The 71,669-nt window shown below is 43.0% G+C and overlaps 3 protein-coding genes across 3 annotated transcripts in view; all 3 read right to left on the minus strand.

Moving 5' to 3' along the window:
* Positions 1 to 21,814: 21,814 nt before the first annotated feature.
* HMGN2 (high mobility group nucleosomal binding domain 2) lies at positions 21,815 to 26,089 on the minus strand. The gene is made up of 6 exons (XM_069079540.1): positions 25,918 to 26,089; positions 24,987 to 25,031; positions 24,791 to 24,820; positions 24,424 to 24,474; positions 23,622 to 23,717; positions 21,815 to 22,694 (listed from the first exon to the last, which is right to left on the minus strand). Exons 1-6 carry the CDS (start codon positions 25,930 to 25,932, stop codon positions 22,659 to 22,661), a joined length of 273 nt encoding a protein of 90 aa, XP_068935641.1. The 5' UTR covers positions 25,933 to 26,089; the 3' UTR covers positions 21,815 to 22,658.
* A 1,080-nt stretch (positions 26,090 to 27,169) lies between these two features.
* DHDDS (dehydrodolichyl diphosphate synthase subunit) lies at positions 27,170 to 59,265 on the minus strand. The gene is made up of 9 exons (XM_069079537.1): positions 59,085 to 59,265; positions 57,449 to 57,565; positions 51,445 to 51,561; positions 50,092 to 50,234; positions 47,760 to 47,876; positions 46,491 to 46,592; positions 40,629 to 40,743; positions 36,626 to 36,733; positions 27,170 to 29,584 (listed from the first exon to the last, which is right to left on the minus strand). Exons 2-9 carry the CDS (start codon positions 57,509 to 57,511, stop codon positions 29,348 to 29,350), a joined length of 1,002 nt encoding a protein of 333 aa, XP_068935638.1. The 5' UTR covers positions 57,512 to 57,565; positions 59,085 to 59,265; the 3' UTR covers positions 27,170 to 29,347.
* Positions 59,266 to 66,152: 6,887 nt separating this feature from the next.
* LIN28A (lin-28 homolog A) overlaps positions 66,153 to 71,669 on the minus strand; it is a 26,314-nt gene continuing 20,797 nt past the window's right edge. Inside the window, exons 3-4 of the mRNA XM_069078932.1 lie at positions 68,986 to 69,170; positions 66,153 to 66,366 (exon numbers count right to left, since the gene is read on the minus strand). Coding sequence (XP_068935033.1) covers positions 66,153 to 66,366; positions 68,986 to 69,170 — 399 coding nt within the window. The remainder of the gene's footprint in view (positions 66,367 to 68,985; positions 69,171 to 71,669) is intronic.

Here is a 71,669-nt window from a genome sequence, read left to right on the forward strand (position 1 = left end):
CACAGACTTCCTCCACAATAATCTAGAAAATAAACCAGACCAAATTCTGATTGGGAAAACCAAGAAAAAGCCACAGTCTTTTTTTATCTTAGCCTAGGACAGCTTAGGTAGAAAGACAGAGAGGTCTGTGGACAATGGGGACAGGGAAATGGCCAGGAGCACAAGTGATGGCAGTGGCAGGAAGCATTCTAGACCTAGGAAAAGAAAGGACCCAAACAGATTAACACTTCAGGAAGTACCAGGGCAGACCAAGAGATCCTTGGGGATCCTTTAACTAGTGTTGGGTACAGGGGATGCCACTTGGCAGATCTATTGTCCATTGACCAGATCTGGGTCATGGATCCAGGGCAGAGAGGAGCAGTGGCCAAGAAGTGTGGGTCTGTCCTAGATGTGACCTGATTAAAGAACAAGATCCAGAAACAGAGCAGTGTGGCTCTGAGCCCAAGAACAGAGCAGCAGGGACTCAGCTTTAGCCTTTAGCTCAGCACCTAAGCCTTTTAACTAAGCAGGGGAACAACCAGGGCAGGAGTCGCAAGACGAAGGGGAGCTAGCAGTTCAGTTGCTTTGAACCTGTAGAACCTCCCAGCAGGCTAAAGTGGTTGAATCTGGCAGTAGTTTACTGCAACTCAACTACACACAAGCCAACAGATCCAAACCTGGGTTAGGAACTTGCAAAGCTCAGATTAAGAGGGCAATGAACAAACCTCTCCATGAATTACATTAATTTGGGAAAACTGAAAACTGTGAAATTAACAGAAGGATGTAAAAGGATAGAAGTTCAGGCCAATCAACCCCTCCAAAAGAGCCCAGCATTGACATAAAGTCTAAGGTCAAGAAGAAGGCTGAACAAGAAGAGCAAACACAAAGAGAACCTGACCATAAAAAGCTTCTATGGTGACAGGGAAGCTCAAGACACAAACACAGAAGAAGAAAATGACTTGAAAATATCTATAAGCAAAGCCTCAAAGAAAAATGCAGATTGAGCACAAGAGCAACATGAATTCCTAGAAAAATTACAGAAAGAGTTTTAAAAGATTCTAAAAACCAAATGAGACCTATAAAAGAAATATATGAAGAGAAAATGAACAGCTTGGTAAAAAGAGGTACACAACTTTACAGAAAATTAGTATTGGCAAAAAGTAAGCTAATGGTTATGTCTGAAAAAATGGAATAAAATGAAATATGTCATAAGGAAAATAATTTTAGAATCACTGGAGTACCTGAAAGCCATAAACAAAAACAAAAGGAGGTTAGACATCATATTTCAAGGAATCATTAAAAAACAAACAAACAGCTATACACATATCTTAGAACCACAGGCCAAAGTAGAAATTGAAAGAATTGTCTGGTCAGGAAAAACAGGATGAAGGGAAACATACAAATAGTAATTATAACTTTGAATGTGAATGGAATGAATTCACACAAAAAATGGAAATGGATAGCAGAATGGATTAAAAAATCAGAATTCAATAATATGCTGTTTATAACATTTAAAAAAGAGAGACAAGAATTAAAATAAAGGACTGGAATAGATTGTATTATGCCTCAGCCAATGCCAAAACAAAACAAAACAAAACAAAACAAAACAAAACAAAACAGGGGTAGCACTCATGATATCAGGAAAAGTCAAAACTAAACTAGATTTAATTAAAGGAGATAAACAGGGAAATTACATTATGATAAGTTATCAAAGATAATGAAGCAATATTAATACTAAACTTACATGCATATGTAAATAAATAAAACATAAATAAATAAAAAATACTATAGCATCTAAATTATTAAAAGAAAAGCTAAATGAAATTACAGGTGGAAATAAAAAGTAGTACTATAGAGGGAAACTTTAATCTTCCCTTCTCAGAACTAGACAAATCTAGCCAAAAAATAAATAAGAAAGAAGTGAATAAAACTTTAGATAAGCTAGATATTATAGCTATCTGGAGACAATTGAATGGAAATAGAAAGGAACACAGCAATATTTTCCTAGCAGTACATGATACCTTTACAAAGATTGACCATATGTTAGGGTACAAAAATTTTGTAGCTAAAAGCAGAAAAGCAGAAAATTTAAATGCTTCCTTTACAGATCACAATAAAGAATGTATGGGTTAAAGAACAAATAATAGAAATAGTCAATAATTTCATTAAAGAAAATGACAATAATGAATTAACATATAAAAACCTATGGAATACAGCAAAAGCAGTAATCAGAAGAAAATTTCTATCTCTTAGGTGCTTATATCAATAAAAAAGAGAAAGAGAAGAACAATGAATTGGGTATGCAACTAAAAAAAGTAGAAAAAGAACAAATTTAAAGTCCCAGTTAAACGCTAAATTGGAAATCCTAAAAATTAAAGGTGAAATTAACAAAATTGAGTGTAAGAAAACCATTGAATTAATAAATAAAAGTAGGAACTGATAATAAAAAATTCTATAAAATAGATAAACCATTGGTAAATATGATTTTAAAAAGAAAGAGAAGAAAACCAAATTACTAGTATCAATATGAGAAGGGTGAATATACCACTAAAGAAGATGAAATCAAATCAATTACAAGGAGTTATTTTGCCCAGTTATATGCCAATAAATTTAACAACTTAAGTGAAATGGAAGAATATTTACAAAAATACAAACTGCCCAGATTAGCAGAAGAGGAAATAGAATATCTAAGTAGATTTATTTTAGGAAAGGAAAATGAATAGGTCATAAATGATCTTCCTAAGAAAAAAGCACTAGGACCAGATGGTTTACAAGTGAATTTTAGCAAACATTTAAAGACCAACTAATTCCAATATTAAATAAATTATTTGGAACAATAGGCAAAGAGGGTGTCCTACCAAACTCCTTTTATGAAACAAATATGATACTAATACTTACACCAGGAAACATTAAAACAGAGAAAGAAAATTATAGACCAATTTCATTAATGAATATAGATGCAAACATCCTAAATAAAATACTAGCTGAAAGATAATAACTATATATTACAGAGATTAAAACAGTTTGACCACACAGGATTCAAACCTGAAAGGCAAGGATGATTTAATATAAGGAAAGCTATGAACATAATTGATTATATCAATAACAAAAGTAGCAAAAATCATATGATAATGTCAATAAATGCAGAAAAAGCATTTAACAAAGTACAACACTGATTTCTACTAAAAACACTTGAAAGTATAGACATAAATGAATTTTTCCTTAAATTGATAAGCAATTACCTAAAACCATTAGCAAGCATTATTTGTAATAGAGATAAGCTAGAAGTCTTCCCAGTAAGATCTGGTGTGAAACAAGGATGCCCACTGTCACCAATATTATTCAATATTATATTGGAAATCCTAGCAATAGCAATAAGAGAAGAAAAAGAAATAGAAGGAATCAGAACAGGGAATGAGGTAATAAGACTATTTCATTTTATAGATGACATGATGATATACTTGGAAAATCCTAAAGACTCAACTAAAAAGTTAGTTGAAATAATTAATAATTTCAGCAAAGTAGTATGATTTAAATAAAACCATACAAATCATCAGCATCCCTATATATTACCAGCAGGATCCTACAGGAAAAGATAGCTAGAGATACCCCATTTAAAATAATTCCAAACAGCACAAAATACCTGGGAATACATCTTCCAGAACAAACCCAGGATCTATAAGAACAAAACCATAAAAAACCTTTGTACACAAATAAAATCAGATTCAAATAAATGGAGAAATATTAACTGTTCATGGGTAGGCAGGGCCAATATAATAAAAATGACAATTTTACTAAAATTAATCTATATATTCAATACCATCCCAAGTAAATTACCAAAAAATTATTTTGTGGAGCTAGAAAAAACAATAACAAAATTCATTTGGAAGAACAAAAGGTCAAGAATATAAAAGTAATAAAGAAAAAGTAAAGGAAGGAAGCTTAGCAGCATCAGATCTTAAACTATATTAAAAGGCAGCAATCATCAAAACTATCTGGTGCTGGCTAAGAAATAAAAAGGTAAATCAGTGGGACAGAGTAGAAATACAATCTACGACAGCAAGCTAATATAATTACCTGGTGTTTGACAAGTGTAAAGACTTAAGTTTTGGGGATAAGAATATTATTTGGGAAAAATTGTTGGGAAACCTGGAAAGCAGTCTGGCAGAAATTGGGCACAGACTTACACCAGGGGTGGGGACCCTGTGGCCTTGAGGTCACATGTGGTCCACTAGGTCCTAAAGTCTGGTTCTTTGACTGAATTCAAACTTTGCAGAACAAATCCCCTTAATAAAAAGATTTGTTCTGTAAAACTTGGACTTCTATATATTATATATAATATACTCAAGGCCCTAGAAGGCCACATGTTCCTCACCTCTGTCTTAACATCATTTACCAAGATAAGGTCAAAATGGACACATGATCTAGCTATAAAGGGAGATATTACAATAAAATTTTAAGAACATGGAACATATTACCTATCAGACTTATGGATAGGGATCATGGAGGAGTCTAATTAGATAGAGGGCCTGAATATGATTTTTTTATTTTTGGGTGAACTTAAAAGAGTAGAAGGGTAGAAAGAGGAATGTACTGGGTGTGGGGGTTAAAAAGAAGAGGAATGGGGGAAAATTTCTTACATAAATGGAGAGCACAAAGAAGAGTTTATAAAATGGAGGGGAGAAATAGAGGAGGGAGTAGGAGACATAAACCTTACTCTCATCTGAACTGGTTAGAGGGAAGAATATACATATGCACACAGTTGGGATACAAAAATTCATCTTATCTGATGGTGAAGTAGGAGGGAAAGGGGTTAAGGGAAAATGGAGAAGAATAAAAAGGAGGTAAGAAAGTCAGAGAATCACAATCTCAAAGCAAAAACAAAAATTGTTATCGTTGTAATTCATTTGTTTCAGTCATGTCTGACTCTTTGTGACCCCACTTGAGGTTTTCTTGGCAAAGATATAGCAGTGGTTTGTCATCCCCTTCTCCAGCTCATTTTATAGATGAGGAGACTGAAGCAGATAGGGTTAAGTGACTTGCCCAGGGTCACATGGCTATTAAGTGTCTGAGGCCACATTTGAACTCAGATCTTCCTGATTCCAGACCCAGCACTCTATCCACTATACCACTTGGCTGCCCTAAAAGCAAATATAGACCTACTTTTTATTTTTTTATTTTATTTAAATTTTTTTACTTTTTGGAGGGCAATTGTGGTTAAGTGACTTGCCCAAAGTCACACGGCTAGTAAGTGTGTCAAGTGTCTGAGGCCAGATTTGAACTCAGGTCCTCCTGACTCCAGGGCTGGTGCTATATTCACTGTGCCACCTAGCTGCCCCTTAGACCTACTTTTTAAAAAGTTAAACAAAGAAACCGAATTTTTGTTAAATAAAATACCACAGAGAAAGAAATAGCAATACTACATATGTTTGCATCAAATGTCATAGCATCCAGATTCTTAAAGGAAAAGTCAAATGAGATACAAAAGGAAATAGTAAAATTGTACTAGTGGGGGACTTCAATTTACTTCTTTCAGATCTAGATAAATCCAACCACAAAATAAATAAGAAAGAAGTTAAGGAGACAAATAGAATTTTAGAAAATTTAGAAGTGATAGACCTCTGGAGAAAGTTGAATGGGATTAGAAAAGAAGTATATCTTTTTCTCAGCTTTACATGGCACCTTTGCAAAAACTGACTATGTACCAGGGCATAAAAATTTCACAAATAAATACAAAAGAGTAAAAATATTAAATATGCTTTTTCAGACCATAATGCAATAAGAATTACATTCAATAAGGGCTTTGGAAGCATAACGATTAAAGATTAATTGGAAACTAAATAAACTAATCCTAAAGAATGAGTAAGTCAAAGAATAAATCATAGAAACAATCAAAAATTTAATTAAAGATAATAACAACAATGAGGCATTATACCAAAATTTGTGGGATGCAAGAAAAGCAGTGGTTTGGGAAAGTTTTATATCTCTAAATGCTTATATCAATAAAGGAGAGAAAAAACAGGTCAATGTATTGGGCATGCAACAACAACAACAATTAGAATAAATTTAAATCCTCAATAATACACCAAAATAGAAATCTTGAAAATTGATGGAAACATAAATGAATTAAAAGCTTTTTTAATTTTATAAACAACATTGAACTAATAAATAAAAGTTGGAGTTTGTTTTATGGGGGGAAAACAATAAAATTGATACACTATTAGTTAATTTGATTTTTTTAAAAAGAAGAAAACCAAGTTACCAGTATCAAAAATTAAAAGGGTGAATGCACTACCAATGAAAATGAAATTAAAGCAATTACTAGGAGCTATTTTGCCCAATTATATCAAACTAAGTGAAATAGTTGAATATTAAAATTATAAGTTGTCTAGATTAGCAGAAGAGGAAATAGAATACTTAACTCTTAGAAAAATAAATTGAACTCCCTAAGAAAAAATCCCCAGTATCATCAGATGTATTTACAAGTGAATTCTATAAAACAATTAACTCCAATATTATATAAAGTATTTATAAAAGAGGTAAAGGCATCCTGCCAAAATTCTTCTATGATATAAATATGATCTTGATACTTGTACAAGGGAACACATACACGGAAAAAGAAAACTATAGACAAATGAACCTACTGAATGTTGATGCAAAAAAATTTAAGATAAAATACTAAAACAGAGATTACAGCAATATAGCAATACACTATGATCAGGCTGGACTTATATCAGGAATGCAGAGCTGCTTCAATATTAGGAAAACTATAAACATAATTAAACATGTCAATTTTTAAAAATACAACAAAAACATATGATTATATCATTAGATGCTGAAAAAGGTTTTTTTTGGAGAGGGGAGGGCAGGGCAATGGGGTTAAGTGACTTGCCCAAGGTCACATGGCTAGTGTGTCAAGTGTCTGAGTACAGATTTGAACTCAGGTCCTCCTAACTCCAGGGCTGTTGCTCTATTCACTGCACTACCTAGCCACCCCTGAAAAGGTTTTTAACAAAATACAATATGTATTCTTATTTAAAACGTTAGAAAGCATAGGAAAAAACGAAATTTTTCTTAAAATGATAAGTAGTATATATCTTAAAACCATCAGCAAGCATTATCTGTAGTGGAGATAAGCTAGAAACCTCCATACTAAGTTCAGGGGTAAAGCAAGGATGTCCATTATCATCATTATCATTCAATTTGTACTGGAAATGCTAGCTACCAAAATAATAGTAATATTGTGCTATGATCAGCTGTGAATGGCTTAGCTATTCTCAGCAATACAATGATCCAAGACAACTCTGAAGGACTTATGATGAAAAATACTATCCATCCCCAGAGAAAGAACTGCTGGTGTCTGAATGTAGACTAAAGCATAGTTTTTAAATTTTATTTTTCTTGAGGTTTTTTTTTGGCTATGTTTTCTTTCACAATATGACTATTATGGATATGTTTTGCATGACCACACATGTATAACCTATATCAAACTGCTTGCCTTCTCAATGAGGGGGTGTGGAGAGGGAAGATGGGAGAGAATTTGGAACTCAAAGTTTTAAAAATGAATGTTAATGGCTAAGATGACAAAACAAGAAAATGACAAATGCTGGAGAGGATGTGGACAAATTGGAACACTAATGCATTGCTGGTGGAGTTGTGAACTGATCCAACCATTCTAGAAAGCAATCTGGAATTATGCCCAAAGGGCTATAAATAATTTCATGCCCTTTGACCCAGCAATACCACTTCTAGGGTTGTATCCCAAAGAGATCATAGAAGTGGGAAAAAGACCCGTATGTACAAAAATATTTATAGCAGCTCTTTTTATGGTAGCAAGGAATTGGAAATTAAGGGGGTGCCCATCAATTTGGGAATGGCTGAACAAGTTGTGGTATATGCATATTATGGAATACTATTGTGCAGTAAGAAACAAGGAGCAGATGGACTTCATATTTACCTGGAGAGGCTTATACGAACTGATGCTGAGTGAGAAGAGTAGAGCCAGGAGGAATTTGTACACAATTACAGACACAATGTACGTGTGATGACCAACTTTGATAAACTGGACTCTTCTCAGCAATCCAGAGTCATAAGTCAAACCCAAAAGACTCATGACTATCTGCCCTTTTTCGTTTTCTTGTTTGGTTTTGTTTCTTCTTTCCCATTCTTCATTCCATCTGTTACAATCCTTCTTTATAAACTGAGTAATGCCTAATGTGAAAGTATTTGCAGATACCATACTTGATTGTATGCTGCCATAGGGGGGCGGGGGAGGAGAGGGAGAGAAAATTTGAAACTCAAGGAATTGTGGTAATGAATCTTGTAAACTAAAAGTAAACAAATTAATAAAGACCAAAAAAAATGAATGTTAAAAATTGTTTTTATATGTAATTAGGGAAAAATAAAAATAAAATGCTAAAAAAAAGAGAAGCATTTATTAGCAGCTATTTTGCCCAATTATATGCCAATAAAATTGACAATCTGGATAAAATAGATGAATATTTAAAAAAAAATACAAATTGCCCAATGCAAATTTGTAACAAGAGGAACCATTCTTCAAACTGATAAATGGTCAAAGGATATGAAGAGGTAGTTTCAGAAGAAGAAATCCAAGTGATTTATAGTCATATAAAATGATTTGAATCACTATTGATTAGAGAAATGTAAATTAAAACAACTTTGAGGTACAACTTCACAACTATCAGATTGGCTACCATGATAGAAAAGGAAAATGACAAATGCTATAGGGAATGTAAAAAAAAAATTGGGACACTAATGCTCTGTTGGTGGAGTTGGGGGGCTGGTCTAACCATTCTGGAGGACAATTTAGAACTATGCTCAAAGGGCTATAAAACTGTACATGCTCTTTGACCTAATAATACCATTATGAGCTCTGTATATAAAAAAAAATTGAAGAAAAAATAGATTTAACAGAACAGGAAATAGAGTGCTTAACTAATCCTAACAGAAAAAAAAATTGAACAAGACATAAATGAACTCCCAGAGGAAAAAATTCTGAAACTAGATGGATTTACTAGGGAATTCTATGAAACATTTAAATATGAGTAATTCTAATATAACAAACTATTTGAAAAAATAGGTAAAGAAGGGATCCTACCAAAATTCTTCTATGACACAAATATGTTCTTGATACCTAAACCAGGAAAGTCAAAACAGAGAAAGAAAATTTACCTAATGAATACTGATGCAAAAATTTTAAATAAAACATTAGCAAGGAGATTACAGCAATATATCACAAAGATCATACACTATGACCAGGCTGGGCTTATGCCAGGAATGCAGGACTGGCTCAATATTAGGAAAACTATAAACATAATGGGCCATATTCATAACAAAACCAAAAAAAATAATTTCAACAGAAGCAGAAAAAGCTTTTGACAATACCCATTTCTGTTAGTTAAAAATAGTAGAAAGCATGGAAATAAACTGAGTTTCTCTTAAAATGAAGAATAGTTTCTATGGAATAAATGGAGCTTCCTCTAAAATGATGAGTAGTTTCTATCTAAAACCAAAAACTGTCTTGGGGATAAATTAAAATCCTTTCCAATAAGATCAGGGTGAAGCAAAGATGTCCATTATCACCATTACTATTCAATATTGTACTAGAAATGCTAGCTATAGAAATAAGACAAGAAAAAGAAACTGAAGGAATAAGCTTAGGCAATGAGGAAAAAACACTATTACTTCTTGCAGATGATATGATGATTTACTTAGAGAAACCTAGAGAATCAACTAAAAAACAAATTGAAATAATGAGCAACTTCAACAAAGTTGCAAGATATAAAATATACCCATACAAACCATCTGCATTTCTGTATGTTATAAAGAAGACCCAGTAGGAAGAGATAGAAAGGGAAATCATTTAAAATAACTACAGACAGTATAAAAATATTCTGGAGTCTACCTACCAAGACACACACAGGAAACATATGAACACAATTGCAAAACACTTTACACACAAATAAAGACATCTAAAAAACTGGAGAAATACTAATTGTTCATTGGTAGGCTAAGCCAATAAAAAAAATGACAGTAATACTTAAATTAATTTACTTATGCAGTGCATTGCCAATTGAACTACCAAAGAATTACTTTATAGAGCTAGAAAAAAAAATCTTAAAGTTCATCTGAAGTAACAAAATGTCAAGAATATCAAGGAAATCAATGAAAAAAATGGGGAAGGAAAGGGGCCCAGCAGTACCACATCTCAAATGATACTACAAAGCTGTATTCATCAAAGCAATTTGGTGCTGGGAAAGAAAAGAACAGGTTTAATCAAGGAAACAGAGTAAGTATACAATATACAGAAACAAAAGAACACCATAACCTAGTGCTTGATAAACCCAAAGATCCCAGCAACTGGGTTAAGAACTCACCATTTGACAATACAAAAAACAAACAAACTTAGGAAAAATGGAAAGTAGTCTGGCAGAAACTGGATTTAAATCAACATCTTACACTGTATACCAGGACAAGCTCAAAATGGGTACATGAGGGGGTGGCTAGGTGGCACAGTAAATAGAGCATTGGCCCTGGAATCAGGAAGACCTGAGTTCAGATCCAGCTTCAGACACTTACTAAAGACACTTAACACTTACTAGCCGTGTGACCTTGGGCAAGTCACTTAACCCCAATTGCCCTGCCCTCTCCCCTCCAAAATGGGTAGACATAAAAGGTAACATAAGCAAATTAGTGGAACATGAAAGAATTACCGGTAAGATCTATAGATAGAGGAAGAGTTAGTGATCAAACAAGAGGTTTCCAGGAGATAAAATGGATAATTTTGATTGCATAAAATTTTTAAAAATTTATACAAACCAATATAATTAAAATTAGAAAGAAACTGGGAAAAAGCCTTTGTGGTAAGGTTTAGAATTCATGAATATGGAAGTGGTGCATTTGTGGCTGATGGCAAGAAGGGTATGACCATCTTTGTGACAGGCAAGATGGAGGAAGTAGGTCATAAGAAATTAGTAAATTGGGGCGGCTAAGTAAGTAGTAAATAGAGCACTGGCCCTGGAGTCAGGAGGACCTGAGTTCAAATTCTTTATATTTCTCTGAAAAAGTCTCATTTCTAAGGGAACTAATTCGTTCCCCAATTGTCAAATGGTCAAAGAATACAAATAGGCAGTTTTTAGAGGAAGAAATCCAAAGTAGCCATATAAAAATATTCAAAATCATTAAAAAGAAATGAAAATCAAAACAACTCTGAAGTACCACCTCACACACATCAGAGATTGGCAAAGTTAACAAAAAAAGGAAAATGAAGAATGCTGGTGAGGACATGGAAAAATGGGGACATAAATGCACTGTGGGTAAAATTCTAAACTAGCCCAACCAATCTGGAAAGCAATTTGGAACTATATCTCAAAAGTAATTAAACTGTGAGTGCTCTTTAACCAAGCAATATTGATATTAGGAGTATTCTTAAAAAAAAATGAAAGAGGGAAAGAACTCATATGTACAAAATATTTATAGGAGCTCTTTTTGTTGCGGCAAAGAATTGGAAACTGAGAGATGCCCCTCAACTGGGGAATGGCTGAACAAGTTGCGGTATATTAATGTGATGGAATACTATTATATTGTAAGAAATTATGAAGGAGAAAAACCTGGGACAACTTGTATGAAATGATGTAAAGTGAAGAGAGCCAGGAGACCAATTTATAAAATAATGGCAATATTGTTAAAGATAATCAACTTTGAAGACTTAGTACCTGATCCCCAATTTCAAAAAACTCATGAAGAAACACCTCTATATCCAGAGCTGACTCAGAGTACAGACTGAGCCTTCTACTTCTTTGTTTTTCTTCCTTTATTTACTTATTTATTTGTTTGCCTGGGGTGTTTTTGGACGAGGGTAGTGCAGGAATTTGTTTTGCATGACTACATAAATTTGTAATGGGTTTTGGTTTTCTTGCCTTCTCAATAGATGGAGGAAGGGAAGGGGAGCGAGATAATTCAGAACTAAAAATAAAATAAAGCTGAATTTTAAAAAAGATATGCTAGCTCTCTGGTGATTACTGAATGGGAATAGAAAGGAGTACACAAATTTCTTAGATATATGACACCTTTATAAAAATTGCTAGGGCATAAAAACCTCATGAATAAATGCTGAAAAGCAGAAATATTAGTCACCAAAAGTGGAGACTAATTTAATCCTGGAGAACTGGTGATTCAAAGACAAACAAATCATAGAAACAATAGGTTGTTTTATCAAAGAAAATTACAGCAATGAGAAAATTTGCTGAAATTTTATGTAGTCAAAGCAATCCTGCGGGAAATTTCTATCTCTAAACAGTGGATCAATTAGTCAACAAGCATTTGTTAATCTGTGTCAGGCACTGGGGAAAGAAAGGTAAAAAACCAAAAAGTCCCTGATCTCAAAAAACTCCCACTCTAAAAAAGGAGGCATTATGCCAACAATTATATATAAAATTATATGTAAATGGCAAGTAATCCCAAAGAAAAGGCCCTGGGGAGGGGCATAAGAGATGGACTAAGAAGCCCTTTTGCTTGGGGATTTTAGCTGAGCTGAGCACTGAAGGAGACCACAGAAGTCAGGAGATGGAGATAAGAAGGGAGAGCATTTCAATAAAGAAGAACAGCCAGAGACAAGCTGATTGCCAAGATGGCCATCTGAAATGAAAGCTGAATGCCCACCTCCCACATACCTATTCTAGCAAAACAAAGAAAAACCTGGAAAGGTAAATTATTTGAGCAACATTCACCCAGAGAACTACACAAAAAGTCTTAGCCCATCCTTCCCATTTACTATATCTCACTCCACCCAGCAAAGCCAGTGTCATTGCAGGGCAGCCTCCTCCCATGACCAGAGATGGCCTGGGACACAAATAGCCTGCAATATTCAGTGTCCAGAGGTAAGTGATAAAGGATGTCCTGAGAAACCCCCAGAGTAGTCAGAAAGCCCCAGGGTGGGGACCTTAGAAGTCCCAGAGAGTAACTGAGGGCAGTGACCAGCATGGTGTCTCATAGCCCACATCCAGGTTGGAGGTCCTTCCAACTCTGCCCTGAGACACCAGAGAAGACTCCAAAAATCCAGAGTTCTGTAATTCAAAGACCCAGAGAGGCCTAATCCTGGGAGATGGAGTTCTATGGCCCAGTGGAAAGACTACTAGATGTGTGATCCCAGGCATGTCACTTCTGTTTGCCTCAGTTTCCTCACTATAAAATGAGGATATTTTGCAGGTCTCAAATAAGATAATATCTGTAAAGTTATTAGTACATTGCCTGGTACATGGTCTTGGTCAACGACTGGGGTTAAGTGACTTGCCCAAGGTCACACGGCTAGTAAGTGTTAAGTGTCTGAGGTCGGATTTGAACTCAGGTCCTCCTAACTCCAGGGCCAGTGCTCTATTTACTACTTACTTAGCCGCCCCAATTTACTAATTTCTTATGACCTACTTCCTCCATCTTGCCTATCACAAAGATGGTCATACCCTTCTTGCCATCAGCCACAAATGCACCACTTCCATGTTCATGAATTCTAAAATTCTTTTAGTTGATTAAAATCTATTGGGATTTCACCTTTCTCTCTGCCTTGTAATTCCGAACCCTGTTCTTCATCCACATTGTGACCGCCATTCCCTTCTTGTATCATCAAGCTTGCCCCACAAAAACGCAGTCTTGGATCATTCCCGTCATCTACTGCCTTTGTTCGTACTCATATACTGCTGAGTGAAGCTAGAGAAAATCCTGAAATCAAGCTTGTTGGGTTCAAATGTATGTTACGTAACTTCAACTGGGCCCTCCCTGCAACAAGGCAATCCTTTTATACATCCCTAATTAACTCACCATCCAATTTACTACAGTGGCTCTTCCACATTTTTCATACCTGCCATGGCTTCCCCACCACCAGCCTCTCCATTGATAACTTTATTTTGCTGAAAACAATGGAGGTCATTCACTGCAAGCTCCCTCTTCATCTTTCTCCTCCTTTACCCATCTCATATAATGATGCGACCCTTCTCCTTGCTAGAACAAACCTCTCATGCACAAGAGATTCCATATCATCCCATCTTCTCCACAGACTGCCCCTATCATGTCTACTCTACCACTTGTTTTCAATCTCTGTGTCACTGGCTGCTTCACTACTACCTACAAACATGTCTATGTCTCTCCCATACTAAAAAAAAAAATCTCACTTGATCCCTCCCTCCGTGCTATTGTCATATATCTCTCCTCCCCTTTGTGGCTAGAATTCACTTATCACCTCCTGAAAGGAAATTCAAAAGAAAACATCCCAGGAGTGTCAAAACCAAAATCCAGAGCTTCCTTACTAAAGGAAAAATACTGCAAGCATACAGAAAGAAGCAGTTCAAGTATCAAGGAACCACAGTCAAATTCTTATAAGATCTAGTAGCTTCTACCAAACCTGAGAGATCTTGGAACACAATATTCCAAAAGGTAAAAGAGATAGGTTTATAACGTAGAATAATTTATTTTGAGAAGCTGAGTATAATCCTACAGGGAAAAACGAAGCTTTGATGGAATAGAGGACTTTCCGGCATTACTGGTGAAAAAGCCAGAGTCAAGTAAGAGCTTTGAAATACAAACACAAGAATCCAGAGGAACTTAAAAAGGCAAACTTATTGGAGCAGTTGGGAGATGCTAACATTCTAATAGTGGGATAAGAAACAAGTGTCCCTTCAGAACTTTAATGTTTTCAAAGGATATTGAGGGAGTTTAATAGGAAAAAGGAAAGTTCATGGGGATAAATTAGTTTTGCTCTTCACATGTGAGGAAAGTAAAGAGAAATGAAAGGAGGAATACACTAGTGAGGAAAAGAAGAGGATATCTCATAATTGAGGTGTGTGAGAAGAAACAAACTTGGAGGAACGAGTGGAGAGGATGGGTGATATGAATTTTTATCTGAAACAAATGAGAGTTGGACACACACACGGAGTTTGGCACAGAAATATATTAAACTCAACAGATCAATAAGAAATTGAGGTTGAGAGAGTTATAAGGAAAGACAATACCAAGAAGACAATAGACGCAACTGAAACAAAATTCCGGATCCTGAAGGAGGGAGGGAAAAAAAAGATCTAGGGGGAAGTGAAAGGGAATAGCATTATTATATAGTACCTACCGTGTGTCAGGCATTATGCTAAATACTTTACAAATATTACCTCACTTGATCTTCATGACAACCCTGAGAGGTGGGTGCTGTTATAATCCCCATTTTATAGTTGAAGAAATTGAAACAAAGGGTAAGTGACTTGCCCAAGGTAACACAGCTAGTAAGGCACTAGAATTAAGAGGGGGTGGGAAGGCTTCTTGTAGAAGGTGGGATTTTAGCTGGAAATTAAAGGAAGCCAGGGAGGTCAGTAGTCAGAGCAGAGAGACAGCAGAACATTCCAGGCACAGGGGGCAGTCAGAGAAATTGCCTACCATCAAGAGATGGAGTAAAGGTAAGAAGATTGGAAAGATTGGGGTGGGGGAGGAGACTAGATCATGAAGTGCTTTGAATGTCAAACAAAAGATTTTGCATTTGACCCTGGAGGTGATAGGGAACCACTGGAATTTACTGAGTAGGGGAATGACAGGAGAACAGAGAATTTCAGAAGGAAGCACAGAGAAGGCAGAGAGTTTTGAAAGTAAAGTGTAGAATTTTATACTTTTTTTTAAAAGATAGGCAATGTGAAATGATGCTTCAGTTTCATTATGTGTTCTGCTGGGCATATAGAATTTTTTTTTTGTATTTAAGTTCTAAATTTAAAAAGCAAATTTAAATAGTTGGAAGATAGAATGTTGTGTCTGAAGAATATCAATTAGGCCAATATAGCTAGAATATAGAGTATGTAGAGGGGAAAAGTGTAACAAAAACTGAAATATAGGAGGGACTAGGTTGTAAAGAGCTTTAAATGTCAAATCCTTTCATCAATAAAAGAGAGACTAGAAAAGCAACAAATCAACACACATCAAGTTAGAAATTCTAAAAATCAAAGAAGATTAATGGAATTGAAAGCAAAAAGCCCCATTAAATGTACAAATAAAAATAGAATCTGTTTTAAAAAAAAAAACCAAAAAACTAATAAATCACTAGTCTGATTTTTCAAGAAAAACCAAACTTCTAACATAAAAAAAAAATTTTTTTTTAAAGAGAATTAAGAACAAATCAAGAGAAAATAAGGGAGATTATTAGAAACTATTTTGCCTTATTATAGGCCAACAAAATTGATAACTTAAATGAAACTGAAAAAGACATAAATGAATTCCCAACAATAACAACAGGACAAAATAAATTTTTAAGCAAATTCTATCAAACATTAAAAAAAACCCCAATTAATTCCAATATTACACACTGCTTGTAAAAACAGAAAAGTAGGGATGCTATGAAATTCTTTCCATGATAACAAATATGGCCTTAATTCCTAAACAAGGTCCAAAAAAAAGCACAGAGAAATAAAACTATAGATGCTTATGTCTTATGCCTAATGAATATTGCAATACTATTGAATGAAATACTAGGGAAAAGATTAGAGCAACATATTAAAAAGATTATATAATATGACTCAGTTTCATTAGGAAAACTATAAACATTACTATATTAATACAAAAATAAAAATACCTTTTATTGTTAGATATAGAAAAGGTTTTCGAAAAATAAACCATTTCTGAAAAACAAAAACAAATTTCCCCAAAACTCTAAAAATTACAAGAATGAATATGGTAAATAAAATCTATCCAAAACCAAATGGCCAGCATTAAATATAATGGAGACCATTACATATGGATATATAGGCCTTTCCAACAAAGGTCTTTCCAATAATAGCAGGGGAAAAGCATAGATATCCATGATGACTACTATTATTTTATATAGTGATAGAAATACTAATAGTAGCATTAAAAAAAGAAATTGATGGAATGATTAGAGGTAAAGAAGAAATAAAATTATCATTTATTGTAAATGATACAACAATCTAAAGAGAGATTCAATTAAAAATTAATAGAAACAGTAGCTTCCTCAAAGTAACAGGATAAAAAATAGACACATAAATCATCAGTTTGTTGTGTATTACTAACAAAACCCAGGGATAAGAGAGGGAAATTTCATTCAAAATAACTACCAAATATATAAAATATTTGAGAGCCCACCTACCAAGACACATAGGGACTATATGACCACAACTACAAAATATTCTTTATAGAAATAAAGACATCTAAATAAATTGAAAAGAAATGAACTATTCATGGTTAGGGCATGCCAATAGAACAGCAATACTCCATAAATTTACTTAGTCAGGGCCATACAAATAAAATTATCAAAAGGTTACTTTGTAGAGCTAGGAAAAAAAATTGAACTGGAGAAATAGAAGATCAAGAATCTCAAGTAGAATAGTGAAAAAAGTAGGAAGGAAGAGGGCCTAACAGTATTATATCTCAAACTACATTATAAAGCAACAATGATCAAAACCATATGGTACTGGTTTAAAAAATAGAGATCAGTGAAACAGATTTGATACTTGACATCCAGAAACATACAGACTAGTATAGTATCTGATAAACCCTCAAACTCCAATAACTGGAGTAAGGGAATATTAAACAAAAACTACTGGGAAACTTAGAAAATGGCCTATTAATGTTGACACCAACAATTTGCACTATTAAAATACCACAAAAAGTTCCAAGTAAATACATGACCTAGATATAAAAAGTCACATCACAAACAAATTATAGGAGCAGAAAAGGAGACACCTTTCACAGCTGTAGATAAGGGAAACTTCTTGACCAAACAAGGGATGAGGAATATCATAAAATAAAATGAACAATCCTAATATGCAAAATTGAAAACTTTCTGCATGAACAAAATCAATGCAGTTAAAATGAGAGGGCAGTTAAACTGGGAGAAAAAAATCTTTGCAGGAAGTCTCTCTGATAAAAGTTTGATATCTAAGACATGAGACCTGATTCAAATATAAAAGAACAAGTCATTCTTTAATAGATAAATGGTCAAAAGACATGAACAGTCAGTTCTCAAAATAAAGCAAGCCACTAGCAACTATAAGGAGAAAAATGCTCCAGTGCACTGTGAAATACAAATTAAAACTCAGAAATTCCATCCAACTCACATCCGCCATATTGGCAAAGACAACCAAAAAGGAAAATGACTCGTTAAAGAGGCTTTGGGGAGACAGATACCCCAAAGCACTCCTGGGGGAGCTGTGAATTGGTCTATTCTGAGAAGTGATTTGGAACTACATCCCCCAAATTACCAACTGATGCCTACTCTTTGGCCCAGTAATACCACTTAGAGGTATATACCTAAAGAGATCAAAGAAAGAATAAAGGATCCATATGTACAAAAATATTTATAGCAGCACTTTTTGTTGAGGCCAAGAACTGGAAAACTAAGGAAATGCCCATCAACTGAACAAATTATGGTATATGAATATAATGGAATATTACTATGCTGTAAGAAATGACAAAACAGATGGATTCAGAAAAACCAGGGAAGACTTGTTCGAATTAATGTGGCGAAGTGAGCAGAACCAAGAGAACAATTTCTGTTACAACACTGTAAAGGACACTTTGAAAGATTTAAGAACTCTGCTCAATGCAAAGACCAACCACAACCACAGATGACAAATGATGAAACATGTTATCCACCTTCAACAGAGACATAATGGACTCAAGATGCAGGAGACACACATATTTGGACACAATCACTGTATGGATTTGTGTTGCTGGCCCTATGTTTATTTTGTAACAAAAGAGGGTTTTGAAGTTGGGAGGGTTTGATGGGTGGGAAATTATGTGATACCTCACCACCCCACCCCCCCCCCAAAAAAGAAAGGAGGGTCATTGAAACATTTCAAATAAATGCACAGAAGAAAATAGGTCAGAGGGAAATATTGACAAGCAGGCAGTTTAGAAACTTGCAAGTTAAATTATATAAAGAAAACGATGTTAATAGAGATCCATGGTTTCACATATAGACCCATTTTCTATTCTTTGTATTTGAGAATGTTCAAACTTAACTGATTCTGTGAACCTGGACAAGTCACTTAATCACTGCCTGCCTGTTTCCTCATCTGTAAAGTGGAGATCATAATAGCACCTACTTCCCAGGGTGGTGTGAGGATTGAATATTTGAAATAGCACAGTGCCCAGCACATAGTAGGTACTATATTAACTATCATGTTCATTGACAGCAAGGTGGTACAATGGATAGGGTACCAGGTCTGAAGTCAGAAGACTCATCTTCCTGAGTTCAAATCAAGCCTCAGACACTTACTAGCTGTGTGACTCTGGACAAGTCACTTCACCCTGTTTACCCTAGTTTCCTTAGCTGGAGAAAATGGCAAAGCACTCCAGCAACTTTGCCAAGAAAACCCCAAATGGGGTAATGAAGAATTGGACATGACTGAACAATTATGTGTATATGTTTTGGTCAGGTTCAGTCAGACTAGAATTATTTTTAAAATATTCAACACCTACAACTGGGTTTGAAACTAGAAACACAGACCAAAATGAAAAGCCTTTCCTGCCCTTGCAGAGCTTATGTTCTATTTGGGGATACAAACAAGTAAATCATAGAGGATAACTTGAGGAGACATGACTAATGGTTTGAGGATTAAGAAGGGCCTCCTGTAAGGTTGCTGTGTATCAGCTGAATCTTGAAGGAAGCAAAGGATTCCCAGAGGTCCAAAAATGAGGAGAGGGCAATCTTGGCATTGGGGTGAGGCTGGGAGTGTGAGTCAGGGAACATTGTCCAAAGGCATGGAGACAGAATGCCCTCCCTTAAGCTTACTCTCTACAATGAACACATTTACAAAAACAAATTCGAGATAATTTGAGATACAGCACTAACAACCAGGAGGTTCATCTGAATTGAACTTTGAAATAAGCTAAGCCAGGTAAATAAGTACATCCTGGGCACATGGGACAGGTTGGGCAAAGGCAGAAAAGACAAAACTGACTTGAGGCAATAGTGCCAGAGGCTGAAACATGAAATCAAGTGTGTGTGAAGCAGAGGTCTGGAGTCTGAATTTGAAGGGAGGCCAGGCTTAGAAGGGTTTTCCCTCCCTAAACCCTGGAAGGAATGGGGGGGGGGGGTCACCCAGTCTTCTGCACAGAAACAGAAAAAGTCCAACCTGCACTTTAGATGGTAAACTTGAGCAGTCTACACGCAGGTGTTCCATATACTTCTCCCTGCCTCAGGTCTGCAACCATTTACCTGTAGAGGTGATCATCTGGAATTAAAGAATACTTGATTTGGAAGGGTTAAGTCTCAAGATCAGAGAATGCCATTCACTTGTTCCCTCATCGTTCAACTTTTTTTTTTTTGCTCTTTGGAGGGCAATTGGGGTTGACTTGCCCAGTCACACAGCTAGTAATTGTGTCAAGTGTCTGAGGCTGGATTTGAACTCAGGTCCTCCTGACTCCAGGGCTGGTGTTCTATTCACTGTGCCACCTAGCCACCCCAATTCAACTAACTTCTTGCCAGCCTGGGGATCTGGGACCCCAAAGACTCCCATCCTTGCGAAGTTTGTACTTTTGTTGGAGACAGATCTGAGGCTATGGTGGGGGGGGGGGACAGCCATACATGAAGAGATTCTTCAGATTACATATTAAGATATTAGAGATCACTTTTGAGTGGCTAGGGGAACTGGAAAAATCTTCAGAGGCAGTACCTAAGGTGGTCCTTGGCAGGCACAGGGGGCAGGAGCAAAGACAAAGACCAAAGATGCCAAGGTCAGAATGGGTTAGTCCTGACTGGTAGCAAGGAAGTGAAGCTGAGTGACATGAAACAGTTGAACAATTCAGTCGGCAATGGTTAATACTGATGGTCCAATCACACCAATGTTTTGTTAGGGGAAGATGGTAGAGTGAACAGACTGGTTGGAATCTCAAGGACTTGGAAACATTGCTTTGAGAGATGAAAGAAAAGAACTGGATAGATGTCAGCAGCAGAATACATGTTAAGTTGAAGGGTGCAATCTCCCCCAACTTTTTAGGTAGAGTGGTTATCTGGGCTAAATGAAGGCAATTTGCATGTCTTATCTGGGGTGACTGCCATACATCCAGGGGCCAGAGGTCTAGGAGGTTGCTGTACTTACAAGATGTGAAGACAGAAACTGAGGGCACAGATCTACTCAGACATTACCTATAGAGAGGTGATGAAGGCTTAAGAGAATTATAGAGGGCACAGGTAAGAAATGACCTGATAGAAACTTGACAAACATAAGGGATAGAAAAGAAGAACCAAGAGGTTAAGAAGTCAGACCTAAAGATATAGTCAATCTCCCCCTTATCTTACCTGTGAGAAGGTTCTGTTAATGCATGAGTTCCAATCACCCTAAGTTGTGAAAACATAATTCAAAGACCTTAGAATTCAGATATCACCTCCTAACACCCAAATCCTTCCTCCAAGAATCTGGAAAAGCTGTGGCAACTTAAACCAACTGCCTTATTTTCAGTGGCGAACCCAATAGCCAGAGTAATAAAGTGAACTGGTACTAGAAGCCGGGTCTTTAGATTCTCTGACTTGATGTACTTCCCAGCATAACAAGCCATTTTCAGTCACACTATTGAGTTGAAGTGGGGCAGTCAGATGTAAGATTTGAACCAGATACTCCAGATTTGAATCTAATGCTCTGTCCACTAAAGTGCCATTTTATGCTCAACACGAACTTCAGGCACTAAATAAAGTATTAACTTGGGTATCATACCCTGAAGAATCAACACCATGGATGAAGAGACAGTGAACACCTCAGGAAGCTTAAAACTGCTGCTAAGACATTTGCTTATCAAACCTGGGCTCCACAGGATATAAAATATTTAACAACAGTCCAAGCCAAACTGTATCCAGCTTTATTAAAGATACTTTTCATAAACAATCATGGTAATTCAGGCAGGACATGGGCTACGATCGGCAACAACAACTTTCAAACTCCCCTCCTCCATGGACTACCAAAAACATAAAGTCACTATAAAACCCAATGTAGAGTCTTTATTTTATACTTTAAACAGGGAAAGTTTAGAGTGAGGGTGGACACTTTCACATTGAGCATATGTTGTTTAACAACTTTTCATGAGCCTACCCTAACTTTGAGGAAATGAAAACTGCAGAATTCTTAATTGGAAAAGATCCCCAATATGAAAGGAACTTTGGCTCTTTTGGGGAGGCCTCCTCAGGGCCATAATCAGGCCAGATCACCTGAAAGACTGGTATCCAACACAATTGATTTGGGGATAGGAGAAAGGAGGGAAGTAGGGGCAGGTCCTGATAGGCCCCTGGGTTTGGAGGAGTCTTATGGCAGACAGGGAAGAAGTACAAATTTCTTAAGTTATCCACTCCTACCCCCACCAGACAGGCTGAGGGTATCAGTGTTCATATCCATGTATCTGGGGTGTGTGTGCGTGTGTGAACTTCCTCTTGGTAATCAAGAGAAGTCCTCTCAAAAACCAGAAGGGGAAGAAATCCCCATCTGTTTCAGCCCAACTTCTGAGACATCCTATTTGTAATATCTGCCCCATTCCCCCAAAACAACAACAAAGCGTTCTGTGTGCTAACAACATAGCTTAAAAAAAAAAGTAAAACAAAATTCTGCATTTTTATAAAACTTGATAAAAAATAGTATTTCAAACTGTACAGTCACCAGAAGTACACAGTTATCAAAAATTCACACAATTCACTTGGCATCTCCTGCACCTTCAGCTTTCTGTGCCTGAAAGAAAAAGAAAATGGTTATTAATAGCATGGATGGGTATGATGGGCAGCCAGGTTCACTGAAAATCTGAGTAAGAGTTCTGTCTAGGCACTAAACTCACTGTATGCCCCTGGGCAGACCCCTGTCCTTGCCTCATTCGTTGGTCCAACTCTATGATGGGAATTGTTTATTGCTTCCCTCACAGGGCTACTGTGAAAAAAAGCATTTTGCAAATGATAAAAAGCCCTACATATCTAATATGTGAACAACTGACTAATCATGAATCTTGCCTGAAACCTACTACTCTATTCCTTTCAGTATGTTTCTTCTTCCCTCCCATGACCAGGTTTTCAATTTTTAGTTAAGAAGCATTATTAGGTACTTTAAAGAGATTAACTTGTTATTTAAAATTCAATTAAGGGTTACTATGTGACTTTGGGCAAATCACAGATTCAGAGCTATCAGGAACCTTCAAGATCTAGTCTACTCCCCCCATTTTAGAGATGAGGAAAACTGAGGCCCAGAGAGGGAAAGTTTGCCTTGCCCAAGGTCCCACAGGTTATAATTTCCCTCTCTGGGCTTCAGTTTCCTCATCTGTAAAATGTTGTTAGACTAGATGTTTTCTGATGTCCTTTCTGGCTCTTAACATTTTTACCATTTTATGAGTTGTGCTTCTGGAGTGGAGGGCAAAAATTTACGAGGTGCATGCAATATTCTCAGCAGTCTTTGGGACAACTGGCAACACATGGCAGTGAAGGAGCAAATTTCTTATTGCAACTTAAAACGTCAGTTCAGTGAATTCCTGCTTTAAAACGGGCAGAAGGAAAAACTGCATTAACTGGAGGATACACAAATGTTCAGATCCCAATGAGATTATGCTGTTGCCATTAAAAGAAATAAGATAGTCTCTGAGGTCAATAACTAGCTGAATAAACAAGACTTTACCTGGTCTGTTTTGGCATCTCCATTCTCTGCAGGGTTGTTCCCATCCTTACCGGAGTCAGCCTTTCCCTTTTTCCCTTTGGGTAACTTCTCTCCCTTCTAGTAAGAAAAGAGATTTTGGTACCACTCATTCATAATTCATAGAACGTCAGAAAAAATGCACCAATGATAAGAAGTGAGGACTAGGTCTTCTATACAATGCATACAAATGAAATTTCCTACCTAATCTTTTGTAATACAAATACATTTCATTACAGCAAAACAAAGCATATATAGATGCACCATGAGAGAACCTGGTCCAAAAGCTCTATTCTTTCCTAGTTCTGTAACCCTAAACAAGTTGATTAAATGAGGATACCTGGCATGAGATAATTTTTGGGCACTATAGTGCATTTGTCACCTGTCTCCTCATAAACTCCATCAAAGCAACTCCTTTCACATTTATCTTTGTTACCTCCCGTTAGCACAATGCCCATAAGCCTTTAGTGGTGAGTTGAATACATAACTATTCAAAGTGCAATATATTATCACAAGGATCAAAATCAGCTTAAATATGGATGCATAAATAAAATCTAATCAGCTAACCCCGGTCAAAATTTTGTTGAAAATTCTTTTTAGAGAAAACTTTATTAGGAAAAGTTTTACAAAAAAAAAAGTGTCAAGAAATCCAGTGAACACCTATGAATATGGTCTCTCTAGGCTTCAAGTTTCATGTGGAAAAGTAAACAGTTGGACCAGACCTTGAAAGTTCCTTGTATTTCTAAAATTCCTTGATTTCCTTCCCCAACAGACCCAACCAACTTACCTTTGCAGGTGCCTTTTTGGGTTTGGGTTCCGGCTTCGGAGGAGCAGGTTTCTAATTTCAAAATAGGAGGAAAAATTAATCTAAAATGAAACTCGAACTATAGACTATGAACAACAACTCAGACCTCTGGTCTCCATTAAAACCCCCCAAAAGATTTCATTTCAGGTTATCTTCCCTTAAAGGCCCCCAGGAAGGGTCTGGCACTGTGGACAAGTATTCCCTGGGCCAGTTTGGGCAGAAGCTCGAGATCCCATAAAGAGCCACCTCACCCAATCACCCCAAGTTATAGTTAAAAGCAGCTCCATCCACACAAGGCTAACTTCTCATCTACTCTGGCCTTTCCAGCCTGAAGAGGGGAGGTACTCACAGCAGATAACCGCGCCGATCTCCTCTGTGGCTGGAGGGGAGAACGGGGCAGAGTTAGAAAGGGGAGAAAGGCCAGAGCCCCCGGAGCGCGCGCGGACCCCCGCGTAGAAGCCCCCCCCGGGACGTCCGGCCGCTCCGGGTCCCGCTCCCCGGCGCCCCCCCACCCCGCCCCTCTCCCGGGGCGGACACAAACTTACTTCGTCCTTCACCTTAGTCTTGTCTCCCTTAGCATCGCCTTCTGCCTGCGGAGAGAGCGCGGGGAGAGGCTGTTAGCGGGAGGGGGCTCCCCGGAGGTCCCGCCGCCTCCGCCGGGAGAGCCGCCAGGCTTGGGGTGTCTCCACGAGAGGCACAAGCAACAGCTGCAGATGGTGCAAATAACCCCCTTCCTCCCCCTCCTCCCCCGCCCCCACGGAGGGGCGGTGCCGGGGGCCCGTTTCCATGGCACCCGTCGAGCGCTGGAGCGCGCGCGCGCAGAGCGCCTGGCGCCGGGGTAGGGGAGGGGGTGTTAAGAGAGAATAATAAACCCCCGGCGCGCGCCGGCGTGGGGCTCGGGCGCGGGCGGCCCCCGCTCCGTTCGTCCCACTCCGGCTCCACCGCCCCGAGCCGAGGGGCGGGGCGAGGGCACGTGGTGCGGGTCCCGCCTCCACAGGGGGACGGTTGGCCCCGCCTCTCCCTTCCCCGCCGCGCGGCGGTTTTTTGGCGGCAGCGCGTCCTTCCCCTTGCCCCCGCCCCCCTCCCGTTCCTCTCCCCGCCCCCCACTCTTCCTCTCCCCCCTCCCCATTCCACTTCGCCCCGCGCGCGCCTCAGCTTTCCCGCCCTTCGGGTTTGAATTGCCTGCCGGGAGAGGAGGGGGCTCGGCGCGTGGGGTCGCTCGGGCCCTCGAGACTGGCGGGAGGATGACAGGCCCCGAGGGGGAGCAGGATCAACAGCCGCCAACATGGCTCCTCCCGCTGCCGCCGCCGCGGCCCCTCCAATATGGCCCCTGCCGCCCGCAGGCACCGGAACCCCGGGAGCTAGGAAAGGCCGCGCTCCGCCCGGCCCCACGGCCTCCCGCTGGTCCCCAGCAGCCAAAGGGAAGGCGGCAGCAGTGACGGCTTCGTGCCCGACCTGGGACCCCGCGCCACGTACCTTTCTCTTGGGCATGGTGGTGACGGTGGAGGGCAGGAGCAACGACAGCAGCGGGGTTTGGGCGCGGGTTGCAGCGGCGGCAGCGGCCGGTCGGGGGTCGCTCCTGTCTCCTCCTCCTCACACTGCTTGGGCTCCGTAGGGGGGGTGGGGGGGGTTTATAAAGTTTTTATAGCGCTGGGAGCCCCGGACCGGTTAGAACCGGATTTCACCTCCCGCCGCCGTTCATTGGCCCAGCTGGGGTCACGTGGGCGGGGTTTAAACTCACCTCCTCAGAGGGGATGGGGCGAGATTGGAGGGGGGAGCGTTAGGCGACTGCGCGCGGTGGGGGCGGGGGGCACCAGGCTGACTAGGGAGGCGCGCGCTAAATACGAGGCGCTAGAGGGGTGGGCTTGGACTCCCGCCTAAGCCTTGGTTTTGCAAACTCTTTTAAGTTACTTCCACCTTATGCAACCGAACTACTTCGTTTTCAAGCAATACCCAGAGCACATTCTGAATTCCCTCCCCCCCCCCACCGCCCCCTGCCAGGGGGCCCCAGGGGTGGGGGTTGCGAGTCTCCTCCGAAGGCAGCGGTTTGTTGCGCGCAGCTTGGCAGCGTCCAAGCCACCAGCCTGTGCTGCTCCCGCTGCTTCGCATGCACACAGCGCTTAAGCGGGGAAAGAACGAAGTGGGGGAGATACAGCTTGGTGTAGTCGGACCTGCAGCTCTCGGAGCCGCCGCTCCGCGGACATCTCCCAGAAAACTTACCTGGAGGCTGGTCTTTTCCCTTAGCAAAGAGGGGTTACGGGCTGGGCGGACCGTACTATTCGCGTGACGTGGGACCCGGCAAGTAGGCCAGATAGGAGCTGTCCTTTCAGCACCCTCCACGCCCAGTGGCCGCCCCACAAACAGCCCCCACCGTAGCCCCTCTAGTACTCTCGCCTTGCAGAGTACAGGACTGAAAGCAAAAAACCTGCCACAGTCCGTGCAAAACTACCCCAGGCCGTCCCAATAAGACCAATCCACGCAGGCACAGCAAAAATGATTGGTAGCCTCTCTTACACCCCCAGCCCGTGTTCTTTTTTTTAACCTATACTAAAAACAAAGAGTTGAGGGGGACCCAAGGGACTACAGAGCAAACAGGGAAACGGGCTGTAAAGTGAGAGAAAAGGCCGTTTTCCTTGCTCTCGCCGCTCCACAGAAGGGACACTGCGAATCTGGAAAAGTAGCTAGTCACCCTGAGCAAAGCCTCCCATTGCACTAGGTAGCAAACAACTTTAGGTGAGACAGATAATCCTTTTTAATGTATTTGAAGCCCAGGAGACCACAGATTAACAAATGGAGGTAAAGAAGGGTGAGGCTAGATTACAGGGAGGGCCATTTAAATTAGTGATCTGAATTTTAAGTTTAGAGTTTGATAAAGGGGTGAGGATGGAGATCAACATTTCCTTGCAACTAAGGTGTAGCCACAACAGTACAAAGTCAAACCACCTGTGTTTTGTAGCTCCTGCTCCAGACTGCAACTGTGGTCTCTTTCTCTAAGCTCACCGCTGCATCCCAAGGTGCCCTGGGGTGAAACTCCTCCCTACTGCACCCCACACACCTTTCCCAGAACCCAAAGACTGACGACCAATTAAGGATACCAGCTCCATTAAATCACCTGGGCCATCCTCTGTTGATCCAAGTTACTCTTGACCCATCCTGGTAGTTAGAGAACCAGTACTGCACTATTCTTCATGTCAGTCAAGCTCATCTAGAGGCCGATTCTGTTCATCGCCTCCAGCCCCTTGTTCTCTCTTAATTGTAGGGCTCCAAATTATAGCATTATAATTCATGGGTCCCTAATTAAAGCTGTCAACGGCCCCATTTTAAAGCTGGGAAATACATAGCACCTGCTCTCTGGGAACCCTGTGCCAACAGAGTGTGTGTGTGTGTGTGTGTGAGTGAGTGTGAGTGAGAGAGTGAGAGAGAGAGAGAGAGAGAGAGAGAGAGAGAGAGAGAGAGAGAGAGTGTGAGTTGGTGGGGGAGGAGTGGAAGAATTATTCCATGGGGGAAATCGTGGCTAGTGCTCTTAATATTTCTGAGGGAAATACTGGATTCCAAATCGTTGATGACAGTAAAGATACTTCTGGGCTAAGTAACTGGGGAAAGGACATTTTTTGACAGGTCTGCGGGAAACAGTCTGGAAATCTCCAAGAAAAGACAAGAATGCCTGGCATCAGGATGGGATTACAGCCTTACAGCTTTTGCTGCTATCCCAAGCACCTGAAGTAGAGGAGCTCAACCAAGACAGTCCCTTTCAAAGCCGCAAAGGGGCCAAGCTGGTAATCCTCTGAGCAGCTTTTCGGGTCTTGGTAGGGCAAGGAGAACGAAAGGAAGGACATAGCCCCTGACCCTTTTCTCTGGTTCATACTGTGGGGTCCCCCCTAAGGCTGAAAGCAGAGGAATTGCTGCTTTTGGAGCTTTTCCAAGATGGGTCAAACACAAGCTCTGCTTATCAATGGAGCCACTCCTGTCACAGCCAGGGCTATGGGAGGTGGATATCAAACCCAACAGGGAAGAGGTGCCCTTGCCTACTGGCCTTGATAAGTCAGACAGAAGGGGAGACCCAGCCAGATGGACACAGTTCTTCCCAGTTAGCCAAGTTAAGAGGACCAGCTCTGGAAGGGAGGAGAGGTTGGCCTCATGACCCTGCATGAGAAAAGTATGTGTGGGCTGAGTCAACAATAGGTAATTGGATTGCCATCACAGGCCTAGTTCCACCATTGGAGGAGCCCAGGTTTTCAGCAGAACAATCAGGCTGCCTGACAAGCCAGGAGTGGGGGAAAAGCCAATAGCAAAGCTCAGGTGGACATGCTCATGAGGGAAAGCAGATGGCTAGTTTTCCATCCTCTCCTTACCCCCACCCCCATAACAATTCCCAGCTTACTGCTGTCAAATCCAAATCAAACCTGTTGTGAGGAAAATGGAGGCATGGAGGTAGTGGGGTGGCAGACTGGGCTGGGCAACATGGTAGTTAGTAGTGCTTTCTGGGGTGAGGAAGTGCCCTACACCCAAACAACTTTATATTAAAAAGACCCATACTGAGGGGAGAGATGTTTGTTGGGCAATAAGGCAACCTGGCCACCAACAGCTCAGGAGGTGACAGGCCTGAAAGAACTGGTTGACTTTAGAACCTGATGCTCACCAAGTTGCCTATAGGTACTAAGATAGCTACAGGGTGTCACAAGGAAGACATTCACCTTTTGTCATCCCTAACCGACCCCTCTGTGGGGGTTGGACAAAGGGCATCAATGGAAAAAGAATCTAGCTGGGCAGAAAGGCCCAATCCCCATTGCACCTGTTCCCAGGATTATAGCAAATCTCATTATCAAAACCCAAGTTGATTCTCCTCAGGAATGGGGGAGTGGGCCCTCAGCCAATGAGCAGGAACACAAGCAGACCGTCTGCCCTCTCATGCTGATGCTGTGCCCAGACCGGCCAGCCACTCTTCACGTTTGCGCTCCAGAGCCTGCAGGAAGCTCTGGACCCGTTCCTCCCGTCCTGATGAGCGTTTCTGCAAGAGAGTGCGCCGACGCTGGCTGTCCCTGCTGGGCCCACAGCCCTCCCGGAGCAGCTGCTCTGTTACTGCGGCCTGGTCACTCTCCAGCTGCTGCCTCTTCCATTCCTCCACATACATCTCTCTGGCTTTCTGCCGGAGATAAGCAGGGAAAGGGGAACACGGATAAGGTTCAAGCAGGGGAGGGTGATGAACAGGGTGGCTGCTTGGACTCAGGGTGACCTGGGAGGTGGTGAAGCAGAGGGGGGATCAGAGGAGATAAGGACAAGTGCTAGGAACAGCTTAGTGATGCTGGAGAAAACCTCCACATGCCTACTTACACCTTGGAGGACATCAGCAGGGAGACCCAACAGGGAAGAAGGGGAAGAAGGGGACACAACTTCGGCTGCTGAGGAGCTGCTTCACTTTCCTCTGTGTATTTGCTCGCCTCCTCCCAATCCCATCTCTGCCTGTTCAATTCAGACTCAGCCTTCAAGCACCACAGGCAGCAGTTAAACAGCCCTTCAGATACACAAACCACATGCCTTACAACTAGCTAGGAGTAGGTACTGTATTACTGCCTTATTTTACAGATTAAAGAAGGTTAGGAGATTTGTCCAGGGTCAGTGTCAGCATCCTGGTTTTCAGGCCTCTGATTTCAAGTCCAGTGCCCTTCTGACATACTGCTCTTCTATAAAGCTCCAACTCCTAGTTCTTTCCTTTTTCTGAACTCCTCTAGAATTAAGTTCATACATCTCTTGGTCTCCTTACTGCATCATCTCCCCTACTAAACTACAAAGTCTGTAGTAGGGGAGAGAGGAAATGAGCACTTCATTATGAGCACCATGCACCAAATTAAGCCCCTATTGTGGACCAGGTACTGTGCTAAGTTTTTCACAATTATCTCATTAGATCCTCACAACAACCTAGGGAGGTAGGTGCAATAATTATCCTCACTTTACAGTGAGGAAACTGAGGCAAACAAGGCTAAGTGACTAGCCCAGGGTCACACAGCTAGACAGTGTCGGGCTAGATTCAAACTTGGGTCTGCCTAACTCCAGGCCTTGCACTCTGTGCACTATAGCGCCACCAGTTGCCTCTCAGGGCAATGCCAACTTCTTTCTTATCACATCACTGTTGAATCCTTCACAGGAGAGGCATCAAACATGCAGCACACAACACTCCTTAGTTTGGCTTTGTCTCATTTTAATGTGTTGTTATGTTAATAAAAAAAGAAATATAAAAATGTGTGATTTTCTAAGTGATATGTGACTAGCAGGATTCTCATGTACAGATTCCGGTTTCTGAGTTTGCCACTGCTGCTCTCTTGTGCTGAGCACAGGGGCCATCTCAGACTCACGGAATGTCAGAGAAGAGCCTTAGTCTAACTCCCTTTTTTGGCAAGAGAACACTCTCTCCTGCTGCTTCCATCAGGCAGAGCCTCTGCCTTGAAGGAGGTCAGCTAAGATTTGTTAATCAAATTAACTCCTCTGGTATTTACTGTCTGTATCATTCATCATAGCTCCCTACCAGACTGCAAGTTCACTGAGGGCAGAGACTGCCATTTATTCACCTTTGTACTCCCTTCAGTGCCTGGCAAGTGCCTAACCAGAGGATGAACACCACATAGTGTTTAAGTAAGATCCTGAAGCCCTATTGTCCATACCACCCACCTCAGCATTCATACATTAAAAAAAAAGCTGTAACTGGACCAAACGCTAGGTCATAAATTCCTTGAGAGCAAGGGCCATATTAAATTGTATTCTTGTTATTGCCCAAAGCCAAGCATTGGGATCTACACGTAATAAACTTCTGAGGTACGAACTGTACTTATATACTTCTATCTCCCAAATGGCCCTGAATGATATACTGAATATACACCTTGTGTTAGATGGATAGTACTCAGTATTCTCCAAGCTGTGGCTAGCATATCTTTTCCAGTTTTTTCCATAGACTGGGGATTCAGGTCAAGACCTGGCACAAGTGAACAGAGAGGCCTGCTAGGTCAGAACCAAGACCCTACTGCCATCTCCCATCAGGCACTCACCTGCCCATCTGAGGGGAACATCTCACTCTGCCAAAGCCAACTCACACAGAAAACTAGTTCTGTGAGACCGCCTGCCTTCCTTCCCGCCTTTGCTAATCATCTTTCCCCACTCAGTGCTCTCCACTTTACACCCACTATTTCACTGATCTAAGTGACTTGGCTGAGATCACACAGCTAGTAAGAGTTGGAGCCAGGACACGGTTAGGTCTTCTGAGGCAGCTAGATGTCAAAACAGACCAAGATCTGAGTTCAAATCCTACCTCTGACTAGCTACTAGACCTCTTTGTTTCTTCATCTGTGATACTGGGACAAAAAGCACCTCCCTCAGAGGGTTGTCCGAAGAATCGGATCACATGAGAATACATGCAAAGTGCTTGGAAAACCTTAGAGGTAAGCTATCATCACCACCGTGTTATAGGAATGTAAATTTTTAAGATCTTCCCTGCCCCTAGGCTTAAGTGCACCTCGAGCCTGTGGTGGGAGGCTTGTTTCTCAGGAGTTACTTTGTGATTGGGCAGTGGGTCAAGAGGGCTGTGACATTCTCTGAGCCAGGAGAAGGCTATATAAGCCCTGATGGGAGGCTTTGCTTTGGGGCTCACTTTGAGAAGTGTTGTGTGATCTGACCAGATGAGACTCTGGGCAGCTGTTGTTGAGAGCCCCCCCAGCTTTGAAAACCCAGATGTTGATGCTTCCCTCTCTGGTAACTGTGATTTGGTATGGATGTAATGGTTGGACAGTTTGGAAGCCTGTCTGCTTGATATGTTTTTCTGTTTTCTTGTAACTTCTGTCTGTATACTCTGATGTTTGGGGTGCTGACCTTTTCCCCCAGAACTAGTAAACAATATATGTTTGATTGATTAAAGTAAGCTTGTTAACCCATTTTGAGTTGCTTTCCTTTAGCAAAGCAGATCTAAGAACCTGTGTTGGCAGCCACCCTATGGGACGCTGGGGTGCTTGCTGCTACACACTGTTATTTTGAAACAGTCAATGTTCTATCACAGAACCACAGATTTCTAGTTCAGAGACCAAACTAAGGTCTCAGCTCCAAAGAGACTGATGTGTTCAAGGTCAGCCAGGTACTAAGTAGCAAAGCCAGAATTTGAATCCAGGTCCTCCAACTCCCAATTTATTGCTCTTTCAACTAACCACGCAGCCGAGAGCTCAATCAGATCCATGGTCCTCTGACCTACCAGCCCAAGTCATTCCAGTAGAATGTGAGCTGAAGAAAGTGTATATCCCCAGTGCCACCCATGTCTAGCACACACAGGAACTTAAACATGCTCATTGACTGACTGATTGGCTCTATGTACTTACTGACTGATCCATGACATTTACAAAGAATAGCAGAATTTTAAAGAGCTGGAATGGTCCTCAGAGGTCCACTAGTCTCACTGCTTCATTTTTTAAGAGAAGGAAACGGAGGCCCAGAAAGATGAGGTCACAGAGTGGACCAAGAGGCCTTTGAGTTAGAAGCTGGTGAGCAGAGCTGGGCTTAAGAAGACAAAAAGGACCCTGCCTAATAGTCTATAGTCATTTAAGCTGTTTTGCAATTGAGGAAATAGCCAAAGGGCTCTCTGCCTGCTTCACAAAGAACAGGACGCCTACTCAATCAGGCACATCTTGGACATCAAGGCTTTACCAAGAAGCTCTTATCACAACTTCTGGGCCAAAAGGCTTTCCAGGTCATTCCACTCCAAATGACTCTGGCTACTCTGCACCCAAAGAAAGGAGGGAGCCAATGACCAAACATCTGCTACCTTCCTTTCCTCTCCTCAAGCTCCTTGAGGGCAGTGATCAGATCTTGCCTAAACTTTCCCATCTCACATTGCCCAACATTGGGCTCTGCACACAACAGGTGTGCAGTATATATTGTCTGTGGTCAGGGCATTCACTGAATGAGCTGTATAACCAGCCTTGTGCGGGGCACAGGCAGGGGAGGAGGAGAGGCGGATGATGCCTCTGTGAGTCACATCACATCTAAGTGCTGTGCCCCCTGGCCAGATCCATGCAGCCCCTACAGCTTCATGAACTAAGGAGTAAGGGCAGTATAAAAAGGGTACTGAGATCATAAAGGAGCTCAGGCTCCCAGCCAGCTCTGGTGGCATCAGAAATGTGAGCCATCTATACCCTGCCTGTCTATAGCTATATATATTTGGTCTCTGCTCAATGCATCAAGAGATTTGGTCAGGCAGCTTGGTAGTTTCCCCTTCATAGGATCATTCTTAGAGGTTGATGACTGAGCTCAAAACCCCTAACCTCTGTTAATGATCCCTTATCAATTAATTTATCACAATGGGCTCTGTTCCGAGTCTAGGGCAATGAACTACTAACTATCATGATCTCCCAGTGTATGTCATCTTTACTCCCAAGAAGCTTTCATGTTAGGGCTGCAGCCTAGACTTACACGGAACACTTTTTCAAATGTAAGAGGCAGGGAATAAAATAGAAGCTATATAGAATTACAAGTCAAGTAAGCAGGCTGTGATCCTGCTGTGCCACCAACTCACTTGGTGATATTGGGGAAGAGATGTCCCCTGTTCTCAGCCTGTTTTCTCTAGAAACAGGAGTGAGTGATGTCTTCAATGCCTCCAGATCTGAGCTGTGGAGATTCCATAATATTTCCAGCTTGTTCATTTACAAGTTTATAATCCTTGATGAACAGTTACCAAGATTCCTTCTCCGCTGACGCAGATCCTGTCTCTGAAGGCTCCTCCCCTTCCTGTCCCTCCTCCTGCTGATGGCTACTCACCTGGTGGCTTTCTCAATGCTCACCTTGATGGCCTGGTTGGCTTCTGCTCAGCTCCCTGCTTCCTCCTGTGCACTGAGTTCATGGGACACCTGCCCAATCTTCCAACTTCTCTGAGGCCTGGCAAATCTCAAAGCCCAGCTCAAGCTCTGCTTTCTCCACAAAGCTCTCCCTGATCAACTGAGTAAGAAGTGACCTTCCTTCAAAATCCTTTATCACGTATTTCCACTTTACAGATGAAGAAACTGAGGCCCAGATTGGAAAGATTATTTCTCCAAGGTTACACAGCCAGTCAGCAGGAGACATGGGAACAGAACCTAGGTGTCCTGCCTCTCTTTTCCACATATAATCTATGCTATTTAAATGGTACATGAGCAAAAGTAGCACCTTATTCTCTTGGATTCAGGTATCAGAGTCTGTCATACCGTTCAGCATCTCTTTATGAGCACAAGTCATCTCACAATCATATTCACAACATATGGGCAGGGACAACTTACTTTTTCTTTGTATTGGAGGTAGAGTTGTGGAGAGAGTGTTAATACTCAGTCATGAGAACTGGCTTGTTCCTAGCTCTGACAATAAATGGGTACCTCCTGACAAGTCAGTTAATCTTGGGGCCTTGATTTTCTGCTCTATAAAACAGGGAAGAGTATATGATAGGCAGTGCAGAGTAATGAACAGAGAGCTGGCCTTAGAATCAGGAAGACCTGTGTTCAAGTCTTGCCTCTCCTACATATTAGTGATATTATGGTGACCAGGCTCTCTAATGTCTCAAAGCCAGAGCTGTCAATCTGCCCTATTAGAGGGAGTTTCCATACCACATATTCCCTACCAGGATAAAATCATAAATGTGGACCCAAAAATCCCTAAAAACCCCTTCATATCCATCACAGGGTTGTTGTGCTAAGAACACATTTGAAATACTAAGATGCCTTACAAACGTGAGTTATCATTGCGGCTCTTACTGTTAGGACCGTTTTACCCCCTCCCTTTAGTAATGGTCCTAATGATGAAACATTTTACACGGGTGTCTGCCACTGCGGCTCTCCAGAGGTAGCACTGTGTGATGCAGGACCACGGACAGTTGGGGCACACCTTGAGAAGGGTGCTGGCAAAGTGGCAACTTTCTGAAGGTGTAGGTCTGCTGAGGGGAGGCCCTCTGATTCCTAGGCCAAGATCCCTGCTCTTGACGTTCATGTTCAGAGTCTGACTGTGGATACCCCCAGTAAAACTGATCAAGCTCACAGGTAACTTCTGAGAGTCAACCAACACACCTTTACAGGACCAAGAGCAAAACAACGGCCTGGAGAGCAGAGAGCCAACACCCCCTCCTGAATCCAGTCAGGACACTTCAGAAACTCTTGTGGCACACACCAAAGCACAGCTCCTGTCAGGTCAAGAGGGGCTGTCCAAAGCTAGAGTATGGTCTCCCTGGTTTTAAGGAGGAACAATTTCTTTCTAGATTTTGTTTACTTCTGGAAACCCTGCCAGGTGGTACCAGTGTGTTGGCCACAAAGCTGGGCTGGTTAATGGATTACAATGTGTGCCAAGCACCTATAGGGTCCTGATCTGGAGCAGGGGTGGGAGGAGGAAATTCAACAGCCATAATTGTTGCCATAAAGCCCATGTTTTTTATTTACCCCAAAACGAGCCCCACAGGTCTCCCTTACTTCAAAGCCTAGCCCTCCCTCTGTTTTAGATGTAATTCTGATTAGCCAGATTATTTAGCCTTTCCAGCTTATAGCAGATGTGAAGCAGCAAGTCAGAAAAGACCTAAGCTGGTGCTAAAGGCAGGCTGAGTGACAGTACAAGTCATCCAAAAGGGTTAAGCATACTCTGCTTAATAAGGCAGGGAGGCATGTAATATGTTTTAGGACAATTTCCATTTAAAAAATGGTTAAATTTTAAATGAAAAGCTTTGGCTCTTAAAGGGGTAAGCTTTAAGTAGGTAGAAAATTCCTCTCCATGGGACAGTTCATTTCCCTGCGATGCTCAATAAATGAGTCATTACTGTACTTTCTTCAAGTTTGAAGATACTGAAGAAGAGCCCCAAGTTCTAGTATTCTGGGGCTCACTAAGTAAGATGAAATCATCTGAGGCCAAGTAGCATGTTTGTCCTGAGCCTATCCCTTCTGTGACCATTCTTTTGAACCCAAAAGTCTGAATTGCACAGAAGCCACTGCTTCTACCCTCTGCCTGGATGACATGGGGCCACCAGTCGCTGATACTCTGTGTGACTCAGGCCTCACCCACCACTGAAACACTCTGAGGATCTCAGGCTGCAGAGGGCCACAGTGCCAATGAGCCTCCCTTTTGGGGGCCAAGGAGAGCTCTGTGGGTAGACGTCCTCTACCTTCTCCCCTGCTGTGCCTTTTACTCAGGCAGTCTCTGGGGCTCTTACCTGTAACATGCTGTGGTTCATTTGGAACTGCAAGATGGCTTCACAGAGGTTCCAGAAGGAGTATTCTGGCCAGAGGATGGGCTGGAACACCAGGCAGGAGTGAGATGTCTAGCAGGGAGGAGGCAGAGAAGGGAAGAAGATAAGCATAGCTCAAGCATTTTGCCCATGAGACTCATTTTCCCTCCCTGATGACCCAGCTGTGAAAATCTGGAAAAAGGAAGATCAGAGCAGGGTGGTGGCCAGAGCGGCGGGCTGTGAATTAGACAAAGGCTTGTATACAAATACCACCTGATACTTGCTTTGTGGCCTTGGACCAATCCCTTCACCTCTCTACCTTCATGTTTGATCTGTAAAACAGGGACACTACTACTTATGAGGAAGCTGAGGCAGCTAGATAACACAGCAGACTGAGAGCCAAGCCAGGAGGCCTTGAGTTCCAATCCCACCTCAGACACCCACTAGCTGTGTGGACTTAGTTTGTGTCTGCCTCAGTCTCTTCATCTGTAAAGTGAGCATAACAATAGCACCTCCCCTTCAGTGTGGTGGTGAGGCCCAAATGAGAGAGCACTCAAGCGCTCTGCAAACCTTCACGTGCTGCCAACACCAGCAGCACGCACCTAGAGCAGCTGCTCCAAAGCCAGAGGGATTTGACAAGTTATCTAGTCCAAAAGCCCCACAGTTTCTTGAATAGGATTCACGGTTACCCAGGCCTGGCTCCAAGACATGCAGTGATAGAGAAGTTTTCCTCTTCAGTGGGAGCCCATGTCTTTATCAGACAGTTCTGCTCATTCTCAGACTAAGCCACAAACTGACCACGATTCCCTCCACTATATGAGGGCTCCTCAAAAACTCTCAGCCAGCAATCACGTATCTTTTTAGTTTCATCTTTGGGCTGAAGGCTCTCAGCTCCTTCAGACTGTTACTCACATGGTTTCCAGACTCCACCCCCTCGAGCATCCTGTTTTTGCTCTTCTGGATGGACTCTCCCACTTGTGAACCCCACTTAAAATGTGGCTACTCTGCTTGAACACAATAGCCCAGATGTGGTCTGACCAGCACTGAGGAGAGTGGGCCTATCAGTCCATGATTGGATACCTACTTCTATTAAGGCAGCTCAAGACTGCATTAGCTTACCATGTGGTCTTCATCAAAGCTTGTAGTCAGTTACCCCCTCCCCCCTCACTTGACCTACTGCCAAGCAGACTTCCCCACAGCTTGTACTTTGTTTTGTGGATAATCTGCTCTCTTGACAAGGACTACTCCCCTCAATGTCCAGCTGGGCCCCAGCATCAATGTGTATGTATGGGCAACAGCTCTAAAGTCAAACAGAAAAGATTTCTACTGACAAAAGTGAATAGGAATAAAGCTGAGTTTGCACAAAGTCTATGTCACATTTCCAGTGTCATATGGTGAAAACATCACCATCTCTGAGACAGAGAAGCAGGGCTGGAATTTCCTCCTTCAAAGTTTATTCTAGGTACATATGTTAAACTCCCTGGGCCTCATTCCTCAGCTCTAAAAATGAGGAGTTGGCTTTGAAAGTCCCTTCAGGCTCTGAATTCATCATCCTAAGACTACCATGAGGCAGCTTTGATTTACCATCTTGTGACTTCAGCTGTGCTCCCCTGCACAATGTAGGGAGAGTCACAGGTACAAGAGAGAAGAGGAACAGGACTCTCACCAAGCTGATGAAGAGACAGAAACAATGGCCATCAGCTACACAGCCTAAGGTCCCCCCTTATCATACTGTCAAACATGTTGTGAGAAACCCAATCAAGAAAGGAATGAGATGAAGTCTGTCCTGGTGTTTGAGGAATATTTTTTCTACCCTCTGGCATCAAGGCTCAATCACTGTACACAGAGATCTGCCTCCAGGAAGCTTATAGACTGAAGGATACCTAGGATAGGAACAAGCAATTGGCCATAAAACACCTTAATTAAATCATTCCCTCCTTGCCAAGTCCAACCCCTCTCGGTGGGTACTTGATTGTATATGCTCCTATTTTCTCCAGCAGACTGCAGTCTCAGTTGTGCCCCCCTCAAATGGTCATCTCCCCTCCCACTGGGTCCTTTCTCCTGCCTTCAAATATGACCAAGTCTCCCCTTCTCAAGGAAACTCCTCACTGCCTCTTATTTGTCTCCTCACTCACTCCCTTGGCCTTTACAATATGGTTTCCAAACCTGTATCTCAACTGAAACTCAGTTACCACTAACTTCCTACAATGACCAAATCTGAAGGTCTTTCTCCAGGCCTCTTCCTGCTGCCTTTGCCATCACTGACTAGGCTCTCTTCTCCCGGAGACTCTCTCCTCTGGAATTTTGTGACATTAGTCTCTCCTCCTCCTCCTCATCTCATTCTCCTTTGCTGACTTAAAGCGCTCCACAAGATTCTGTGCTAGGCTTTCTCTTCTCCCTCTACTCATCAGTTCCTACTGATTTAACTTCTAACTCTATGCAGATGATTCCCAGATCTTTATCTCCAGCTCTAATCTCTCTCCTCATCTTCATTACCGACGTCCTACGTCACCAAGCCCTTACTGGGCATTTCAAATGGAATGCCCCAGTCATACTTTAAATGCAACACTGCCAAAATGAAACTCATTCTCTTTCCCTCAAACTTCCCGTTTCTGTCCAAGGCATCACCATCCTTTCAGTATCCCAAGTTTAGAATCTCAGCGTTATCCTGGACACTCCCCTTGCCCCATAAATTCAATCAGTTGCCAAATCTTGCTCTTTGTTCTTTCACAACATTCCTTGTATCCTCTTCTCTCCACTCATAGCTCCCACCTGACTTTAGATCCTAATCACCTCAAATAGGTTACTGCAACGGCCTGCTTCCCTGCCTGAAGCTACTTCTCATTTTCTGTCCATTCCACACACTGATGTTGGCCAAAGTACTCTTCCTTAAGCACAGATCTTACTATGTGACTCTCATACTCAACCAACTCCAGTGGCTTTCTATAGCTTCTAGGATAAAATATAAACTCTATGTAGTTTTTAAAATCCTGACACAATCTGGCCTCAACCTATCTTTCCAGGCTCAAGGGACGTTACTCATAAGCTTAATAAATTACGTCAATTTCTCCAACTGTAAAAGGAGAAGTCTGGCTCAACATGTGCAAGAAACAAGTATCAGAGGGCACAAGGAAGTGTGTGGTCTAGAAGGACTTTCAGACTCTGATCCAGTGCTTAGGCCTTCTAGGACTTGGTGCAGATATTCCTGAAATTGCTCTTACCCAACGTTGGCATTTGACCCCTTACTCATTAAATTTAGCACACACTTTTTCTTTGGTACTTTAGGACTAGGGATTTTTAAAAATGTATTCCAAAAAGCAATAAATAACACTTATTTTTAGAAGGACATTAACAAGCTGAAGTATATTCAGGATGATGAGGGAATTCCAAAGTATGCCACATGTGGTTCGGCTAGTCAATGGAAGATACCTAGCCTAGAGAACATAAGGCTTGGGAACGGACCCCTCTCTCACTCTCTCATGCACACACACACACTTGCTGCCAACTACTACGTATTAAGTGCCTACTGCATGCAGGCTTCTTTGTAAGTGTATGGAGGGCTAGACTATGGATGAGGGTTTCGATTTGTTCTGCTTGACCCTCCCTAGGCAGGACTAGGACCAATGGGAAGCAGATTTAGGCAGTAAGGGCCCCGTAACTGGAGGCTGCATGGCCTGCTGTTGGCTATGTTGCAAGGGAAGGTTCATGCTTTGAGTCTGGACTGGACTTGGTCACCTTGCAGGTCCCTTCTAGCACCAATTCTATAACCATCCCAGCTTCTCTCTATGGTTCCACCAGGTAGATGAAGAGAGGGCATGAGGTCCTGAGAGGAAAAACATTCTCTGGACCTGTTAGCTTCCTCCTTGTACCTTCAAGTCCTGGTGGCACCGGGCTCTTGGAATGACTGACTTGTCTAATCATTTCTACAAGGACATTCTTCTCTGCCACCTGTCCATTCTGGCCAAAGATATGGCTAAAGAATACCTACCTGCCAGAGCAAGAAGTCACTCAGCCTCACTTCCCCAGAAGTCCGTATCAGGATGTCAGGATTGGGGGAGTTGTTGGTGTAGAGACACTTATCGAGTAGAGACTCTGACACATCACTAAGTGAAGGAAAAGAGACAGATGCACATTCAGTGGTGAAGTGAGCAGCCCTCCCAGACTTGGTGTGAGACGTTCACTCCTCCCCCTGCCACTCATTTGAAGCAGGCACCCAGCAAGAAAGAAATCTGCATCTGAGCTGCCTCTCTGGCATGCAGCTTTCCTCAGCCAGGCACAGCAGTTCTGCTAAGGCTTCATATTAGGGGGCTCCAACACTCCGCCACTCTAGTTCCAGAATTATTTTGCCTTCTCCATCTCCAGAAATAAATAGAAGAAAAGGAATTTTGTTGGTGCTATTATATCTTGGGAGATTTGGAGGCCAAATCAAAGAATTTTGTCTGTGTCGATGGTGACTTTATCTCCATCTCCTTCACCTGTAGAACGGGAAAATCAACCACACTATTTTGAGGGAAGGGAACATGCATCACTTAAAAACTCACCAGAGGTAGCACAGCAAGTAAGAGCACCAGCCCAGTGTCCGGATGACCTGGGGGACCAAATCTGGGCTCAAACACTTAGCATCCACCCAGAAACACCTAGCCATGTAACCTTGAGCAAGTTACTTAACCCCAATTGCTTAGGGGAGGCCAGGTGGCTCAGCAAGTAAGAGCACTGGCCCCAGTGTTGGGATGACCTGAGGGATCGAATCCGGGCTCAGACACTTAGCACCACACCCAGAAATAACTGGCCGTGTAACCTTGAGCAAGTTACTTAACCCCAATTGCTTAAAAAAAAAAACAAAACCTCACCAGGAGGCAGGCACTGGGCTAAACACTTCAGAATTATTACCTCATTTGTTCCTCACAACAACCCTTGGAGGTAGATGTGATCATCACCCCCATTTCACAGTTGAGGAAACTCAGGCAAACAAAGGTTAGGCGGCTTGCCCAGTCTCACATGGCTAGTAAGTGTCTGAGGCTGGATTTGAACTCAGGTCTCCAGACCCAGTGCCCTGTCACTGTGCCACCAGCTACTGGGGGACAATAACTTTTTTTTTTTTAAAGCAATTGGGGTTAAGTAATTTGCTCAAGGTTACACGGCCAGTTATTTTTGGGTGTAGTGCTAAGTAACAGAGCCCAGATTCAATCCCAAAGTCATCCCAACTCTGGGGCCAGTGCTCTTCAACACTGAGCCACCTGGCCGCCCCATGGGACAATAACTCTTGCAGTGGATCTCTGAGGCAGAACCAGCCAGAAGTGGGGCCTTACTCTGACATTTACCGGTTAGATGCTGTGGGTTTCCTTGTCTCCGGCTTTCTCATTTGTCAGATGTGGATAACCATTCACATACGCTACAGCTCACAGCACTGGGGATGGAAGTGCTTTGTATACTGTAAATTACTCTATAAAAAGAGCTAGTGGTATTAGCACCTAAAAGATAAAAAAGATGAAGGCTGCCATTTAAGAGTTTCCCTGCAGCAGGAATGCCTCAATCTGTTATTCAATCTGTCCTGGCAACATGATCTAGTACAAAGAGACCTGGGCTGGGAGTCTGGAGACTTGGGCTCTAGTCATGGTCAGTCCTGAGCTGGGTGACCTCTGGTACAGCACTTCCCTGGCTAAGTTTCATATGCAAAATGGGAAGACTTACTGCCTGGTTGATTGCAGGTAACAGGCAGTTAAAACCCAAACAAAGTAGCTTTAGTGGAGCCAAGATTGTGGAGAAAAGGCAGGGACTCACCTGAGCTCTCCCAAATTCCCCTCCAAACAACTTTAAATAATGCTTCAAAACAAATTCTGGAGTGGCAGAATCCACAAAAGGACGGGATGAAACCATTTTTCCAGCCCAAGAAAACCTAGAAGGTTGGCAGGAAAGGTCTGTCCCACTGGGGAGTGCAGTTTAATGCAAACAAAACCCCAGCAAGATAGCAGCAGTTCTTGGGGGCAACTGAATCGGCAGCAATGGCTTTGGGAGATCTCAGCCCACAGATGGGCTGGATAATTGATCAGAGGGACATTACAGGGGACCCTTTGCCGGCGCTGGATATAGGGCTCTGTGGCATTGCCCATCTATGGACCTAGGTCCCAGTCCTGGGTCCTAGCCCCAGGGCAAGAAGGAGTACTAGCACACCAAAGCTTACGGCTTCAGAGAAGCAGGGACACTGGTCACAGCTCCAGGGGGACAGGCTGGAGCACAAGTCAGAGGAGTAGAAAGCACAACTCTCATGAGATCATACAACTTTGGAAGAACTCAAAACACGCACACAACTCTAGAACTAGTTCTGGAAACAGCTGCTTGAGATCATACAACTTTGGAAGAACTCAAAACACGCACACAACTCTAGAACTAGTTCTGGAAACAGCTGCATAAATGAAGAAAAAAAAAGTTTAAAAAACTGTGCTTCCATCTGCATTCAGACTCCATCAATTCTTTCTCTAGAGGTGGACAGCATTTTTCACTTACGCAAAGTGCAGTTTTTGGGGGGCACTTGGGGTTAAATGACTTGCCCAAAGTCACACAGCTAGTAAGTGTTAAAAGTGTCTGAGGCCGGATTTGATCTCAGGTCCTCCTGACTCTAGGGCTGGTGCTCTATTCACTGCACCACCTAGCCACCCTGTGCACAGTTTTTTAAACTTTATTTTTGGTTTGTGCTTTCTTTCACAACATGTCTAATATGGAAATATGTTTTGTATAACTGAGCATGTATGGCCCATATCAAACTGCTTGTCTGCTCAAGGAGTGGAGGGGGGAGGAAGGGATGGAGAGAATTGGAACTCAAAATTTTAGAAAACACATGTTAAAAGTTGTTTTTACATGTAATTGGGAAAAAATAAAACATTAGATTTTTAGAAAAACAATAAAGTTGTGGCAGCTAGGTGGCGCAGTGAATAGAGCACCGGCTCTGGAGTCAGGAGGACCTGAGTTCAAATCCAACCTCAGACACTTAACACAAAAACTAGCTGTGTGATCTTGGGCAAGTCACTTAATCCCAATTGCCCTACCTTCCCCCCTCCAAAAAGCAAAAAAAAAAAAAAAAAGACAACAAAGTAGTTATAGGATGAATGTTACAAAGAGAAAAAGGAAAAATATAAGCAGGGAAATGCTCAGAATAATGGGAATCTATAAACTCCAAAGGAACAGTTTCCAGTAATAACCTATACCTATAGTATGATTTGGAAATCACGATGACTAAAATGATTCCAGAGATGTCAACCTAAAATGTAACCAATGTAAAACAGTCACATGGGACATGGCTGCTGAAATGGAAGGGGCCTATTGCAAACATAGTAAGCAAAAAGAAGAGGGAGAGTCAAGATGGAATACAGGAAAAAAAAGGGAGACTGCTGTACTCTGTCACTGCTTTTCTAGCACAGTCCAGAGGGAGAAGACACAATCTAAAAGGCAGAAATATTGTGATCACTAAACCATTACACCAGCTTGCCAGGAACCCTGATACCAGAGAGCAGAAACCCTGGCAGGGGGTTGGCACCAATGAAGATTCTAGAAATTGAAAATAAACTGATCTCTTAGTATAAACTTGGCCTTGTGTACTCTGTATTACCTCAGAACTTAATTATCTAGAGGTTAACTTGAACATCAGACGTCAGGACTGAAATGTTCTGACCCTGGATCCAACCTGTCATTCTCTTTATCTGTTAAGAAAACATGACATGGGGCGGCCAGGTAGAACAGCAAGTAAGAGCACCGGCTCCAGTGTTGAGAAGACCTGGAGATCGAATCCTGGGCTCAGACACTTAGCACCCACCCAGAAACACCTGGCCATGTAACCTTGAGCAAGTTACTTAACCCCAATTGCTTAAAAAAAAAAAAAAAAAGAAAACATGACATGAAAAGAGCTCTGCACAGTATGAATTAAGAGGGAAGAGCAGTGGCCCAAGAGCCAGCTGACTTGGGCATTTACTGCCCACCTGTAAGATAAGGGGGAAAGTGCAGTCTAACAAAAAGGCTGCTGGATTTGAATCAGGGCTTTTTTGTTTGGAGAATGGGATTTCCTCATCTCCCACAGGCAGGAAGGGCCCAATGCCATTCCCCCCCAAGCTCTGACCTTCTGTTTCAGATCTGGATCAGCGTGTTCCTCCTTAAGCAGCCTAGAGGCCAATCGCTCCTGGTGCTCAGACACCCACATTAAGGTTTAGCCTAACTGCCACTCAGAACAACCACTTCTCAGTATCCAAGAGCCTCAGCTCCACCTCCCCCAGCAGCAGGGATTACAGGCCCCAAGCTCTGACACTCAGGTTAGGTGACTCTGCTAAGCTTGTTTTCTTACTTATAAAATGGGAAGATTCATACTCAAGTACCTGCTTCAAAACTTTGTTCTGAGAAAAGTACTTTATAGTAATAAAAGCACCATATACATAAGGGTTATCATTATTAATTTAAAACTGCTTTGTATGCTTTAAATCTTCAATAAAGAGGAGTTCTTTGAACAGGGAAGAGTACCCTATAAAATGTTGCCCTTCGAGGGTCTCTGATATCAGAACGGATACTTTCTCCATAGACACAAACTGAAATTCCTCTTGTAGAAATTGTCTACGAGGGCTGGCTAGGTGGTGTAGTGAATAGAGCACCAGCCCTGGAGTCAGGAGGACCTGAATTCAAATCCAGCCTCAGATACTTAACACTTATTAGTCATGTGACCTTGGGCAAGTCACTTAACCCCAATTGCCCTCCCTTTTCCCCTCCAAAAAAAAAATTGTCTACAAGAGTTATCAATTAAAAAATCCTGGTTGGGAAGCTGGGGGCTAGCCAGGTTCTTACTGTGAGAAGTGAGGTTGGCTTCTGGATCCTGTCCCTCCCAGGCTGTCCAGGCTGATGGTATTTGTCAGTTTCCCCAGTTTGGCAGAGCCCTGAGAGGCCCAAATTGCTTCCATTCCACAGGAAGGCCTGGAAGTGGCTTTTAGTGGAAGAAAACTCTCGTTTCCATTTCTCTAATATCACCTTTGCCCATAGCACTGGCATAGGGCTTTAAGGGAGAGCATGTAAGGTATCAGCTATTAATTTTAGTACTAATGACTTAAATCAGTAATCACGCCAACTGACCAAGATCCTTTCAGTCAGAAAAAAGTTCTGGCCCATACAGAAGGCACAGCCCAATAGGAAATAATACTTTCTGTTTTGTTTGCAGTCAGATACCTGAATCCTGCTTGAGATCTGCTAGCAAAAAAAAATTAAAGCAGACCATTCCCTCTGCATACCACATCCTGTGTCAAGTCCATGACAGGGATGGACAACCAGGCATGACAGAAGCAGGTAATGTTTTTCAATCTAAATGGCATTTACCTAACTCAGACTTCCAGAAACCTCCTTCCATGAGGGACACTGACTAAAGTATGCACTAGAAAGCAAGAGGAGACAGCCTCTCCAGCAAACCTTGTCTCTGAGGCAGGCAACTGAGAAACCCATTAGGAGGATGCCTGTTGACCTATTGTTGAAGGATGATGTTTTATCAACACTGGCTTTAAAGTGTCTTTACTTCCTTATAGTGGCTAGTAGTGAGGGCTGGGGATGAGGAAATCCTGAAGGCGGTAGGTACAAAAACCTCAACCTAGAAGCTGGGCCTGTGGCTTCAGAGCTGGAACCACAATGGGGATCACCCCAAACCTTCTCTTGCACCACCTTATTCTGCAAGTTATAGGTTGCCAAACCTCGAACTCAGAGGCTGGCCTGGTGCTCCTAGCCCTGCCAGGGTGACAGGGAGAATAAGCTGAAGACTGGAATGACTCCCAACCCCCAAATCACCGGTGTGTAGGCAATCAAGTGTCCAAGTATGTTAAGTAAGCAGGGCTACCTGGGATCCAGTAAACCTTGCTCTACTCCCCACGCCATTTCTTTCACAGCGTTGCTGATTTCATGTCGGGATGTATAGGCAAAGCAGACGTTCAGGAAGCACCTGTAAAGGAGAACAGTTCTGTTCACTAGATTACTAAGGAGTCGGGCTGTTTGAAGTAGGGGTGAAGTGGGCAGATTCATGAAGTGCTAATTCATAGCAGCCCTAATCTGTAAGGGTCACTTAAGTCTGCTGTGAAAAATATTCACGTAGCAGCAGCTAAACTTTGCTCACTCCCAAGCCAGAAAGAAAGGGAGGTCTCAAAATTCCAACCCAGACCTCCACTGTCTTCTGGTAACCTGGGAGGAGAACCAGCCGCACTCTAAGAGGAAGGAGGGAAACCCAGAAAGAAAGCCTGAGCTGATCTGAACCTCTTCTCTTTTCTAGATTACTTGACTTTGCTCTCTGGAGGCTCAAACTGGGTCTTTGCTAAGGCTTCTGCAATGGTCATCATTCTCCCTATGAGTCAGGACTCAGAAGGAGCCAGGATATGGTGAAACTAGGACAGGCGAATGTGCCTGGGTTCAGTGGATTTGTCCAATACAGTCATTCTTACCTAAAGACAAGTCTGTTCTAGTGAGGAGACCATTGGACTAGGAGTCCAGAGAAGCTGGACCGAATCCTTAATCTACCATATACTAAGCCATGTGATTTTGGACAAACTGCTTTCTTTCTCTGGGCTTTTTGTTACTTTAGCTATAAACTGAGAAATCTGAGGGGGCTGGACTAGATTTCTAAATGGCCCTTTCTAACCACCAATGATTCTGTCTAGTTTTCAATCCTGAGATTGCTCCCCACCCCTGGTCACCAACTACCTTTCACTTTGGGTCAGCTCTCTGGGAATTTGGAATGTAAGTTAATTGCTATAGCATAAACAAAGTAGAGTTGGGAAGGCAAATCTTATGCAAAAGAAAGCCAAACAAATAATTTTTTGATTATCTAAACACTGTTCCCTTCTAAATCTGCATTGCTTTCTATGACAAGGGTGAAAAACAGATCCCAAGGAGGACAGTTTTTGGAGGAGAATCTACTGTCCTTCCTTCTTCCTTCTCTCACAATAACAGGACATATTACAAAATGCCACCCCAGCTCTCCTCTTCTCATTCCCTCAATAGAAAGGAGGGGAGCCCTGAACATTCCAAACCATGAGAAGCCTGTCTTCCAGCAGGCCTAGCCTAGCAGGGAAGGAAGGGGACAGGGAGAGCCTGACTGTGAGCTGGTCCTCCTCACTTGCTATAGTTTTGGGTGGCCTGAACAGCTTTTGCAATCAGCTTCTGGAGGTCGAGGGGCAACAGCTGAAGATCACCCGGGACTCGGATACACACCCCATGCTTCTTCAGCTTCTCCCTGTGCAGGAATCAAGCCACAAAAATTTATGAAGCAAATAATAGGTACAAACATTATGCTAACTAAGTACTAGAAACACAAAGAAAAAGCAAAAACAGTTCCTGCCATCAAAGATTTCCCACTCTGATACAGAAGAGGACATGGACACACATTAGTCCATATGAGATACATATGGAGTAGATGGAAGGTAACCTAAAAGGGGAAGGAGCCAACAACTGGGGGGGCTGGAGTGGGGTGGGAAGGCCTCTAGCAGGTGGCATTTGAGCTCTCTGTTGAAGGAAGCTCCAGGAGGGTGTTTGGGGCAGATATCCTTGTAAAAGTACCTGGTGCTTAGAGAAAAATATGCAGTCTGTTACTAAGTCACAGTTGCCCATGTGCAGGTGATACTTTTCATCTTTTGAATGATAATTCCTAGAGTACTGTGTATTCATACACGCTGGTACTGCACATCTATACACTGGACTTGAATTATCAATGCCTCTTCCCTAGCAGGGCTTTGTGTACAGCAAAAAACTTCATCTCCCCATTCTCTGACCAAATGCTCCTTCTCTTGCTCTCAGACAATCCCCTGCTGCTTAATGATCTCAAGCAAACCTTTTTCCCTCTCTTGGCCTCCCTCAAGTGTCCTCACTGTAAGCTCTACAGCCCCCAGGAGAATGTCCAGTCCTGGGGAGCACAACCTCATTTCCATTTCATTTTTATATTCCCAGGGTATAGGACAGTGGCCTCTGCACACAGCAGAAGCTTAACAGATGTCTGTAGGATTGAGACTGCCAAGTTCAAGGGTGGAGACCACACTGTACTACTTTCAAACCTTGCCATGGACCTGGGCCTAGAGCTCTTGCACGCAGTGGGGAGGAACTGTACCAACTGAACATGATGCAGAGAGTGCATGGGGTCAGAAGGTCAGGGGTTACCTATTCTCACAGAGGAAGAACACTGGGAACCAGGATCACTATCTTCCCAAAGTGTAGTGAAATAAATGAAGGACCAGGCTGTGAGTCCCATCCCTGCCATTAACTAGTTGTGTGACTTTTGGCGAGTCATTAACCTAAGACTCAATTTCCTTATCTGCAAAATGGGCAAGATATTTATAAAGCAGGATCAAATGAGAATAAAAACAGGATCAAACAAAAGAATTAAAACAGAGCACTTTGCAAGCTATAAAGTGCTTTATGTCAAGTATTTTTATTATGACCTAAATGGCGTTTCTCAAAGGATGAAGGCAGAATTAAAAACTATGTCTCCTTTACCGTAAGCACCATGAGAATATTAAAACACAAGCATAGGCACCAGACAATCCTTTTTACCTGGGCATGGGGAAGGTTTTCAAATGAAAAGACTTTGCTACCTTTTATAAAATTATTTACTAATATCACTCTGTTAAGGGTGGCCAATTAGACAAAGGTTAAGGATCAGGACTGATAATATCATTTACAAAAGGTCAAATGAATGTTTTTTTGGTTTTATTGGTGGTGGTGGGAAATGCTTCTCTCAAATGGTCACAATTATGAAAATGCTTTTCCCTTTCTAGACAGCTGAAGTACCTTTATATTATATCAACATTATAATGTTTTAGGTTGGTCAAAGGATATAATTACTTTCGATCAACATCAACATAATTTGTAACTAATTTTTTTTCATGTTTTCAAGGGCCAGACATGAAGCTCTGAAGAGCTCCAAGTCAGCAGTCCTTGAAACAGCATTGGTTTATGTGTTTCTGTGTTTATTCCAGAGTCACGTGGCCACTGGATTACTGGGTGAGCCACATGAGGCTGAGATAGCAGAGCTAGTTTCCTTAAAAGCTTGTTTTAAGGAGCTTCCTTCTTAGGTCTGACTCGGCTGGAGACTTTCTAGGCACTCACTCACTCACTCTTCTCACTTGGAAATGAAGAAGCTTGGCCAGCTGAAGTTCCAAGCCTCAGAATCATTCGTTCATCCCTGAGTTTCTTTCCTCAACAGTGAAAGAGAAAGATGCCACTCAAGGCTTTTCCCATATTCTCTCCCTGGATCAAGTTTTTGCATAAAACTATATGGGAGAATAACTATGCCAATCTTGTTGTTGGCACTGATTCTCCACGAATGGAGCCTTAGGGTCTTAGGCTCATGCCAGGAGAACTCAGGATGGATGCATGAGATCCCTCACACATGCTCTCTAGGAGCCTGGGGAACACATGGAATATTCTCCCCCTCCCACCCCTTCATGGCATCTTACTGTTCTTCCATCAATCGACTAAATTTCTGCCTGGCCAGCTCCATTAGCCCATCCACCTCATTCTTTGAGCGTTTGAAGTTCTCAATGCTGAAGGCATAGACAGTCACCTCTCGGATGCCCAGGTTCAAACACCAGCGCAGGGTCTAAGAAGGGAGAAAGGAAGAGTGCTAGGGTCCCTGGGATGGGAGGGTAGAAAAGAGACACTTCACATTCTGCCTCATAGTTAAGTAGGGCAGATAGAACCTGTGAAGATGACAAAGATGAGGACAGAAAAAAAATTCACCTAAACAACAGGATTCTGCTGAATTCTGGTCCTTGGATCTCTCATTAACTAGCTATGTAACCAGGGAAATCATTTAACCTGTTTAGAATGAAATTTCTTCTTCTCTGTAGAACAGAGGATGTCATTTTAGTCTCACAATATTACTGAGGAATGATATTAAAGTACAAGAAATAATGATCGACAGCATCATTAACTGTTGTGATCCTGGTGGAGAGGGAAGGATCACCTAGTTAAGAACTGCTTTCTATTACATACTCTTCTACATCTGAAAATAAAGCTGGTGTCAGAAGACAAAATGCTGATGATGCTTGGAGTCTAAAGGGGAGTATGAGTCAACCAAGTCAAACAGATGAGGGGACAAAGCCTCCCCCAAACCAAAGCATCTCAAACTATGCCTAGACTTTTAACACCCCAATGAAAACTGGCCACGTCCTTCGTTCAGATCCAAAAGAATTTGCCTTCATGGCAGTCACTCTGGGCAGCACCCCACAAATAGTCTGGAACAAGGGACAAAACTGAGTGGTCTCTTACACAGTTAGGCAGAAGTTGAAATCAATCAAAACTGCAGGAGGTCAATGGGCAGTTTAGAAATAAGTTCTCTGCTTCCTCACCCAAGAATAAATCAAGAATATTCAGATTATTACCACCATGGCCTTGGCTGGCGGGAATGCTGGCCAGCATCCGGGGAAACAATGGCTCTTTACACAATCGTAAACAAGAATCATTCACTCAACAGCTCGAGAGGCTGCTGGTGGCACAGCGGATAAAGCACCAGAGCTGCAGTTAGGAGGATCTGAATTCAAATCCAGCCTCCAACACTTATTAGCTATGGGACCCTGGCCTAACCTGTGCCTACCTCAGTCTCCTTATCTGTAAAATGGGGGGAGGGCATCATAACAGAAACCACCTCACAAGGGTAGGGTCTGGCACCTGGCACACAGTAGGTGCTTTAATAAGTGCTTGTCCCTCTTCCCATCCCACCTGCACCTGGGCAGAGAAGCCTCCAAAGACTAACATTCTGATGTGAACCTCAGTGTACATAAGCATACCCAGGGGGCACTGCCTCCCACCTCAGCCAATTTATTGAAGCCCTGTGCATGGCCCTCCTGTCGCTCCACCTGGCACTTCTGGGCATAGCGGCGGTTCCCATCCATGATGAAGGCAATGTGCTTGGGCATCGGGCCAGCCTATGGGGGCAAGAGAGAAGTCATGTCCAGGCCTAGGCAGGAGAGAAGCTGGGAAGGAGGGAGATCCTCAATCCTAAGCTAACACAGACTGGCCTGTATGAAAGGAAGGCTATTCTCTTTAGCCTAAGGACCCAGGTAGCTCCCTCATCCCACTCCCACCCAGCTCCCAGAGTGCCCACTGACATAGCATATGCGGAAAAATATTCTAGAGAGAGCGACTCTATACTGCCCACCAAGATCAATTCAGTAGACTCTTAAGCTCTTAACTGCTTAGTGTGGTGTCTTGTTCCTCCCACTCCGTCCCCATTTACTTCTTTTAATCGTTTTTTTTACACTATGAGTTCCAAATTTTCTACCTCCCCCATCTACTGAGAAGGCAAGCAATACAATATCCATGATACATGTGAAGTCACTAGCATAGTACACATACTCACAGACTCTTAAATGATCCTTGGATTAGAACCTTGTCTTTTACCAGTTGGTGGGTCCTCAGGTGCTCTTCTCAGGTTATCTCAATACTGCCTTTCAACACTAGCCAAACCAATCTGTTGGCTGTCACTGACATATTATTACTGAGATCCCCAAATGTTTTGCAAAAAGCTGGGGTTTTTTTCCATTTCCTCACGTGCCAAAGCCCTAATATAACTACTGGGAGGGCAGGAACAGTAGGGAAGGAAGGGGAAGCAGAAAGAGTGATGACAGTGAAGCTTATGAACAGCATTGGGCACAGATGCAGAACTTGAAGGAAGTTTCAAGTCCAACCCCTCATTTTACAAATAAGGAAACTGAGGTCCAGTTAGTAACCTCGTCCAAAGTCACACAGATAGTTAAGTGGCAGAACAAGGATTAGAACCCCAATTGTCTGACTCCAACTCCAACATTCTGTTCCATGCTGTTCTCCCAACATGATAACCCAAATCTTATGGAGACTGGAATAAAAACAGCAACTGGATTAAAGATCTATCTACCAGCTGGTTGGAGAACATTATGCCCTTGGGGTAGATCTTGCTAAACAACAATAATAAAAATGAATTATATATCATTTTTCTCATTAATGATAGATACTTCAAGGATTAATGAATTCATCAGCTCGGTGGCTTCTTCCAATAAAAACTGCTTTCTATCTAGGCCTTCAGAAGGCTGCTGAATGAGCTGCTGTGGCTAAAAACCCTTTATGATCAAGTTGTGAGGAGCTTCTCTGAACCTTGCTAGGCTGGTCCTTTAGCAGCCTTTCTTGCTTGGCAGAAGCTAGGCAAAGCTTGTACACTGGCATAGTTTTTGATAGGTCACAGAAGAGTCTTACTGGAGGAACAAAAACTAATATAACCATATAAGGTGGGTAGTTCAGGTATTTTATTGCCAATTTTCATAGAGAACAAGCAAGGCTTGGAGAAGTCCCTTCTCTACCATCCTCCCCCTAGCCCACATATCTGAAATCCCTTCAGCCTTACAGAAAATCATGTTTTATAATGTATCAATATCCATTCCTTCAACCTTTTCCCATTTTCATCTTCAATGGCTTGCTGAAACATGTCAAGTTAGAGGTATTTTAGCTGTATGCCATATCTTTCTCTTATGTATATTCTCTAAGACCCAACTCAAAATCTGCCTCATTTCGGAAGGAAGGCTTCCAAGACAGAACCTTCTCTTTACCTTGACCATTCTTTAGGAACCAGGAACCAGCATTAGTGTTATACTCAAAATGCTCAGCATGTGCTTAATTTGCACATTAGAATTTCAAAAGCAAACTTGTCCTCAAGGAGCAGGATAAGCTATAGCTAGTACTGCGCACTAAGTACATAATAAATACTTAATTAACTGCTCCTTTCAATCAAACCTTACTCCTGTAAGCTTCCAAATGTCCTGCTAGTGGCCCTGAGATCTGCCTGGGCTTGAAGAGCTTCTGGTATGGACGGGAGGCCACAGTGTGTGTCTGTTCTGAGTACTAGCCTGGTTAGTAGACAAGAGACTGACTCATTATCAGAGGGCTGGGTAGCAGATGTTAAAAGCTTTACCACAGAAATTCCTGAAGATCTAACCAAGGGTGTGGAAGGGTTGTATGCTACCCTGTTTCCCTGATAATAAGACCTATCCCGAAAATAAGCCCTCCCCTTACTGTGTAAGATTCCTCTAAAATAAGCCCTATTGAGATTGCTACTGTAGTGAGGGTGATCCCCTGCGCTCCACCTTGGAAGACAAAACCCGGCGGCCAACCCCCGCCCCCCCCCCCCGAAATGCACGCTGCGCTCTGAGCTGCAGCCAATCAGAGCTGCAGCAGTGAGCGCGTCATCCTGTTCTTCCCCAGTGATTTGCTTGCTGGCACCATTGAGAGCAGTGCCGTGGAGGAGAGCTGAGGCAGGACAACATAAGCCCTCCCTTGAAAATAAGCCTTCTGGTGTTTTTCTTTCAAAAAAAAAAAAAAAAAAAAGACAGTGTCTTATTATCGGGGAAACACGGTACTTGGGTGAAAGAACCAACAACAATTAAATTCTTTAATATTCCAGAATAACTTTTTCATTAACAGATATTTAATCCTTCAAGCTGCAAAATGGGAAGAAACTAATTACCCAAATTCTTGATTCTGCCTCTAGGAACCAATAGTAGCTGGGATGAAGTGGGAAAAGTACTGACCTGAGAGCTGGGACCCTGGGCTTCTGATCCTGGTTCTACTCATGCCTGAAAGAGTAACCTACAGATTCATAGTACTAAGAGAGAGAAGCCACCTAATCATTAACAGTGTTCAATTCTCCTCATGTTACAGATTCATCTTCCTGAGTTCAAATCTGGCCTCGGACATTTACTAGCTGTGAGACCCTGGGTAAGTCAGTTTACCCTGTTTGCCTCAGTTTCTTCATCTGTAAAATGATCTGGAGAAGGAAATGGTAAACCACTCCAGTGTCTTTGCCAAGAAAACCCCAAATGGGGTCTCAGAGAGTCAGACATGACTATGGAACAATCACTTGCTTCTACTACTCTACCCACACCTTTCTAACTTAACATTTTGCTTCTTTCAAAGATTTTCCCAACAAGGGGGATCTAAGGTACATTTTGTAAACAGACACACAGATAAAAACCTGCCCTCCCAGTTTAAAGGACTTGAGCTCAAGCCCTACCTCTGACCCACACTAGTGTAAGGGTCATGGGATTTAAAGATCTTCCATGCCCCGTTGGACTTGCTGACGTAGCAGGAAGGGGCGGAGCAAGAGGAAGCAGAAGCCAAGCTAGCGTTCCTGCAGTGGCGTGGCGGCAGCACAAAGCCCTTTTTGACTTAGCCAGAATTTCTGCTAAGGACTGCCAGGGGCCGGAGCTGCTGGGAGCGCGCTTCCTGGACGCTGGGTGGTTGCTGTGAGTGGGGAGAGGAGGACCTTTGCCTGAGGTAGCCTGTTCTGTTTTAAAGGCTTGAAAATGTGGGTGCTTTCTACTTTATCTACCTGTGCCAATATCATAACTACTCTGATGGCTTTCACTTTCTGGTTTTGGGACTCAGTCTTTTGGTATCTTAATAAATTTTCTAGTTTATTTCCCCATATGGCAAGCATGACGTATTTTGTAATGGATAATTATATCAGCATATTTGTAATCTCCATAGGCATTGTGAATATGGCATTGCTGATACAACTAGCTCAGCGTATAAACTGAGTATAAACTGCAAAGCAACTGTCCATCTGCATTGACAGGATTTTCTTCCCTGGGAGTCTCCTACACCAATAAAACCCCAGGTCTAGGCCAAAAAAAAAAATTACGTAGGAGGATGAGGCTGCTGTAGGATTTTAAGTCTGTTAAGTTTTCTCCCCTTGTAGTGTGATAAATTCCCATTGCCCCATCCTTCATCACACTCCCCCTGGTGACGAAGAAGGTTGAGATTAAGGAGTCACCAATTAAAGGGGCTAGCTAGCCTTTAACTAGGACATAGAATATAAGGATCTATCCCACACTCCTTCCTCGCCTCAACTGCTTAGAAGAATCTTAGGTTATATCAATGATCATCTCTAGTCTTTCCTGATACCTCCAGTTGTTAATGTTCTCTCCCTCCTCCAATTACCATGTATGTCTAGCTCTCCTGACCTCCAAAGAAGGGAGGCTCCCAGAGGGTGAGGTGTGTTTAGTTTAATTCATTGCATCCCCAAGGCTGAGAACAGTGTCTCATCTGACACGATGGCACAAGAATTAGGCTTTAAGAAATGAAGGGGTAGTTTCAAAGAAACCTTGGGAAGACCTATATAAAACGATGCAGAATGAAGTGAAAAGAATCAGGAGAACAACATATGCAATAATGACAATACTGTAAAAATGAACAACTTTGAAAGGCTTCAGACTCTGATCAATGAAATTACATCCCATAATCTCAGGGACCAATGCTGAAGCATGCTGCCCACCTTCTGACAGAGGGGAAAGGGACTCAGGATGAAGAAAGAGACATGGCCAAAGGGGATTATGCATATTTCTTATAAGAATGTTTTTTCTTTCTTACTTAATGGAGGAAACAGAGAAAATAACTTAATTGAAAAACACTTAATTAAAATACATGTTAGTAAAAATGAATTGTATCCCCTGCTAAAGCTGGGAAGATAGATCTTGGTTATGAATTTACTCCTGGGGCGGTTAGGTGGCATGGTGAGTAGAGCACCGGCTCTGGAGTCAGAAGGACCTGAGTTAAAATCTGACCTCAGACACTTAACACAAAAACTAGCTGTGTGACCTTGGGCAAGTCACTTAATCCCAATTGCCCTCCATAAAGCAAAAAAAAAAAAAATTACTCCCTAAAGCAGAAAATTGGTAAAGAATTTTTACAAGCAGCATCTCTGATAAAGGCCTCATTTTAAAAATATATAGAGAACTGAGTCAAATATATAAGACAAGTCATTCCCCAATTGATAAATGGTCAAAGGATATGAACAAGCAGTTTTCAGAGGAAAAAATTAAAGATATCTATAATCATACGAAAAAATGCTCTAAATCACTATTGATTAGAGAAATGCAAATCACAAAAACTCTGAAGTACCACTTATCTCACAGGTCAGATTTGGCTAACATGATCAAACAGGAAAATGATAAATGCTGGAGAAGATGTGGGAAAATTGGAAAACTAATGCATTGCTGGTGGAGTTCTGAACTGATCCAAATGGAGAGCAATTTGGATACTATGCCCAAAGGGCTATAAAAATGTACATACCCTTCGACCCAGCAATACCACTTCTAGAGCTGTATCCCAAAGAGATCATACAAGTAGGAAAAGGATTTATAGCATCTCTTTTTGTGGTGGCAAAGAATTGGAAATCAAGGAAATGCCCATCAATTGGGGAATGGCTAAACAAGTTGTGGCATATGAATGTAATGGAATTTTATTGTGCTGTAAGAAATGAGGAACAGGGGGACTTTATAATAACCTAGTGAGACTTATATAAACTGATATTGAGTGAGGATAGCAGAACCAGGAGAAATTTATACACAATTACAGACATTATCATATCTGTGATGACTTGACTGATAGACTGGGCTCCTCTCAGCAATGCAAGGTTATAAGACAACTCCAAAGAACTCATGATAGAAAAGGCTGTCCACATTCAGAGAAAGATTTATTGAAGCAAACTACTTGCTCTCTCTCTTTTTTGTTTTGTTTTGTTCCTTCTTTCTCATTGTTCATTCCACTGGTTATAATCCTTCTTTACAACTTTACTAATGTTTAATGTGAAGGTATTTGTAGAACCTATTGCATGCCACCATGGTGGAGGGAGGGGGAGAAAATTTGGAACTCAAAAGCTTATGGAACTGAATGTTGTAAACTAAAAGCAAATAAATAAATATTTTTTTAAAGGGAATTCACTCCCTACATAATATCCCATCTAAGCTATAAAGGGCATGTGGCCTAAACTTTTTTTTTTTTTACCTTAATGATGTTGGCACAGAATCGCTCTAAGAGCGTAAGCTCTCCTTCTCTGATCCACGACATGGTCTTTGGTTGCTTCAGGAAACCAGACCTGGGTCTCCTGAGAATAAGCAGCACCTGGGAAAAGTCAGCACAGGTCAATGAGAAGTTCCTGGATCTAGCTACAAGAGGGCCTCAAGGGGACATCACCTTGTCCCTTAGACACTAGGGAATAGCCAGAAATAAAACCCCAGCAACAGATGATCTTATAGGATATAGGCCTTGAATAACCTTCCACCCTAGAGTTATAGGATATATATAGTTATATAGAGATATAGGATAGAGTTATGGGACACTAAAAAGACTAATAGCTCTGAGAGCAGCTAGGTGGCGCAGTGGATAAAGTGTCAGGCCTGAACTCCTCTTCCGAAGTTAAAATCTGGCCTCAGATACTTACTAGCTGTGTGTCCCTGAGCAAGTCATTTGACTGTCTCAGTTTCCTCATCCGTAGTAAAATAATCAGGAAAAGGAAAGAGCAAACCACTCAAAGAAGAGAAGAGTGGGCTGCCTGGAAGAGAAGAGGGGAAAGGGGTGGGGGTGGGGGGTTACCTGGAGGAGGAAGAGAGGAAAGGACTACCTGGAGGAGGGTGAGGAAAGAGAGGTGGGGGTCTGCTTGGAAGAGAGGGGAAGGGGGGATGCCCAAATTGGGTCACAGAGTCACACAGGACTGAAACAACTAAACAATAAGAACCACAGCTCTGACACTTCCCACTGCCACCCCACCACTCCCTCAAAACCAAGCTAACACCTACACAACCCTATAGTAAGGCACCCACTAGGGTCTCTTCTTCTCGCCCTCCCTTACCCAAAGGAGCCTCCTCCTCTCCTCTCTCCTTCTCCCTCCTTTCCCCATGCCCACTAAGAGCTTTCCCTTCTCTTCTCTTCTTTTATCCCCTCCCCTCCTATTTCAGAGTCTCTCTTCCTCCTTCATAGAACACCTCTCCTCTTCTTCCTCTCATCCTTTTGGGTCACCCCTCAGGTAGCTTCCCTCCTCTTGCTCCTCTTCCCTCTCTTTCTCTCTGCCCCACACTCAGGTAGCCTCCTTCCTCTTTTCCTCCTCTCTCCCTCTGTCCACACAGCCACTTCTTTTTCTCTTCCAGGCAGCCTCCTCCTCTCTCCCCTTCTCCTTTTCCAGGCATCCCCCTTCTCCCCCAACTAGTTCTCTCCTTTCTTCCTCCTCCTCCTCCAGGTAGCCCCCTCCTCAGGTCAGCCCCCTCCACCAGGCGGCTCCTTCCTTTTCTCTCCCTCTTCCAGGCAGACCCCTTCCCTTCTCTTCCTCCAGGCAGCCCCCCTTCCCCTCTCTTCCTCCAGGCAGCCCCCCCCTCTCTTCTCCCTTCTTCCTCCAGGTAGCCCCCCCCTCTCTTCCCCTCTTCCTCCAGGCAGCCCCCTCCTTTTTCTCCCCTCTCTTCCAGGCAGATCCCCGCCTCTCTTTCCTCCTCCTCCTCCACGTAGCCCCCACCGTCTCCTCAACTGCTTCTCTGCCCCTCCCCTTAGAGACCCTCCTGTCTTCCTTTCTCCCTAGGACGTCCTTCCCCAAGGCCCCCAGTCCTCCCTCGGCCCAAGGCTCCACCAGCCTGGGAAGCGCTGCCTTCCTCACCGTTGGGCCAGCGCTGCCCCAATAGGGACCTTCAGGGATCTCAGAGAGAGGCCGGTATTTCTTAGCGCTCGTCGCCCGAGGAATGCGTCATCGCCAGCGGCCGGACTCTCCCACTCCTCCCTCATCCGTGTCTTAATCTCTAAGCCTCCCGGGGCGGGCTCGGAGTCACGCATGCGCACAGTGAGCAGGTGCGCCTCTGTGATTGCTGGGAGCTTGGCGTGTACCACTGGGACTTGGACGGAGGGTGATGTCCCCGCGGTTGTCTGAGGACGAGACCACATAGACGGGGGGGGGGGAGGCGCGGTGCTTGGAGGATGGGCGAGTCCTGATTCACAGGGCTGAAACTGGGAGAGGGAAATTAGGGTTCTTTAGGGCTACAGAGTCAGCTCCCCAGGGGGCTGCAAGGGGAATTGGAAGGGATCTGAGCACAGAGAACTGCAATGGCAGTGCCTTCCCTTGGTGATGGGAGCAGAGAAAGGAAGAACTAGGGAAGGGACCCTAGAACAAGAAATGGCAGAGTTGCGGGGCGGGAGGGGGTGGACCTTAGGGTAAGAATTAGAAGAGAGAAGACCTGGAAAGTGGAAGCTTATAGAAAGCCAGAGCTAGAAAGCACCTTACACCAGAATGTCAGGGCTGGGAGTGATGAGGGATGGCTCCCTCTGGGTTCAGCAGGAGCTCTGATCTTATCTGAGACCAGAAAACCTGCCATAGTGTCTGGAAAGAATTCAAGGCCTCAGGCTTAATTGGAGTGAGAATTGTAGAAGTTTATTGTTACAGAAGCGGGCAAGAGTCCTTTAGGGGACCTGCGAGTGAGAGGGGTACATGCTTTTACTTCTAAAGGGTAGGGCTGCCATTGTCAGGGACATTGAAGGGACCTCAGTGCATAGATAAAGGTTAGAGCTGACCTAGAGGAACTTGTGACTTTAGTGCATAGATAGTTTAGATGAGATTTGGGCCAGACCGGAAGAGACGTGAAGAGATTAAGTAAGAACAAAGGAGTCACAAGGTGTTGCCTAGGCTGAGTGCCTATAGGGGGAAGGGGCAGAGCCCGAGGCTGGGAAAGGGATTTTACAGATTACAATTTTACAATACAAATTGCAGTTACAATTGTACAAACTGGTTTTACAAATCGGTTTTACTAATTAATTTAGACCCCAGGTACCCCATCAGGAGGGCCCTTAGAACCCAGGATGTCAGGGCTGGGAGGGCCCTTAGAACATAGAATGTCAGAGTTGGGAGGACCCTTAGAATGCAGTGTCAGAGATGGAAGGGACCTTAGAACATAGGATGTCAGAGCTGGGAGGGACCTTAGAACACAGGATGTCATCAGAGCTGGGAGGGCCCTTAGGGCCCAGAGTCTCAATTAGAACCCTGGATGTCAGAGCTGAGAGGGCCCTTGGAACAAGGAAAGCCTTAGAAACAAAAGGAAGGAAACCAGCATTTTATTAAGTGCTTTCTCTGTATTAGGTCTTTCTGACTCCTGAGCTAGAAGTGACCTTCTGTTGAGGGAGGTGGCACAGTGGTTAGAGCACTGGGCCTGGATTCAGGAAAACAACTTCAAATTCCTCCTCCAGATACTACCTGTGTGGCCAGCAAATCATTTAACAAATGCTTGTCTTAGTTTTCTCCTCTGTAAAAGGGGATAATAATAGCAATTACCTCCCAGGGTAGTTGTGAGCATCAAATAAAATAATTGTCAAGTGCTCAACAGTTCCTATCAGGCACATAGTGTTTAATAAATGCTTATTCCTGCCCCTTCCTCCTGGTAGAACACAGGATGTCAGTCTCCTCCTAGTTTGAGGCCAGAACTGGTTTTTGAATTTCAGGAAGATGACCACAAAATGACTCAAAAGAAACAGCAGCTGATCGGGTCATTAGGCTTGTTTTAAATCAGAAGTTTGGAGGCCATAGAATCATAAACTGGCCAGAGCAAGAAAGGTCTTTAAGAATCTTCTTGCTTCTTCTCCAACCATTCCCTTCTACAAAACCAAGGCCAGAGAGGGTAAGTGACGTACTCAAAATCATCCAGTAAGTTGATGTTTGGTCTGGGGCTAGAATCTCAAATTCCTACCTGCAGGACTGGTCCTCTTTCCAATAGGGAGGCCACCCTTATGTTCCAAGAACTACGGCCTTCAAGTTTTAATTTCCTTGGAATTCAAGAAAGAGAAAGGGGAGAAAGTCAACTCAAGTAAAGAAATATCCACGTCGTTTATGTGCTTTTCAGACAACCAACGATTCTGACAGTGTTCCTGGAAATTTGCAGAATGCCTTTCTTTTAAAAATGTCTTAACATAATCTGCCTCATAACCAGTCCATCAGTTATAGGAAAGTAAGCCATTTGAGCAAGAGTCTATGAACTTGTTTTTAACATTTTGATAACTGTGCTTCAATATAATCAGTTTCCTTTGTGATTCTATATATTTAATATATATATATATTTAAAAACATTCTAAAAAGCAGGCCCTAGCCTTACCACTTACTGAATTGTGGAAGGATTCCATGACACCTTTAAGTCAAAGTTAACAAAAGGTTTAAGGACTCCTGCCTAAGGGGGAGGCAGGGTGGTTAGTGCAAAAATGGATTGAAGCAAATCTAGATCAAATCTTGCCAAGGAAACCCACAGGGTAAAGTGAGGACCATTATAGTGCCTCACTTTCAGAGTTGTTGTGAAATAATTTATTTAAACACATATAAACTCATATAAATATGAGTCATCATTAATCCCTCTCAACCCTACAGTTGCTTGAAGAAAAATCTCTCCCTTTGGTGGTATGGATGGATGGTGGGACTAAAGCAGATTGGAGAGTTCTACCACACACTCTACTAATTTGGGACTGATGTGTCAGGGCAAGACAGGCTTTTCTAAAGCTCTCTTGTTCCTTGTTCCATTTTCAACATCCTGACTCTTTAAATGTCAGTTTTGACATTCGACTCAATTCAGCTTCTAAAGGGGCCACAAAAGGTTAGTCTGAGCACTGGAGTGGAAATGGGGAAATGGTTCTTTGAACCCCTGTTCTGATGTGGACTCCCGAGTGTGAGGATTTGATACTGGCACACAGGCCATTCTACAGGATACTTAGAAAGACGCTTCTCTTCAACCACCCCCCCCTCCTTTGTAAATACAAAAAGCACCAAGTAATCAGCCCTGCCCTGTCTGATCTTGAGACCTATAGGAACAAATATTTCTGACTTGGGCCAGGGGGTGGTATGTTGGGGAAATCATGGTCTCATCTCATTCATTCTAGCACAGGTCACTCACCCCCTTATTTACCCCCACTAGTCCTTTACTCATATGGTGGCCAATTCTCCTTGCCTCAGTTTCCCCGGCTTCATGGTTTCAAACCTCCCTTCCCTGGGGAGTTCGGTAGGACTGTTAATTAATGACAGTTTGTAAAGGTCTTTGAGGGAGAAGGCGCCAGGAGCTGGACAAAGTGTTATTAGGGTCTCATGCCCCGAGCTGTGGCCCCAGCCTTTCATCCCAGCCAGGGGCACAGGCGACCCCATTCTCATGCATGCCAAATCCTTAATCCCCTCCTGAATGTGGCAGCTTCCAAGAGGCCTGAACCAGAAACAAAAATCTGCTGTAATTAGGTGCTAAGAGGACTGGACTTTTAAAGATTCAGTCCTAATAAGCTAAGACTAGTCAGAACTTAACTGCTCCTCTCCTAGGGCCCCAGCTTCCCTATTTTAGGGGAAGCAGCAAAGGGGTAGGGGGTGGATGTGGGGGATGGCGAAGTTTCCCTGGGGGAAAGGAGAAAAACTACCCAAAAGTCTGATAAGAAAGAGACAGCAGAGGCTCTCAGTACCAATAAGTCTTTATTCAATCATTGTATTTTCCCAGGATGGAGGGGGGAAGAGGGAGAAGGGGGAAGGGTTAGCATGTGTCACAAAACAAGATGGGGAAGGGAGGGAAAGGAAAGGAAGAAGCCCTAACTGCAAAGTATCAAACACACTTGCCCCAAGATCAGGGCACTGCCCAAGGGGGGCTCATTCTCCAGCAGCTCAGGAATGAGGGCAAAGGAGGGGAGGAAAAAGACTCAGATTAATTCAGTCATCCTCTTTCCCTCCTCCTTCCCTTCCTCCCTTCATATAAATTCAAGAATTTCACAAAAAGCTTTGGTTTCTAGCAGTAAACATGGAGTTACATTCGTCCGTCTCCTATAAGACAATCTTGTGGCCACTTTGAAAAGAATTTCTTGCACCAGCAGAAAAGAGATCCTTGGCAGGAACTTGGGTATACATTCATTTCCCTTCTCCAGGTCTCCCACCACTCCTGCCTTTCCCAGTTCTTCCCCAGGATCCCTCCAAAGGCTGCCATAGATCCATGAATTGGATCTGGCCCAAAATAATTGAGTAAACATTTGGCAACTCTCCTATACCAAGGAAGAGATTCACCCACAAAGGGTTTGGCAGTGGGTTCCTGGTTTCCTGGATCTTTTGCAGAAATCTATGAAGGCATATGGGAAAACAGATGCAATTTTTGGGATAGTGATGGGCAAGAAAGTTTGGGCTTTGGGTCCTAGTTAATGGCAGAGGACAAAACAGAAGGAAGGCTAAAGCCAACTGGAACCTTGGAGAGGAGGAACCGACCAAGTCCTGGTTTCAGGATGTCTCTTTGCCTGGTGCAGAATCCCTTTGTCAAGAGGTGTTTTGGCTATTTTCTTTTCAATACAAAAAAAAAGTTTGTAAACAATAAAAACCCCAAGGGAACGTGGAGAAAGACTGACAGCATATTTACACAGACTAGCCCACCTAGCAACCACCAAACCAGCAACTTGTGAAGCCCCATACAGCCCAGACACAGAAACTAGAGGGGGAAGTTGGGGGGAGGGGAGCACACAACATTTAGAGGACCCGAGAAGCCGAGATCAGACTCCATTGTCACCCAATGCCTTCTATTGCATTTGCCCCATTTCAGCACATAGTGAGGTAGGTTTGGATAGCTCTCCCAGCTGTTCACCAAATCCCTTTTCTCCATAGGCTGCTGTGGAGTGCCATTTTTACTGAAAGCAGAGCAGGAAACTATGCTGACTTTCAAGCCCCTGAGTTGTCTGGTATACAGACATCCTAGCCACAAGGTCCTCTGCTTGAGACCCAGCAGGGAAGAAAATAAAGTCCAGCATTTTACAGGTTAAAGACCTGAGGCATTTATGGTCTTCTGCCAAACCTGCCATTCTTCCAGGGAGTAGGATGGGAAGAGGAGAGAGAGTGACTTCATCAAACTCAAATCTATGTCTAAGATATATCCCCATCTCCCTTTCCTGCCTGGCCTTGCCTCACACTCACACCCACACCCACCTTTGTGCAGAGCAGAGATGGCCCAACTGTTTGGAAGATAGATCTGGGGTGGGGTAGGACAAAAGTTCCAAGCCCCATGCCCCGAAGATGCTTGGCTGTACTTCAAAGGGGCAACAGGGCAGGGCAGGAACCCTTCCTACCAATACCTCAAGCCTACCGATTGGCTCCCCTCCACCAATTTTATTCATTCTCTCTCTCTCATACACACACACATACACACACACACACACACCTCATTCTCTCACACATTCTTTTTTTCTCTCTTCATTCACACACATTTTCTCTCACACACATATTCTCATACATATTCTCTCCTTTCATTCTCTTTCACACACACATACATTCTCACACATTCTCTCTCCTTTCTATCATTCTCTCTCACACACACACTCATACATTCTCTCACACACATTCTCTTTTCTCTCATTCTCTCACATTCTTTTTTTCTCTTCATTCACACACATTTTCTCTCATTCTCTCACACACACATATTCTCTCATACACATTCTCTCCTTTCATTCTCTCACACACACATACACACACATTCTCTCTCTCTCTCACACACACACATTCTCTCTCTCTCTCTCTCTCTCCCCCTGCTTCTCTCTGTGCTCTGTACTTACTAGGGTGAACCCCCTCTCCACAAGCAGGATGCCCCATTAAAGCCAATCCTTTCCTCCCCCATCTAATGCTTTCAGGGAGGGACAGAGTGAAAAAGTGGGTGCATGGAAGGAAAGATTGAGCGAGTCAATGAGGGCAGGGGAGGAGGGGAGGACAGCTCCCCTATAAGAACCCACAAACTCGAGGTAGATAAACGGTAGTGGTTTGTATAATACAATCAGCTGCTGGGTCTTTGTGTTGTTAAGAAGAGGTGAATATACTTATTCCCGCTGGGTAGTCCTAGAGCTGCCGCTGAATTATCCCTGAGATTGCTCACATACCTGAGAACACAGTGCAGGAATGAGGGCCTCTTAGATTAAAATATACAAAAATACAAAACCAGAATATTTATATTAAAAAAACAAAAAAGGAAAAGCCGCAGACGTGATTCATCACAGCCAGAGCCAGTTGATGTCTCAGCTGCGAAATGGGGTCCCCCCCCAAAGGGTGCAGAGTGGGGAGGTGTAGGGCCCAAGGTGCAGACATCCAAGTGAGCAAAATAAATAAAATCAACATGGAGGGGGGGTGCCCTGGGCAAGAAGAGGAGCCAGGCTTGGAGCAGTCTCACCCTCAGTCCCTTTGCTAAGGGGAGGGAGGTGAGGCCCAGCAGAACCCTGAACCTGTAGAAGACCCAAGACAAAGAGGACCCTTACCCATCCCCCATCATTCCTGCTGTCCCCACCCCCACCCAGGGACTCTTGTCCCCAGACAGCAAAAAAGATGTGGGGGTGGGGGCCCCTGGGCTTTAGTCCATCCATCCAAGGCTATGCCTCCTGCCACTCTGGCTTAAGGAATCCTCCCTCTCTCCTCCGCCCCCCTGCCCTTGCCTACCCTGAGGTCTCTCTCAGGACAAGCCATAGCTTATGTGGCTGGTGGTTCTGGGATGGAGGCAGGCCATGGATGGAGGGGCCTCTGGATATCCCCCTCCACCCTCTACTCGAGGGGAAGGGAACAGTGCTGAGGACTCTGGACCCAAAAATACTCAGTAGTGCCAGCTAGCTCCCCCCCGACCCCGTCCCATCCCATCCCACCCTGACATTCCCCACTCCCTGTTGACTGACGCCTGCTCCTTAAAGCTTTCCCATCCCACTGGATGGCCCAGACCCCACTTCAATCTTGGGCTTCAGGGAGTAGGGCTGGACCGTGGATTTCTTCTTCTTCCCGGAAGTAAGCTGGTTTCCCCTGTGAACTGGGAGACTGCTGAGCCTTCAGGGGGCATGAGGCTACCATGTGACTGATACTCTGGCAGAAATGGCATTTCTTGGGCTGGGGTGGCAGCTTGCACTCCTTGGCATGATGATCCAGCCCTCCACAGTTGTAGCACCTGTGGGGTGGGAAGGGAGAGTTGGCACACCTGGACAGTCATAGATTTGCACTCTCTAACATAACATGGGCCCTCAAGCAAAAGGACCCCACAGAGCAGCTACTTCCTAGCAAAATGGCCCTTGTACCAAGGTTCACAAAAGATACTGATCTCCAAGAGCCTTGGAGCATTTGGGCTTTTTTTCTTTCCAAAAAAATATTCATTGTCTTGCTCTTTAACCTTGAGTCAAATGTGCTAGAGAAGCAGAACCACGGAGTTAAATAACCTTCAATTTATCTAGCACACGCTACCTCAGTTTCAGCCTCAGTTTCCTCATTTGTAACATAGGGATAACAAAAATACTGAGCCCCCAGGATTGTGGCAAGGATCAGAGGGATAACATGTAAAACTCTTCACAAACTTTAAAGGACTAGGTAAATGTCAGTTGCTTTAATTATTATAATAGCTAGCATTTGTAAAATGCTTCAAGGTTAGCAAAGTACTTTACAAATATTATCTTATTTGATCCTCACAATAACTCTGGAAAGGAAGTCCTGTTATCATCTCCTTGTTATGGATGGGGAAACTGAGGCAAACAGAGGTTAAGTGATTTGCCCATCCACAGCTAGTGAGTGTCTGATGCAGGACAAAGCTCTCTTTAACTGAGCATCATTATTATTGATTAAAATAATTTTAGAGTAGATCAACACTCTCCCTTCAAAGATGTCTAGCACTTTTCTATTGCCTATCTAATCATACCTAAACTCCTGGTATTCAAGACCTTCTGTATAAGCTGTCCCCAAGCTTTGTTTCCAACTTTATTTTCCTCTTACGTACCCTGTGCTTCAGTCCAACAGGACTTTTCCAACACATATCCCCAGCTCTATGAATTTCCACCCAACCCCAAGGTTATTGTTACATACTTGGATTCTTGTCTGCACCCATCACCACCTGCTGAAATCATCCCCATCCTTTAAAGCTTTCCTCCCTCCAATGCTATGTTCATGAAGCTTTACTTCATCTCAATCAAAAGACAGAAAATATATTCCATTTGGAGTGAGAAGACATGAGTTCGATGCCCACCTCTGCTACTTGCTACCTGTTTTAACACGGGGCAAATAACCATTCTTCTCTGGGGCTCAGTTTCTTTCTTTGCAAAATGAAGTTGAACAAAATCAGGGGTTCTTCAGCTTTTTAGTGTCATGAACCTCACCCCTGCTCCTGCCCCCCTCCCCCGTCTGGTGAATCCTATACATTCCTTCTCAGAATAAAGTTCTTGTAAATAAAAATACACAGAATTACAAAGGAGACAAAATATGATAAACAGTTATTAAAAATATTGTGTTTAAAAACTCTTTTGGCCTCCAGGGTAAGAAAGCTTGTACATAGATGGTCTGTAAACAATTCCATGAAGAGTTGATTATGGCATTGAGTGAACTACTTTTGACTCTCTGACTATCCACATCAAGAAGACAATATGCCATTTCCTAGCTTGGGTTATGATTATCAGCTCCAGTTTGGGAGAAGAGGGTTCCCCAATGGGATTCTCACAGGTCCCTCATTAGCCTAGGAAAAACCATGTCACTACTTAGCATCTCTAGGTCTTAAAAGATCATCTCTCCCAATACCCTCTCTTAACAGATGAAGAAACCAAGGTCCAGAGTAGGGAAACCACTCGCCCAAGGTCATGAAATTAGTGCTTCCATGCATTCAGGCTTTCCCTGGGTAGAGGTGAGGGGGGTGGGGTAGGTAATACAAACCAAACCATCTCCCAAATCTACCCAGTAAAGATCCTAACTAGGATCATATTGCCAGACCTGATATGGACCTCAGAAGACCATTGAACATATAAGGAAACTAAGCCTGAAAGAGGTAAGGGTCACATAGCTGGTCAGTTGCAAAGTTGACTTCAACCTAGATCTTCTAACCCTAAGTCAATTCTTTTGACTGCCCTTCCTAAGGTAAGTGACCCTCCCCCTCTTATTCCCATCACCATTCCCCCTTCCCCTTCCCTCCTCCACAGTACCTTCCTTTCCTTCTTTCTACCTCTCCTCAATAGGAATGTGGACATCCTAAGCCACAGGATGGTGAGGTTGATGACATGGAGACTCCCTATTCTAGAGAAAGCTTCTCTATAAGCATTCTGAACCCCAAACCCCTCATGGCAAAAGAGCTACTCATCATGGTTTAGGAGGGGATCAGGGGAGTGTATTCATAGGTTCCTTCTGCCATCCACCTCCCATGGGAGGGGTCAGTGAGTGTCAAATTTCTAGCTCAGGAAAGAGGGTCTCTCCAAGCCCTCGGAAAAGTGAGAAGCAACCATCGGGAGGACCCAGGGAGGAAGGGCTTGTAGGGACCAAAAGGACCTTTGCCATACTTCCGTACCAGATCAAAATGTGCTCACCCCATGGGGCAGCCAGGTGGCTCAGCGAGTAAGAGCACCGGCTCCAGTGTCAGGATGACCTGGATCAAATCCGGGCTCAGATACTCAGCACCACACCCAGAAATAATAACTGGCCGTGTAACCTTGAGCAAGTTACTTAACCCCGATTGTTTAAAAAAAAAAAATAAAGGAAAAAAAAAAAGAAATGTGCTCACCCCAGCCTTGCTCAGCCCTGTCTGCCCTCCCCATCACCATACCTGTCTCCTTTGCTTCTTCGTTTCTGGAGCGTTTTCCCTTTGGGCCGTCTCTCACTCCCAAGGCAGAACACCCCTCCAGGTCCCGTCACCCGAATTGATTCGAGGCCCTTTGCTGACTTCTTAAAGGTGAACTCCACAGCCTCCCCTTCCTTCAGGCTCCGGAAACCTTCCATATGTAGCTTACTCTGAAGGGTGGGAAGACATTGATGTCTTTAGATCATTTGCACTGTGACCTTTGTATTTCCAGCACCTAGGACAGTGCCTTGCATAGCAGAGACACTGATATATAACTGTTTGTTAAAGGAATTCATCCAGGCAAAAAGATAAGAAGAGAAGGGTGGGACTGTAAGAATTCACCCTAATTCATTCCTAATTGAATTGGAGGGTGAGTGGAGGTTGTAGAAGCTTCTGGGTGTACCTGGGGAATAGACCAGCTCTTCTGGGATGGAGCTGCAGATATTAACAATGCAAGGATCAATACATTATGGATAGACTCATATAGATGAATTACATTTGAAAAATGTAACTTCCCCACTCCTTGACATGATCTTTTTTAGCACCAGCATTCTCCAGATGATGCTATTATATATGATTCTGAATCACAGTAGACCACAGTAGCCAGAGAATCACAATTATATGCAATCCAAAAGTCAATGTAGAGGTATCTGGCATTGGGGGTGGAAAGCATTACTCAAGATAACTAGCTGAAAAGATCTCATTAAAAAGTGGGATGATGAGAAAAGGAAGTGGGCCAGTCACCCTCGTGTCATGTGTCAAAGGTAGGAATTGAACCCCATTCTTCCTGACTCCCAGTATGGGGCTCAGTGAGAGATGACAAGTCAAGAATTTGGGTGCTTCCCTAGAAACCCAATAGATTAAAAAGGCCTAGAGGAAGGCCTCCAGAAAGATCAACCTCTGCACCAAGGGACAGAGAGGGTCTCCACATCCCACAGATGACAAGTGTGAAAGCAGGGTGATCAAAGTTGTTCCCAGTGGACAGAGAACTGGGTCTGAGGTCAGGAAGACCCTGAGTTCAAATCCAGCCTCAGACACTCTCAGCTGTGAGAACCTCTGCTTGCCTCAGTTTCCTCATCAGCATAATGGGGATAATAATAACACCTAGCTCCCAGGGTTATTGTGAGGATCAAATGATTTAATAATGGTAAATGCTTATCACAGCATTTGACACACAGCAAGAACCATATAAATGTTAGTTATTATGTGTGTATATTTTTGTTTTTTTAGCCAGATTTGAGACTTCATTAGTATAGGGAATTCCAGGTCAGGAATTACATCTACCAGTGCAAATCATCAAGTGGTTGGCAACTCAAGAGAATTGGCTTTGGCACAGGAGTTAAATGACTTACCCAGGGTCATACAGTCACTGTGTGTTAAAGGCAGTACTTGAACCCAAGTCTCCTGTCTCCAAGGACAATTTGATAGCAACTCTGTTATGCTGCCTCTATGAAACCATATATGTGTGTGTGTGCACATGCACAGGAGCACAGTAGGGTGATGGGGTTGGCATTGGCCCTGAGATTTCATTGGTTTAAGGAAATTCAGATGAGTTAAGTTTCTTTTATTGATGCAGATCAGTAGTTTCTCTGCAGAAATTTGTTTAGGATCACAAGCAGGGAAATCATAGGAAATCTTATGTTTAATATAAGAGAAAAGGTGCTAGAGCTTTAATCAGGAAAAACAGAGTTCAAATACACCTCTGATACTTATTGGTTATGTGACCTCTCAGCCTCTGTTTCTTCACCTGTAAAATGGGCATAAGAATACCTATCTCATAGGGTTGCTGTGAGCCCCCACTAATGCAAATAAAATAATTTTTGAACTTAAAAAAAAAACAACCTTTAAAACTTATAAATGCCAGTTATCTTGGGAGCACCTAGGGGGCCAGATGGACAGTCTATGAAGAATTAAACCAGGCCCAGATGGACAGGCTATGTAGAATAAAATAAGTCCCTCTGGAATGGAGCTGGATTTAGAAGCTCTGTGAATGTTCTCTCCTTCCTCCAGAAAACCTGAAGTTTGAATTCCACCTTGGCCACTTATTACCTATGTGACCTTGGCAAATCACTTCCTCTACCTGGGTCAGGGTTTCCTCATCTGTTAAATGAGAGTTAAAGGAGGTGACCTCCAAGGAACCTTCTATCTCAAATTCTATCTTCCTATCAGCTCCCAGCCCCAAACTACAACTTGTGGTTACAGTTATGAAATCATCTGGAGATATTCTTTCTGCAGAGAGGAAGTTAGGGGCAGAAACACAGCCTTCTCATTGCTGACCTCCTACTTGTCACAAAATACCTACTTTATACACACAGGGGACACACAGAGCAACTCACATGTCACATGCCCCGTGCCACCCTCCCAAAGTCACAGATGTTCACAAGATACATCCTGGCTACTCTGACCCCATAAAGTACCCCTTAGAGACCTTGTGAGGAGGTTTAGAGGTTAGTCTGCCCTAATAGAAAGAACCCAGGACTTAGTCGTCAGTCATCTTCTGTGGTTCCCAATTGCCTATAGGATAAAACCCTTAATCTGGAATTCAAGGCCCTTATAATCTGACTCCAATTTACCACTTCAACATTACTGTACATTACCCAGAATTCACCTTTTCCTAGCTGCATGCATTCAGACCAGCCTGGTCTTTCCCCTACTCTCTCCCACTCTTC

This window comes from Petaurus breviceps, unplaced genomic scaffold, assembly GCF_028583685.1.
Source record: "Petaurus breviceps papuanus isolate PSGF00001 unplaced genomic scaffold, PetGlider_PUasm1.0 91041, whole genome shotgun sequence".
Classification (NCBI taxonomy): domain Eukaryota; kingdom Metazoa; phylum Chordata; class Mammalia; order Diprotodontia; family Petauridae; genus Petaurus; species Petaurus breviceps.

Excerpts from the sequence above, each read along its gene's own strand:
- HMGN2 (XM_069079540.1), bottom strand. Across the intron at positions 24,821-24,986 it reads AGACTAAGGTGAAGGACGAA|CCACAGAGGAGATCGGCGCG; the intron begins GTAAGTTTGTGT and ends TCTCCCCTCCAG. Across the intron at positions 23,718-24,423 it reads CCAAAAAGGCACCTGCAAAG|AAGGGAGAGAAGTTACCCAA; the intron begins GTAAGTTGGTTG and ends TTTTCTTACTAG.
- DHDDS (XM_069079537.1), bottom strand. The coding sequence starts at position 57,511 with ATGTCGTGGATCAGAGAAGGAGAGCTTACGCTCTTAGAGCGATTCTGT. Across the intron at positions 40,744-46,490 it reads CAAGGTTTACTGGATCCCAG|TGATGTGTCAGAGTCTCTAC; the intron begins GTAGCCCTGCTT and ends TCCTTCACTTAG. Across the intron at positions 29,585-36,625 it reads TGAACCACAGCATGTTACAG|AAAGCCAGAGAGATGTATGT; the intron begins GTAAGAGCCCCA and ends TATCTCCGGCAG.